Source organism: Oryctolagus cuniculus, chromosome 12 (assembly GCF_051225735.1).
Source record: "Oryctolagus cuniculus isolate XC-2025 breed Fujian yellow rabbit chromosome 12, ASM5122573v1, whole genome shotgun sequence".
Classification (NCBI taxonomy): domain Eukaryota; kingdom Metazoa; phylum Chordata; class Mammalia; order Lagomorpha; family Leporidae; genus Oryctolagus; species Oryctolagus cuniculus.
The window spans coordinates 116,667,123-116,739,211 of record NC_142878.1 but is presented as its reverse complement, the minus strand read 5'-3'; the positions used below and the strand labels follow the sequence as shown (position 1 = coordinate 116,739,211).

General features: G+C 44.2%; 1 long non-coding RNA gene across 1 annotated transcript; it reads left to right on the top strand.

Moving 5' to 3' along the window:
* Positions 1–14,279: 14,279 nt before the first annotated feature.
* LOC149123261 (uncharacterized) lies at positions 14,280–31,085 on the top strand. Its single transcript, XR_016217710.1, has 3 exons — positions 14,280–14,611; positions 28,205–28,245; positions 29,688–31,085. It is a non-coding gene; the product is annotated as an uncharacterized LOC149123261 (long non-coding RNA).
* The last annotated feature ends 41,004 nt before the right edge of the window (positions 31,086–72,089 follow it).

Genomic DNA, 72,089 nt, shown 5'->3' with positions numbered 1-72,089 from the left:
CCCTAATGTTTATTGCAGCACAATTCACAATAGCCAAGACCTGGACCCAACCTAAATGCCCATCAACGGTAGACTGGATAAAGAAATTATGGGATATGTACTCTTTAGAATACTATACCGCAGTAAGAAACAATGAAATGCAGTCATTTGCAACAAAATGGAGGAATCTGGAACACATCATGCTGAGTGAAATAAGCCAGTCCCAAAGGGACAAATACCATATGTTCTCCCTGATCGGTGACAACTGACTGAACAGCAAAAGGGACCCTCCTGAAGTGAAATGGACACTATGAGAAACAGTGATTTGATCAGCATAGCCCTGACTGTTAATGAACAACTTAATATGTTATCCCTCTTAGTAGTTTTTTTTTTGTCTGCTCTACTTAATATGACTGGTTTAATTCTGTAATTAATACACAGTTATTATTAATTATTGAGATTTAACTGAAATGTGATCCCTGTTAAACAGAAGAGTGGGAATAAGAGAGGGAAGAGATGTACAATGTGGGACATGCTCAGGCTGACTTGCCCCAAATGGTAGAGTTAGAAACATACCAGGGGACTCCAATTCAATCCCATCAAGGTGACATGTACCAATGCCATCTCACTAGTCCAAGTGATCAATTTCAGTTCACAATTGATCATAATGAAAGAACTGAGAGTCAAAGTGAGCACATAAACAAGTCTAGTACCTGCTGATACTAACAGATAGAATAAATAAAGGGGAGAGTGATCCAGCGTGAGAAGCGAGATGCTCAGCAGACTCATAAAATGGTGGATGTCCTAAACAGCACTCTGGCCTCAGAATCAGCCCTAAAGGCATTCGGATCTGGCTGAAAAGTCCATGAGAGTATTTCAGGCATGGAAAGCCAAGACACTCTGCCAAAAAAAAAAAAAAAAAAAAAAGACAAAACCTAAATGAAAGATCTCTGTGAGTGAGATCCCAGTGGAAAGAACAGGTCTTCAAAGAAGGAGGTACCTTTCTCTGAAGGGAGGAGAGAACCTCCACTTTGACTATGACCTTGTCTAAACAAGATAAGAGTCGGAGAACTCAAGGGGCTTCCATAACCTTGGAAACTCATGACTGGAGCATGGGGAGATTACTGAGGCCACAAACAAGAGTGTCAATTTGTAAAGTCAACAACAGGAGTCACGGTGCACTTACTCCTCATGTAGGATCTCTGTCCTTAATGTGCTGTACATTGAGACTTAATGCTATAACGAGTACTCAAACAGTATATTTCACTTTGTGTTTCTATGGGGGTGCAAACTGTTGAAAGCTTCACTTAATGTATACTAAACTGATCTTCTGTTAAAAAAAAAAGAAATTATCAATTCCCAACTTGACTCTCACTGGGATTAAACATGACAATAGGTCTGATCTGATTTCATCATCATTTAAAAAATCATCTATTATTTTTCACTTTATGTTTCTGTGTGGGAGCAAACTGTTGAAATCTTTACTTAATGTATGCTAAACTGATCTTCTGTATATAAAGAGAATCAAAAATGAATCTTGATGTGAATGGAAGGGGAGAGGGAGTGGGAGAGAGGAGGGTTGTGGGTGGGAGGGACGTTATGGGGGGGAAGCCATTGTAATCCTTAAGCCGTACTTTGGAAATTTATATTCATTAAATAAAAGTTTAAAAAAAAAGAAGAATCTGAAATGAATGAAAGGAAGGAAGGAAACAAGGAAGGAAGAAGGAAGGGAGGAAGGAAGGAAGGATGGAAGGAAGGAAGGAAGAAAAGAAGGAAACTGAAGGGGTAACAAGACCCTGAATGACTGAGGCTTATGTCCTTGTTCCATCAGTCCTGTCTCTGAGTATAGATAAGGACATGGGGTGCCAGTTTCGGGCTACTTCTTGCTGATATGAACCATTGACATGGGGTGGGTATCTATACTCTGGATTGGATTGATTGAAGAGCAGTCTTGAGTTTTTCCTGCATAATTGCTGGGGATATAGTAGTCATGTGCTCCTGTAAAGACTTTTGAAATATGTTAATTATACATGGTAATAATGGAAGCATTATGGTTATGAGGATAAAAGGAGAAAATAGAAACATTGCCCATGGTGGGAAAGATGGCCAAAATGAGGAGAACAAAGAGTCCTGCCCATTTAATGTGAAGATAGATGTACGCCTAAGTGCTACTGTTTTGTTTAGTGTGTATGTGCAGTCAAGGAGCTGTGGGGTAGTTAGTCTGGCCTGCTTCTAGTCCTGGGGCCCCTCATTTCCTCCCTCTGTGTATGGAACCCTGGCTGCTGTCAGGGGTTAAGGCGAAGACTGTTCTGCTTTCTTCCAGCTGAATAAGGGTGAAGTAGGGACCGTGATCAAGACAGCGTTCCAGCAGAAGCTGGCCTCTCAAGGGGGTTGCAGTGCCAGCTCACAGAAACTGTCTCCATTCAAGGTTTCATGTGCATGACCATCTAGAATTTCTCTGCCTAAGTCTGGAGAAAATGAATCTAACAAGCAAATTAGATACACAGAGACCAAGACAGTCAGTATTAGAGTATCTAAGAAAGGTGCTGTCCAAACCAAGAGGGAGTTTTCCCATTGAGAGATAAAAGGAAACTGACAAGAAAGGCTTGATAATTATCAGGTTGATGTTAAGGCCTGGCCAGGTATAAGTGAGGCCCAGACCTATCTAACTCTTCACATGGTGTACTGGAAGTGACGTCATAAATGAGGTGGGAACCTCCTTGGGGAAGACACCCTGTTGACTTCCATTACCTAGCTGGCCTGGGAGGAGAGCTGGCCTGAATAGATTGGTTTTAATAGGTGACATCTCTAAAAGAAATTTAGAGCTCTACCTGCAATGTTACTGATCCTAGGTCATCCCTTCAACCATGCTGGTTACTTTGGAAGTTGGGAAGAGTGAAGGGCTTTTTCAGTTTAGGGAGGGCCAACAGGGTCTGCAGCTCTGACCTGGAGTCCATCAACCTCCAGGGCAGTTCCATTTCCACTAGTGTCGCTCTTGGTAGAGTTGTCAGGCCCCTTCACGAGCCATCTTCTAGCATGACCGCTGCTTGCCCAATGCCCAGATTGCTCATATTGCCAATCAGTGCCATTTGAGGTAGACCAGCTTTGCTGGGTCTCCTTGGTGGAAGACTCCTATGTAAGGCAGCCATTAATTGGCCTGCCATCTATCCTTACATTGGTCCTGCTGCCTAAATAATTCTTCTTCCTCCTAGTCCCTGTTAAAGTGGACTACAGAGGCAGCCTTTGGGAAGGTCAACCAAGGGGGTGCTCAATCCCATCCCTAATCCTTGGTGGCCAGAGCTAGAAATCTGTGGTTACAGGCATGTTATCACAGTGTTTTCCAGGGCTGGTACTGTGGCACAGCAGGTTAAAGCCCCAGCATGCAGTGCTGGCTCACCATATGGATGCCAGTTCAAGTCCCAGATGCTTCACTTTTGATCCAGCTCCCTGCTAATGCACCTGGGAAAGCAGCAGAGGATGGCACAATTCTTTGGGACCCTGGATCCATGTGGGAGAACTAGGAAGAAGCTCTGCTCCTGGCTTTGGAATAGTTCTGCTCATGTGGCCATTTGCAGAGTGAACCAGCATATGGGGGACTTCTCTTTCTCTTTGTAATTCTTTCAGATAAATAAAATAAAAATAAACCTTTAGAATAAATAAAAATAAAAAAGAAAGATAAGATTATGCTCATAAGGAAAGGTATGTCCCTCTAGGTAAGATCAAACATCAAGACCATCTTATCTAAACTGTCATGCATTATGAAGTAATTATTAAGACCCTCTCTTTCTTGTGGGAGACCTGGAAGAAGCTCCTGGCTCTTGGCTTTGGATCAGTGCAGCTCTAGCAGTTGCAGCCATCTGGGGAATGAACCATTGGATGGAAGACCTCTCTGTCTCTACTTCTCTCTTTCAAATAAATAAATAATTCTTTCAAATAAATAAAAATTTTTAAAAGGCAAAAAAGATAAATAAATAATCCCTTTCGCAGCTCAGAAGTGCCCAGCTGCCAACCTCCTGAGTATAAGCTCCCAGAAAATGAAAAATCCCCTAAGACTAGAGGTGGGCAAGCACTATGTTGACACTTTCAAAACCATGTGAAGAGAAAAAGCCCCACCCCACTAGAACCCATTCATCCAAGGATACAGCAGAAGCCTCAGAGGCTGGCCTCATTGCACATTTGCCAACAGGGTAGGCAGGGCACAGAAGGCGGGAAGATATTTGTGGCCTCATGGTGCTGGCTCCAGCTGTTGACACACAAAGAATGGGTGATAGGCAGGAGTTTGAGCTAGCCCTGCCTCTGCCTGGCCAGCACTTCAGTACTCATGGACCAAATCTGCATCTGGAGTGCCTGCTGAGGCCAGGGGATACATGGGGACCTACAGTCAGAGGAAGTCTGAAGCACTAGCTTCCAGGTTGGAGAGTTGCCATAGCAACAACACTTTCAGGGGTTGATGTGACAGGGACAGCCCTGGGAAGGTGAGCTGGTCTCCTGACCCCATGTCTTTCCCTTTATGCTCCTCTGACCTACAATGTGAATGAGGCTCTGACAGAGGGAGAGTGGGGCATGGGATTTGCAAGGCAGACAGGTGAGCAAGTGAAGCAATCTGACTTCTTACCTGGGAATACGAGAAAAGAAGAGAGATTAAAAAAAAATTATCTTATTTGAAAGGCAGAGTTAGAAAGAGAGAGAGAGATTCAATCCACTGGTTTACTCTTCAAATGGCTGCAACGGCCGGAGCTGGGCTGATACAAAGCCAGGAGTTTCTTCTGGGTCTCCCACTTGGTTGCAGGGTCTCAAGCACTTAGACCATTCTTCACAGCCTTCCCAGGCATATCAGTAGGGAGCTGGACCACAAGTGAAGCAGCTGAGACTCAAACCAAAGCCCATAGGGATGCCAAGCTGCTTGCAATGGCTTTACCTGCTATGCTACAGTGCTGGGCCAAGATTAAGACTTTCAAAAGTCCTTATATATGACCTAAGTTACAGAGAGGCAGAGGCAGTGAGTGAGGTCTTCCATCTGCTGGTTCACTCCAGATGAATGGCCAGAGCTATACCAACCTGAAACCAGGAGCTTCTTTTGAGTCTGCCACACAAGTGCATGGGCCCAAGGATTTGGGCCATCTTCTACTGCTTTCCCAGGCCACAGCAGAGAGCTGGGTCTGAAGCAGAGCAGCTGGGACTCGAACCAGCACCCAATATGGGATGCTGGCATGGCAGGCAGTAGCTTTACCTGCTAAGCCACAGTGCCAGACCCAAATGTTCTTAATTACAGGTTTTTGACTAATTTTGATAAAAATTTCCAGAACTCTGAGGGAAAGAAAAAAACTTTTTTAAAAAAACAGCACTAAGGGGCTGGCGCTGTGGCACAGTGGGTTAATGCCATGGCCTGAAGTGCCGGCACCCCATATGGGTGCTGGTTCTAGTCCCAGCTGCTCCACTTCCAATCCAGCTCTCTGCTGTGGCCTGGGAAAGCAGTAGAAGATGGCCCAAGTCCTTGGGACCCTGCACCCACAGGGGAGAACTGGAAGAAGCTCCAAGGCTTCTGCCTTTGTATTGGCCCATCTCTGGCTGTTACAATTATTTGGGGAGTGAACAGTGGATGGAAGACTTTCTCTCTGCTTTTGCCTCTATGTAACTCTGCTTTTCAAATAAATAAATAAATCTTTTTTCAAAAAATGTGTTATGGGGCTTATTAATGTATGATTAATCAACATTTCTAGTTTCTTATATAATGTCAATTATAGCATAATATTCTGCTATTACCTTGTAACTCTGTTTATTGTTTAGGATGACAACTCAGCACCAGTCATGATTATATTAATTTCAACACCTCTGCTTTTGAAGACATGTAGAAATATTTTGAAGTTGTAAATTAGTGATTTGGCTTGTGCTGTGGTGTACCAGCCTGCAGCATCTGCATCCCATATGGGAGCCTGGCTGCTCCCTTCCAATCCAGCTCCCTGGCAAGGCACCTTGGAAAGTAGCAGGTGATGGCCAAGTCCTTGGGTCCCTGCACTGATGTAGGATACCCAGGAGAAGACCCTGGTGTTGGATTAGCTCAACTCTGGCAATTGTCATTTCGTGAGTGAGCCAGTGCATAGAAGACACATCTATCTTTCTAGCTATTGATCTCCCTACCTCTTTCTGTACCTCTTTCCAACAAAATAAATCTAAAAAAATAGTGTGGCTTCGGGGGGCAACTACTCAATACTCCCTCCCCTCTTGTAGAGGCTTTTAAATGTTCCCACCATAAAATATGAGGTGAAGAATGTGAATAATTCTCATTTGAAAATCCCAGAATTAACATTCATCAAATGATCACATCGTACCCTACAAATATGTACAACTATTTCTCAGTAGAATATTTTAAAAAGGCAAAGATTATCAGGTTACACTAAAAAACCAAACACTATAATGTGTATAGGATTAAAAACTTTTTTGTATTAATACAAAGAGAAATGTTCCATGCAATCCATAGCAGGATAAAACTTGACAGGCCAGCATGGCAGCATAGTGGGTAAAGCCACTGCCTGCAGTGTTGGCATCCCATATGAGTGCTGAGTGCTGGGTTGAGTCCCAGCTGCCCACTTCTGATCCAGCCCTCTGACATGGCCTGGGAAAGCAATGGAAGTTGGCCCAAGTGTGTGGAAGCCTGCATATGTGTGGCTGACCTGGAAGAAGCTCCTGACTCCTGGCTTCAGACTGACTCAGCTCCAGCCTTTGCAGCCATTTGGGGAGTAAACTACTGGATGGAAGACCTTTTCCCCTACCTTTTCTTTCTCTGTGACTCTGCCTTTCAAATAAATAAATCATCCCATATGAGCTCTGCTTTGAGTCCTGGCTGATCCACTTCTGATCCAGCTCTCTGCTATGGCCTGGAAAAGCAGTGGAAGATGGCACCTGGCTCCTGGCTTTGGCTCAATGCAGCTCCAGCCACTGCAGGCATCTGGGGATTGAACCAGTGGATGGAAGACCTTTCTCTCTCACTCCCTCTCTCTCTCTCTGTCTCTCAGCTAAGCCACTCAAATAAATAAATAAACAGATAAATCTTTAAAAAAAAAAGTTGTCTTGCCTACCTGAGGTTGTCCTGAACATTGAACTCTTTCAGAAGAAACCATAAGTTTAGTGTTGGCACTGGTGGGCATCTTACTAATCTATTACAGGCTGTGCTTTCTAATGCCATTGCACTCTCTCTCTCTCTGCTTCTCTGCAACTCTGCCTTTCAAATGAATTATTCTTTCAAAAAACAGAATGATGATAAGAGAACTGGCTATACTATATGGACAATCCAATACTGGACAGAATGGACTTGAAAACAAAAGATATTAATGGAGACAAATAAGACATATTTTCTCTAGCAAGAGCATCAGTGAATCTGGTCAAAATGACAATTATACGAACACATGTTTCTAAGGAAACATGTTGAACAGTTCATGAAAAATGAGTAAAAATAAAGAGTAGACTGGTCAAGAGCAGTACCTGAACATGACAATATACTACTTGGAATAAGAGACAGGACAACTAAAACACACTGAAAAACCATGGACCATTTTGATTTAATTGATTACACACATACACATCCCACCTCGCTTCATTCAGCAAGAGAATACATAGTCTCTGCAAGTATGTATGCAATATTTTCCAGAGAAATGATATACTGGGTCATCAAATAGCCTCAATAGTTGTTGTAGAATTGAACTATGATATGATATTTTCTGCCCACAATGTATCTCACAGGAAAATCAGGGATGCAGTTGGTCTAGTGCTTATGATGCCTCTGTGAATGCCCACATCCTATATTTGAGTGCCTGATTCTGAATCCTGCCTCAGCACTACATTCCAGTTTCCCAGAAATGTGCTCTTAGGAGAGATCCAGGAATGGGCCAAGTATCTGGAATCCTGCCATCCATGGGACAAACCTGGCTTGAGTTGTAGGCACTAGGCTGTAGAGCAGTTGTGAAGAAAACCAGTTGATGGGTGATCTCCATGCTTCTTTCTCTCTCAGCCATTGTGGCAATTTGTGGCAACCAGCATATGGGAGATCTATCTCATTCTCTCTCTGTAACTCTCTTTCAAATAAATAAATAAATAAGTAGTAAATAAAAATTTTTTGTGTCATCAGGGTACACTTCACAAAAAAAGATATAGATGGTTATCTCTTCATCAATGTATTCTCATGAATACAAAATTGCAAAACACACTGGCAAAAGACAAAGAAAAAACTAGGCTAAGGGATGGGAACCACAAATGCATCATATCTAGGTGAATGGTCCTGGACTGTGAGGAGAAAAAAACAGTAAACATGTTCAAAGAAGTGTTAACTGAATGAATCACTGTTTTTGAAAATTATTTATAAACAAAAGTATATATATAATCTTTTTCATATTTCCTTCCAAAAATCAATGTAATTGCTATTGCTTACATAAAAGATATTGCCTATGTCCTCAAACAGGGCACAGAAACATGGAAAATAATCTTAGAAGATTAGCATTTTTTAAAAGATTTTATTGGGGCTGGCACTGTGGTACAGTGGGTTAAAGCCCCAGTCTGCAGTGCCAGCATCCCATATGGGCACCGGTTTGAGTCCCAGCTGCTCTACTTCCAACCCAGCTCTCTTCTATGGCCTAGGAAAACAGTGGAAGATGGCCCAAGTACACGGGCCCCTATACCCATGTGGGAGACCCAAAAGAAACTCTTGGCTCCTGGCTTTGGATCAGCTCAACCCTGGCTGTTGCAGACATTTGGGGAGTGAACCAGTGGAAGGAAGACCTCTCTCTCTCTGGCTCTACCTCTATCTGTAACTCTATCTTTCAAATAAATAAAAATAAATATTTAAAAATAACAGATCAAAGGGACAAGATTTAAAAAAAGATTTTATTGATTTATTTGAGAGGTACAATTACAGACACAGAGAGGGAGGGATAGAAAATATTTCATCCATCTGCTGGTTCACTCCCCAAATGGCCTCAATGACCAGAGTTGAGTCACTCAGAAGCCAGGAGCCAGGAGCTCCTTCAAAGTCTCCCATGTGGGTGCCAGAGCCCAAGCACTTGGGCCATCTTACACTATGTTCCCAGGCCACAAGCAGAGAGCTGGATCAGAAAATGAGCAGTCGGGACACAAACAGGTACCCATATTGGATGCTGGTGCAACATCACCAGCCCCCAGAAAATTTGAATTTGAGAGTCAACGTCTGGAAGGAGAATGAAGAAATAGAGAGGAAGAATTGGAGATGACATGATCACTAACCATTAGACATAGAGTAGTCAGAATAGTGAAGAAAAAGACAGAAAGCGTGAACACAATTCAGTACTAATTGATTATGCAGAGGGTTGAAAGTGGAGTTCAGTTCCATGATGTGTGCATGAAAGACTGCGTGGACACTGGCACAGGAAGTGAAATTGGGAAAAAATCAACAAGAATATGATGCAAAGAAGGGAGACTGGTACCCATACGGGATGCTGGCACTACAGGCCATAGCTTAACTTTTAAGTCTTGAAAAAAAAGATTGTTTGCACACAATTTATACCTGCAAGACTCAAAGAATCTCCTGAAAACACCTATTTGGTTGGTTCAATATAAAAAGAATACTGGAGCCAACATTGTGATGTAGCAGGTTAATCCACTGCTGGCAACACTGGAATCCCATATAGGTGCCAGTACAAAACTTCTCTGTACCACTTCCCACCCAGCTCCCTGCTTAAGGTATCACAAAGCAGAAGATAACCCAAGGGTGTGGTCTCTTCCACCCACATAGGAGATATGGAAGAAGCTCCAGGATCCTGGCTTCAGACTGTCATAGCAGCAGTCAATGCAGCCATTTGTGTAATGAATCAGCAGACAGAACCTCTCTCGCTCTCTCCTCTTTCTGTAACTCTTCCTTTCACATTAATAAATAAATCATTTTGAAAAAAAAAAAGATGAAACATGACCACTGCTGGACAATAGTGGGAATCAGAAAGTATTCTTATTTTATATATTATTGTTTAACGTTGCCTCCTCCAGTTCTTCTAAAAAGTACAAGCAATCCTTTGGGAAATGATAGCAATCTGTCATCTCCAAAGTAACTGATACCTGAAGGTTATGGCCAGGCAAACACTGTTAAATTTGTGAACAGTTAAATAGACCTCAGATGCTTTCAAATACTCAAAATTGGCCAACAGAAAGGACAATGAAGCATACATAAAACATGGTTAAAAAATCATAAAATGAAAGATTAAAACATCATCTCAAACAACTATCTAAGTCCACTTTTCATTGTCAGAAGCAATCCAACTGACAAAAAGTACTGAGTGTTTAAGCCATAGAGGCCAAGGGTGATAGATAGGAAATGCAACACCTAAGCAATCTAGCCCCGAGAGTCTTTGCCAAAGGCTGCAATGTGGATTGCAGAGGAAGGATACTGCAGAGAGCAGAGACATGTGCAATGAGGTGCATAATCAAGGCCTCAGTAGAGTGTGTGCCATGTGAACTTAGGTCACTCCCTATTTCTGCCTCCATGATAGACAAATTGCTATGATGATCCCCTGCCCTTTCAGACTCCTACTTTTTTCAGATCATAAAGCAATCTGAAAATCTGAAAAACTGAAAAGTTATTCTTGTTATCTTGCTCATGCTCTCAACCTCTACATGGGGTACACAGAAAGCACATAACTTGTTTCCTCTGTTAACAGGTCTATGGATCAAGGGTAGCTACATCTGGAGACAACTTGGTTGTCTGGCATTATTCTAGATTCTGGATTTGAGTGTAAAATGATGGAAACATGGGACATTGTGGTCTCTGGTTATGAGAAAAAGTCAAGATACCTGTGGGATGGCCAGTGCCGTGGCTCACTTGGTTAATCCTCTGCCTGCAGTGCCAGCATCCCATATGGGCACCGGGTTCTAGTCCTGGTTGCTCCTCTTCCAGTCCAGCTCTCTGCTGTGGCCCGGGAAGGCAGTGGAGGATGGCACAAGTGCTTGGGCCCCTGCACCCGCATGGGAGACCAGGAAGAAGCACCTGGCTCCTGGCTTCAGTTTGGCATAGCGCCTGCTCTGGTGGCCATTTGCGGAGTGAACCAACAGAAGGAAGACCTTTCTCCCTGTCTCTCCCTCTCATTGTCTATAACTCTGTCAAATAAATTAAAAAAAAAAAAGTTACCTGTGGGAGAAGCGACATTCCAGCATGTGATGACCAGGGACCACTCATCCTCAGTGTTGTTTCCTGTGAGAGGATCTTACACCCCTATTCCCATACTGAAAAATGCAGACAAGGCCACATGACTCTTTCCAGATACAGTGGAAGAAAATTTTGTCACATTTGATAAAATCACAGAAAATCACTGTTCTTTCTCATCCAGCCACAGTGACCATCAGTAGACACCATTCTATCAGCCTGAGGTCAAAATGACAGCTGATGCACAGCTTAAATGTGGAAGCCTTGAAGAAGCTGGGTCATTGGTTACCTGAGAAAGCCATTAAAAGACCATTAGCTGCAGTAGATGGCGCTCACAGATAGATGGCACTGCAAGTCCATGGGTTATAGCTATGGAATTTTTAATAAATAGTGCTTAACACAAATACAGAGAAAAGGGGCCAGTGTGTGGCACAGCAGGTTAATGCCTTGGCCTGAAGCGCTGGCATCCCATATGGGTGCAGGTTCTAGTTCCAGCTTCTCCTCTTCTGATCCAGATCTCTGCTATAGCCTGGGAAAGCAGTAGAGGATGGCCCAAGTCCCTGGGCCCCTGCAGCCACGTGGGAGACCCAGAAGAAGCTCCTGGCTCCCAGCTTTGGAATGGTGCAGCTCTGGCCATTGCAGCCATCTGGGCAGTGAACCATCGGATGGAAGACTTCTCTCTCTGCCTCTCTTCTCTCTGTAACTCTGTCTTTCAAATAAGTAAAATAAACCTTTTAAAAAAAGAAATTAAAAAAAAGTTTGGATCAATACACATAAATAAATAAATCTTAAAAAATACAGAAACAAGCTAAGATGGAATCCAAAGATCACATGAAATGTATAAAAACTTGACAACTACATGAGGTATATGATTTATAATTTTGAGTGAGAAAATTCCATAGCATTGTACTAAACACCAGGTGCCTAAAATAACAGAAATTTAGTTTCTCATAATTTGACACTATGCTGCCTGAAGTTTTGATTTCTTCTGAGGACATTCTCTTGTTTCAAGATCATCAAATTTCCAACATAACCTTTGGGATCTAGTCTGTTTGTCCTCCCATCTCTAGGGACTCTCTTTCAAAATCAGACTGGAAGGGCCAGCGCTGTGGCACAGTAGGTTAATCCTCCATGCCTGCGGTGCTGGCATCCCATATGGATGCTGGTTTGAGTCCCAGGTGCTCCTCTTCCAATCTAGCTCTCTGTTATGGCCTGGGAAAGCAGTAGAAGGTGGCCCAAATGCTTGGGCCCCTGCACCCATGTGGGAGGCTGGGAAAAAGCTCCTGGTTCCTGGCTTCGGATCGGCAAAGCTTCAGCTATTGTGGCCATTTGGGGAGTGAACCAATGGAAGGAAGACCTTTCTCTGTCTTTCCCTGTCACTGTCTATAACTCTACCTCTCAAATAAATAAATAAATAAATAATCTTTTATATATCAGATTGGATTAGGTCAGGCTATAAGATAACACTCAGACATCAATAGCCTCTGTATATAGATAATACCACAGCTGACATAGAACTTCTAACATCAATCCCATTCACAATAGCTACAAAAACAATCAACTACCTTGGAATAAATTTAAGCAATGTCAAAGATCTCTGTGAAGAGACATACAAAATATTAAAGACAGAAATGAGACAAAAAATGAAAAATTGTTCATGTTCATGGATTGTTGGAATCAATATCAAACTCCAAACTACTGAAAACAATTTAAAGATTCAATATACCAAGGACAATCTTCTCAGATATAGAAAAGAATGCTGAAATTCATATGGAAACACAGGAGTCCCTGAATAGCTAAAGCAATCTTATACAACAAAAACAAAGCTGGAGGCTTATTTAAGAGGTAGAGTTGCAGACAGTGAGAGGGAGGGAGAGAGGTCTTCCATCCACTGGTTCACTACCCAATTGTTCATAATGGCCTGATCTGGGCCAATCCAAAGTCAGGAGCCTGGAGGTTCTTCTAAGTCTCCTATGCGAACACAGGTGCTCAAGCACTTGGGCCATCCTCTACTTCCCTCCCAGTCCATAGCAGAGAGCTGCATTGGAAGAGGAGCAGCCAGGACTTCAACTGGTGCCTATATGGGATTCCAGCACTGTAGGTGGAGGATCAACTCACTGTATCACAGCACCGCCCCCAGGTTTCAAGATATACTATAGTGCAGTAATCAAAAGAGCCTAGTACTTGTTCAAAAACAGATGGATAGACCAATGGAACAGAATATAAATGCAGAAATCAATCCTAGAGAAGGATAGTCTCTTAAACACATAGTGCTGGGAAAACTGGATCTCCTCATGCAGAAGTGAAGAGTTAAAATTGTATGTGTGCAGGTGTAAAAAGTTAAGCTTAAGCTTATAGGTTTAAACCTTCCTGGTGCAGTTGTGAAAATAAGACAGAGTGAAGTAGCACCTTGACAGTAGGGACTCCATTTTGGAGCACTTGAGACTGCATTCTGGGAAAGCAACCCCCCCCCCCACCGTGAGACTCTGGTCTGAAACTATGATCTCAAATAGTCGGACAATAGCAGTGCACTACATCACCCTTGGCAACACACAAAAACCCTCTAGCATGATTGCTCAAGCTTAAAAATAAAAAGGTTACACCTGGGTTACCTGAGCTAATAATGAAAATGTGATTTGTCTATGTCTTAAGATCATAATTGCTGATTGTAAGATATTAGCAACCGCTTAGCAACCGTGTGTTCTCTCCCCCCTCCCAATTTTGTGGTTTTTGCCTTTATAAACCCTAACCTTTGGTTATACGGGGCTGCTCTGCTTTTGTATGATCAGGCAGCCCCAGCATGCTGGATAATCAATAAAGCTTCCCCGTGCTGTTTGCATAAGAGACGTGTCTCTTGATGACGTTTTTTTCGGGCGGTGGACTCTAACATTTGGAGGCCCCAGCAAGATCGCGGCTGCCCGTGGACGCCTCCAGCGGACGTCTCTTGGGGTAAGTAAAAAGGCACCTAAGGTAGGGACTCAGTATATGCGTGCTTCAGGTTTCAGTTTTTCGGGTTACAGGCCTGTTTCGGTTTTGGTTTTTGGGTTGGCACGGTACGCACTGTGGCTGGCAGATGTGCCTGGAAGCCCCAGGCTACCACCTTGGGGGACAGGACGCTTAGCGAAACTCCCATCAGAAATTCCCCTAGGCGGGAGTTTTGTGCCAACAGCAGTTACATTTTAGGTTTCAGTTTTTTGGGAATTGCTTTTCTGTCTGTAACATGGGTCAAACTGTGTCCACGCCGCTATCTCTTACTTTGGCTCACTGGCCTGATGTAGGGGCTAGGGGATCTAATCTCTCTCTCCTGATTAAGAAGGTAAAGCAGCAGTCTTTCTGTGCCTCTGAATGGCCTGCTCTGAGTGGATTGGCCCCCCAGAGGGCTCATTCCATTTACCACTCATTTGCTGAGTGAAAGAGGCCATTCTCCTGCCTGGCCGTCAAGGGCACCCGGACCGGGATTTTGAGAAGACATCGGAGGTCAGTATTCCTTCCCTCAAGCGGGACTGGATCTGTGGAAGTGACCATTGAGTGTCCGGCACCCCACAGCTCTCCGAGAACGCGGAGTCCCCCGGCCACAGCTTAGCTACGGCCGAAACTCCAGAGGGATTGTAAGGAAGGGAGGGAAATTAGGAAGGGCAGTTGGCTGAGAGCCTGGAGACCCCCTGAGCTCGCTTCGGCTTCTTGGTGGCCGGACTGCAACCCGAGGATCAGGTCTCTCTCTCGGAGGGACGCCTGTCATGCTGCCTATTGCTACGCGAGCAGGGCTTAGCTTCAGTCGAGGCTAATATTGGCCCTTCAGGTAAACTCAAACAACTAGGTAGTGGGTAACCTTGAGCGATAGGAGATTTCAAACCCCACTCAGCCCCCAGACTGAGGAGCTTCATTGCTTTCTGCCTTCCTCCTCCTCCCGGGGGCTCCCTCCCCCACTCTTTTGCTCTCCTCATCTCCATTCCTATACCACTGGCCAGGAGAAAGGGAGAGGGAAATTCCACAGGTCTCTCCACCCAGGGAAAAGCTGTTACCTGTTACCTGTTAACCCTTTCCAACCTGGTAGAAAGTTTTCTGTCTTTGCAGCTTATGGTAGCTCTGGTGCGTCTTAAAGTTTTTTTGTGAACTATTACTGTTGCTAAGCTTTGATTACCTGAGGACTAAATCTGGAAAAGAGCTAGTTAACTGTTGCAATTGACTGAGTGTCAGCAGTAGTCCTAATTAATCTGGCTTTGGTTAAATTATAGGAGGTTCCCAACACTCTTGGTGAAACGGCGCACCTACCCAACCCCAAGGCTAGTCCTGCCAGGCCCCTAAGTGCGCAGTCTTCCCTGTAAATGGGGGACCACAGCCTTTCTCTGCACTCTATTCTAGTCCATGTGGCCTGGTGCACCCAGGCAGGCATAGCCAAATATCTCTAGGCAGAGCCCCCACCCCAGTGTTGCTTCTTTTTCCTCTCCTGGAGGAATTTCCAATTCAATACTACTGCTGGCCTTACCTAAGGGAGCCAGAACCTTAAGCCATTAACCCTTTCCAACCTGATGGGTTTTTCTCTTTGCAGCTAATGAAAACCTAAACAATGGGTTCATATGCTGATAATCAACTCTTTTCTGTGCTGCTGTCCCTGACTCATTTGAGAGTGTTCACCTGTCTTGAAGGTTTCGCGTTTTTCTATTGCCATTAGAGTCTTGATTGGAAAAACTACAATGTGAAGTTTATTTACATTGTTTATCTGTTTTTAATGTCTGAGTGATTACCCAACTGATCAGAAATGTACTAATTTTGGCTAAATGGTTTGACTCTCTGACAGCTTAAATTCTAAACCGAGTCTTCCAACTTTGGGTTTCCAGTCGGATCCCTGGAACTCTCAAAGGATGAGACTCTAAATTTGTTATAGTAACAGCTGCTTGGGTCAATTCAGATTATATAAAATGTATTAAAATGTTATAAATGGTGTCAGACCTATACTGTATTTATGTTTTTGCTTTCCAGCTAAAGTGGTCTTATAAAAATAAGAGTAAATTCTGTGTATACAAGCCTTTATGATGTTAACTAAAGTAAGCCAATGCAGATTGGTTCAGAAAATTAAGGTAATACAAATGCCCTTGGTTTGCTCAGTGGCTTGCTTGCTCAGTTTTGCATGTCTTTGATATGCTTTAAACTTTAATGGTGTGGTATTCATTAATAACTCAGTGTCTTAAGTCATCTAGGCATCAGTGCTAAGTAAAACTTGGGAAAAATATATTATATATACTTTTAACATCTCAAATAAAAAAAAAAAAACTGAGTTTGTTAACATGTATTCTCATAGGTTGTCCATACATGACAATTCAAGGCTATGTAAAAGTAACTACGGGTATAAAGTTTCAAAAGGTGTAAACAAGTCATAAAAAGTTTTAAAATGTTTACGATTTTAAAATATTGTTTACAGAGTTGAGTGCTAATGTTAGAGTTGAATTAGAGTTGAATTGCTCTTGCCACCCCAAAAACGCTCCAAGAGACCTTCTCTCATGTAATTAACAGAGGGTAAAGTTTATTGATGATCCGACATGTCGGGGCCCCCGTCCCAGTACAGGTGAGCGGCCCCAAATAGTCTTGGGTTGGGGTTTTTATACACGTTTAAACAAAGAAAATCAATCATTGCATAGATCAGACAGAGGTATAGAGTAAACAATTGATACAAGTTAAGTGATTTTACAACCAGTTGATTTATGAATACAGGGAGTACCTAGGAATGCAGCCATGCAGCCGAATGGCGATAAGGGACACATGGTGGGGTCAGGGGTCCAGGAGGCAAAGAGATATATGGTGACTTCTTCTATCTCACTTAGGTGAAACTAAGGTTACGCTCACATTGGGGTAATTTACTGACCAATTAACTTTATAGAGAATGGCTATGCAGAGCAAGTCTAACGAGGTCAGGAAAGTTCACCAGAGGAGGTTGGGGGGGGGGAGCGGCTTTTAACTTTTTAACCCTTCACTAATGCCAAAATTACACTGACCTAAAATTGAAGTCTGATCTTCTGTTATAACAATGGGTTTAAATCTTGGAATCTGTTTCTGCAAAAACTGTAACATCTATTTTAACAGTGTCTGCTTAATCGATTACTACTGACCTTTTCTGTAATAATGCCTGGCCACAGTATAGGGCCCCAAACAACAAAACAAAAACAAAAACAAAAAAAAAAGAGGTTAAACTAACAGCTACATCAAATTTTCGGTGTACGTGGTAAATGGGCAGAACTCCGCTTTTAAACCAAACTAAAAAAATAAAAAGTTACACTGACGACCTCAAAGTATACAAACAGGTCACCACAGTTGATCTTACCTAAAAGGTCATAGTTCTCTTCATGGGCACGGTCTTAAGTGTCAGAATTTGCCCATGACCATAGTTTTTCTAGCTCACCCTGATATTAAAAAAAAAAAAATCTCCAAAAATCAGGGTTGGGTTGAGCACCCGCTTGACTGAAAGCATAGAGGCTGGCTCCTTGGTCTACTTTATTAGAGACCAGAAGAACGAGGAGCAAGCTAGCAGCAAAGGATAGGCAACAGGCCAATCAATGGCTGCTTTACACGGTGATCTGCTGTCAAGGAGACCCAGCAAGGCCAATGCACCCCAAATGGCACCTGTTACTGATATAAGGAGCCAGGGCATTGGGCAAGCAGCTGTCATGACAGCAAATGCCTTCTGTCAGCTCTGCCAAGAGCACGGTCACCGGACATGGAACTGCCCTGGGTGTCGAAGGACTCCTGGTTCAGAACTGCAGACCCTGTGGCCCGGAGCTAAAAAGCCTTTGGTTCTGCCCAGCCTCTGCCCAGCTTCCAGCTCCAGCCACTGCTATTGAGGGGATGGCCTAGGGTCAGTGAAATGTAAGTTGCCTATTTCTATCAGCCTCCTATTCAGCTCTCCTCCTAGTCCAGCCAGGTAATGCAAGTCAACAGGGTGCCTCCCTTAAGGGAGATTTGCATCTCTTTCAATTCTCTTCCAGCATCCCATGGATAGCTCTGGGCCTCACACACCCAGCCAGGCCTTAAAAGTCTATCCAATAACATTAGAAAGTCCTCCCTGCCAGTTCCTAAAAACAGGGCTTTCAGTAACAGCTAACTCAGATAGCCCTACACCTATTTGGACAGGTCCTCACTGAGGACTTAAAGGGCCTATCTCTTGAGGGGTGTGCACAATAATCCATAATATAAATGGTTAAATGTAAATAATTCATTAGTCTGTCTTCTTTCCCAGCCTGAGACTCTCGTCTTGTACATTGGCTTAACTTCCTAGCAAAACTGGCTACTAGATATCCGAATATATATATATATATATATATATAGTCTCTGGGTCAATCAGACTAGACAGACACAAACCCAAATTTGTACTTTTTCTGGAAAAAGCCAAACAGCTCCAGGACCAGGCCAAGCAGGTCTGGGATTTCTGGCCTAACATCTGATCATAAAAATCCTGGCTATTTCCTCTCCTTGGCCCACTAACTTCTGCAATCTTGATGCTTCTCTTTGGGCCGTGTGTGTTTTGTTTTTTTTTTATTATTATTTTTTTTATTTTTTGACAGGCAGAGTGGACAGTGAGAGAGAGAGACAGAGAGAAAGGTCTTCCTTTGCCGTTGGTTCACCCTCCAATGGCCGCCGCGGCCGGCGCGCTGCGGCCGGCACACTGCGCTGATCCGATGGCAGGAGCCAGGAGCCAGGTGCTTTTCCTGGTCTCCCATGGGGTGCAGGGCCCAAGCACCTGGGCCATCCTCCACTGCACTCCCTGGCCACAGCAGAGGGCTGGCCTTGAAGAGGGGCAACTGGGACAGAATCCGGCACCCCGACCGGGACTAGAACCTGGTGTGCCGGCGCCGCTAGGCGGAGGATTAGCCTAGTGAGCCGCGGCGCCGGCCTGGGCCGTGTGTTTTTAATGCCCTTGTTCGTTTTGTCTCTAACATACTAAAAGCTGTTGAACTCCAAATGGTCATCAGGCAAGACTTCCAGCCCATTCCACTGGACGACTTGAGCAGCCCTCTGGACCGAGCAACACAGTCTTTCCAAGGCCACTGTTGCACACCATAAGACAGGTAGCAAGAGGAAATACCCAAATCCCCTTCAACGCCCACATGCCAGCTTCGAAGAAGTTACAGAAAATGGAACTCCATCCATAATCCCAAAGAAGAATTTGGGGTATTACCTCTTGAGGGAAAAATATTAGGCAGAAAGTCAGTTATGAGCTTATGTGTGTGTGACATAAAGGCCTAATGTGTCCAGCATATGCATCTGCATCTCAGTCATCCTGACAATGTTTCACGGGCAGCCTGACCTTTGCATCCTGCCCTGCCCCCTTCTACCTGATAACCTGCCAGGTGGAGATGCCCGCCCCTTCTGCCTGACAAATCTTCCACAATCTCCCAGATGCGGCCCAGTATCTGCATTTCAGTATTACAGAACAGGCAGGGGTTAAATCCCATTTTCATGGTTGGGGGGTGGTTATGCGCGGCCCTAAAGGAAAAATGTTGTTTTTATGCTGACTGAACCGGGGTGATTAGAAACTCCATGGCCAAACTCAAAAAAAAAAAAAAAAAAATGACTGGAACAATGGCAACGGGAGAGGGAAACTTAACAGGGATGGTTTGAGTCATGGTTTGGCTGGTCCCCATGGCTTACTACCCTACTGTCAGCCCTAGCAGGACCCTTAATTATTCTACTCCTAATTGTAACCGTAGGACCTTGTGTGTTAAATAGACTCATCACCTTCATACGGAAACAAGTTAAAAATGTTAAACTCATGGTCATAAGACAACAATATGTCACATTAAAAGAGACAAAAACGAATAATCTCTAAGATTAGAGATCCTCACAACAAGGAGTGGGGAATGAAGAGTTAAAATTGTATGTGTGCAGGTGTAAAAAGTTAAGCTTAAGCTTACAGGTTTAAACCTTCCTGGTGCAGCTGTGAAGATAAGACAGAGTGAAGTAGCACCTTGACAGTAGGGACTCCATTTTGGAGCACTTGAGACTGCATTCTGGGAAAGCAACCCCCCCCCCCCACCGTGAGACTCTGGTCTGAAACTATGATCTCAAATAGTCGGACAATAGCAGTGCACTACATCACCCTTGGCAACACACAAAAACCCCCTAGCATGATTGCTCAAGCTTAAAAATAAAAAGGTTACACCTGGGTTACCTGAGCTAATAATGAAAATGTGATTTGTCTATGTCTTAAGATCATAATTGCCGATTGTAAGATATTAGCAACCACTTAACAACCGTGTGTTCTCTCCCCCCTCCCAATTTTGTGGTTTTTGCCTTTATAAACCCTAACCTTTGGTTATACAGGGCTGCTCTGCTTTTGTATGATCAGGCAGCCCCAGCATGCTGGATAATCAATAAAGCTTCCCCGTGCTGTCTGCATAAGAGACGTGTCTCTTGGTGACATTTTTTGGGCGGTCGACTCTAACAGAAGTATGAAGCAAACTCCTACTTTACACGTTACAAAAATACACTCAAAATGGATTAAAATTGACTAAAGATTTAAATAACAACCTGATACCAAATTATTAGAGAAAGTTGGGGTAACCCTGCAAGACATTGGCATAGAAAAAGACTACTTGGAAAAGACCAAAGAGGCACAAGCAATCAAAGCCAAAACTGACAAATGGGATTACATCAAATTGAGAAGCTTCTGTACTGCAAATGAAACACTCAGCAAAGTGAAGAGCCAACAGACAAAATAGGAGAAATTATTTGCAAACTATGTAACTGATAAAGGATTAGTAATCAGAATATATAGAGGCTCAAGAAATTCCACAACAAAACAAACAACCCAGTGCAGAAATGGGCAAAGGACTTAAACAGGTATTTTTAAAAAGAAATCCAAATAGCCAACAGATACATGAGAAAATGCTCAGGATCACCATTCAACAGAGAAATGTAAATCAAAACCACAAGGAAGTTTTACCTCACCCCCGTTAGAATGGCATTCACATAGAAATCAAACAAATGCTGCCAAAGATGTGTGGAAAACACATCTGATCCACTGTTTGTGGGAATGTAAACTGGTAAAGACACCATGGAAGACAGTATGGAGATACCTCAAAACATCGTACTTAGTGAATAAGCCAGTCTAAAAAGGACAAAAACATATATTCTCCCTGACCTGTGATAACTAATAGCACACCTAAAGATAACCTACAGAAATGCAATTGACACTTTGAGAAGCAATGACTTTGAACAGCCCTTGTCTTGACTATTGAGGAACATTTTTTTTCACATTATCTGTTGAACTCTTCACTTAGTATAGAGTTACTCATATGTGTATAAAGTTAATTGAAAATAGATCTTAGTAAAAAATAGGAATGAGAATAGGAGAGGAAGAAGATGAAGAGTGTGGGTGGGAGGGTGGCTGTGGTGGGAAGAGTCACTATGTTCTTAAAGTTGTAATTATGAAATGCATGAAGTTTGTCTTCCTTAAATAAAAGGTTTCTAAGGAAAAAAGATATGAAAGGAACATTCCAGGAAAATTTTCTTTTTGATGATTTGGGTCAAGGCTACTTGGTAGCAATATTTAAAAGCAAAGAATGAATGATGCATTTTTCATCTTATGTATTTTTAATTATTTAATTTTTTGTTTTGAAAAACAAAATTTTGTAGAGAGCAGAAGGCAGTGGAAGATCTTCTAGCTGTTGTTCCACTCCCCAAGTGGCTGTAACAGCAAGAGCTGGGCCAGACTGAAACCAGGAGCCAGAAGCTTCATCTGGGTCTCACACATGGGTGGCAGGTGCCCAAGCACTTGGACCATCTTCTGCTTTCACAGGTGCCCTAAGCAGGGAGCTAGATTGGAAGTGGAGCAGCCAGGAAAAAAACCAGAACCCATAAGGGATGCTTGAATCCCAGGCAGCTGTTTAACCCAATATACTGCAATGTCACAATTTTTGTAAATTTAGACACTAGAAGTGAGTGTTGACAACTCAAGAAATTAAGCTTCTGCAACTTAAGTGAGAGGCTAGGACTATATTCCTGGCTCTCAGTTATGACCCTGTCCCAGCCCTGGTTGTTGTGGGTGTGAATCAATGTGGGTGTTGTGGGTGTTGTGGGTATGAATCAATGGATTGAAGGTGTCTGTCTCTATCTCTCTCTCCCTTTCTCTCTGTCATTCCATAACACAGAGCAGGCTAAGCCTCCACCCACAGTGCCAGCATCCCATATGGGCACCAGTTTGTGTTCCAGATGCTCTTCTTCTTTTTTAAATATTTATTTGAAAGTAGAGTTGCAGAGAGAGAGCTGGAGAGACAGAGAGAAAGGTCTTCCATCTGCTGGTTCACTCCCAAAATGGCTGCAATAGTTGGAGCTGGGCGGATACAAAGCCAGAAGCCAGGAGCATCCTCCAGGTCTCCCACTTGGGTGCAGGGGCCCCAAGAGTTGGGCCATCCTCGACTACTTTCCCAGGCCATAGCAAAGGGCTGGATTGGAAGTGCACCAACTGGGACTCAAATCAGTGCCTATATGGGATGCCGGCACCACAGGCAGAGGCTTAACTTACCATGCCACAGCAAGGGCCCCAGATGCTCTTCTTTGCATCCAGCTCTCTGTTTTTGTCCTGGCAAAGCAGTGGAAGATAGTCCAAGTCCTTGGGCCCCTAAACCCACCTGGGAGACCCAGAGGAAGCTCCTGGCTCCTAGCTTTGGATCAGCCCATCTCCAGCTGCTTTGGCCATTTGGAGACTGAACCAGTGGATAAAAAATTTATATGTCTCTCCTCTCCCTGTAACTATGCCCATCAAATAAATAAATAAAATCCTTTTTAAAAAAGATCTCTATATATTTCCATCTGCTTCTCATTCTCTCTCAAGTATATAAATACTTTAAGAGGCAAAAGATTCAAGTCAAAGACTAGAGAATTGTCTTGGGCTCTGACTATAGTTTATGCCATTGATAAATGGAATAATTTGCTTGAAACATAACTTTGTGGACTCTGAAGTAGTCCTGCATTTGTAGAATCACCGTGATAAAACTATGGAGAGTTATTTAAGGGCCTGCAATAGATTTGATCCTATACACATTTTCTGATCTAATCCATGAAGCAAGTTCAGCCTCCAAAAGCTTTTAAAGAAACTCTACTTTAATAATTCAAAATATTACCTTTTTAATTAATTGTTTCTGATGTAGCAAATTCTTGCTGAAGTTTGAATTCAAACCATGTCTTGTAGCTATGGCAATAAAAAAAATTGAGACCAATGTGCATTCAGCTCAGGTGGCTTTAAATCTTGAAACCATGCTTACTTTATCTTATATGAATCCTGATTCTGAATTATATTTCTTTATGCTTTTCCAATTTATTTTAAAAATCTCATAAAGCTCTTAATATACAATGTGAAAGAAGCTGAGGAATAAATAAACAACCTACCAGCAATATATTTATTTTTGTTGGTCTTGGCCACATGTAGATGTCTCTAGAATCTTATCTGCAAGAGAAATTGCTGAGAAGGAGGGGTCAGACAAAAAGTCTAGATTCTTTCTAGAGTCTACTGTGCTAATCAAGATCATGAAGGAAATGTATATAGAAAAATGGGCATATTGGCTCAGTGACAAAAATGAGGTAGCCTCCCTGTGGGGGAATATAATCTTTACACATGGGAAAAACAGAAAAGATGCCAAAAGAGCACACACTAGTCTACCAATCACTATGATTAAGCATAAACTATTATTAGACTAACTAAAATATTAATTTATTACCAATTCTGTAAAAAAAAATCCTTGTCAGGGCTGTCACTATGGAGTAGTGGGTAAAGCCATCTCCTACAGTATGGGCATTCATATGGGCACCAATATGAGTCCCAGCTACTCTACTTCTGATCTAGCTCTCTGCTATGGACTGGGAAAGCAGTGGATGAGCACCTAAGTCCTTGGGCCCCATGCACTCACATGGGAGACCTATAAGAAGCTCCAGGCTACTGGCTTCAGATCAGCCCAGCCCCAGCCATTGAGGACATGTGGGAGTGAACCAGCAGATGGAAGGCCTCTCTCTCTCTCTCCCTGCCTCTGTCTCTTTGTAACTCAGCCTTTCAAATAAATAAATAAACCATATAGAAATAATTTATAATGTTCATCACAATTGTTCAAATAAGCAGTGAAGAGTTAAAATTATATATGTGCGGGTGTAAAAAGTTAAGCTTAAGCTTACAGGTTTAAACCTTCCTGGTGCAGCTGTGAAAATAAGACAGAGTAAAGTAGCACCTTGACAGTAGGGACTCCATTTTGGAGCACTTGAGACTGCATTCTGGGAAAGCAACCCCCCCACCGTGAGACTCTGGTCTGAAACTATGATCTCAAATAGTCGGACAATAGCAGTGCACTACACCACCCTTGGCAACGCACAAAAACCCCCTAGCATGATTGCTCAAGCTTAAAAGTAGAAAGGTTGCACCTGGGTTACCTGGGCTGCTAATGAAGATGTGATTTGTCTATGTCTTAAAATCATAATTGCTGATTGTAAGATTTTAGCAACCGCTTAGCAACCGTGTATTCTCTCCCCCCTCCCGATTTTGTGGTTTTTGCCTTTATAAACCCTATGCTGTAGTTCCTCACTGCTCCTCTGTCCTTGTCAGAGGGCCCCAACATGTTGGATCAATAAATTTAACCCTTTGCTGGTTGCATGAGAGAAAAAGTCTCTTGGAGTCGTTCCTTGGGCGGTGGGCTTTTTTTTAGACCCTAACATTTGGAGGTCCCACCGAGACCTGACTGCTGCCTGTGGACGCCTCCAACGGATATCTCTCGGGGTGAGTAAGGCACCTATTGTTTTGATTGAACGTGTACACTTTGATTTGTTGTTTGGTGAGGTTTGTTATTTGTTTGTAATCGGCAGCGTGGTTGTCGGGCTCGAGCGAGAGCTCCACCCGACTGTGGCGGGCAGACGTGCTCCAGAGCCACAGACCACATCCCGGGGGACGCCCCGGGAGAAAGGGAGAACTGGGGACGCCCAGTGTTTCCTGTTTGGTGGGTTGCCTGCAGTAGGGAAATAGACTGCAGAGACTCACATTTTGTTTGTACTGCCGAAACTTTGGTATTTGATCGAGCTCGTTAGTCTTTTGTATTTGTTAAGCATTTTTGGGACGCCGTGATGGCTCCCGTTTGGTAGACATTTGTGTGGTCGTTGTATGCTGCTTCTCTACGCTGTTTGTCTGTTTGTGTACATTGTGTTGTCTGCTAACATGGGCCAGACTGTGTCTACACCTTTGTCTCTAACTTTGAATCATTGGTCAGAGGTAAGCCACTAGGCACATAACCTTTCTTTGTCAGTCAAAAAGGTAAAGTGGCAGTCTTTCTGTGTCTCTAAATGACCTGCTCTCAGAGTGGATTGGCCCCCGGAGGGCTCATTCCATTTACCACTCATTAGCTGAGTGAAAGAGGCCGTTCTCCAGCCTGGCCGTCATGGGCACCCAGACGGGGATTTTAAGAAGACATTGAAGGTCAGTATTCCTTCCCTCAAGCGGGACCAGATCTGTGGAAGTGACCGTTGAGTGTCCGGCACCCCACAGCTCTCCGAGAACGCGGAGTCCCCCCGGCCACGGCTTAGCTACGGCCGAAACTCCAGAGGGATTGTAAGGAACGGGAGGGAAATTAGGAAGGGCAGTTGGCTGAGAGCCTGGAGACCCCCTGAGCTCACTTTGGCTTCCCGGCGGCCGGACTGCAACCCGAGGATCAGGTCTCTCTCTCGGAGGGACGCCTGGTCACGCTGCCTACTGCTACGCGAGCAGGGCTTAGCTTCGGTCGAGGCTAATATTGGCCCTTCAGGTAAACTCAGACAACTAGGTAGTGGGTAACCTTGAGCGATAGGAGATTTCAAACCCCACTCAGCCCCCAGACTGAGGAGCTTTATTGCTTTCTGCCTTCCTCCTCCCAGGGGCTCCCTCCTCCACTCTTTTGCTCTCCTCATCTCCATTCCTGTACCACTGGCCAGGAGAAAGGGAGAGGAAAATTCCACAGGTCTCTCCACCTAGGGAAAAGCTGTTACCTGCTACCTGTTAACCCTTTCCAACCTGGTAGAAAGTCTTTGCAGCTTATGGTAGCTCTGGTGCGTCTTAAAGTTTTTTGTGAAGTATTACTGTTGCTAAGCTTTGATTACCTAAGGACTAAATCTGGAAAAAAGCTAAAGTTAACTATCTGTTGCAATTGACTGAGTGTCTGCAGTAGTCCTAATTGATCTGGCTTTGGTTAAATTATAGGAGGTTCCCAACACTCTTAGTAAAACGGCACACTTACCCAACCCCACGGTTAGTCCTGCCAGGCCACAGTGTGTGCAGTCTTCCCTGTAAATGGGGGACCACAGCCTTTCTCTGCACTGTATTCTAGTTCATGTGGCCTGCCGCACCCAGGCAGGCATAGCCAAATATCTCTAGGCAGAGCCCCCACCCCAGGGTTGCTTTTTCTCTCCTCTCCTGGAGGAATTTCCAATTCAATACTACTGCTGGTCTTACCTAAGGGCGCCAGAACCTTAAGCCATTAACCCTTACCAACCTGATGGGTTTTTCTCTTTGCAGCTAATAAAAACCTAAACAATGGGTTATTCATCTGAGAGCATTCACCTGTCTTGAAGGTTTCGTGTTTTTCTATTGCCATTAGAGTCTTAATTGGAAAAACTACAATGCAAAGTTGTTTACATTGTTTATCTGTTTTTAATGTCTGAGTGATTACCCAACTGATCAGAAATGTACTAATTTTGGCTAAATGGTTTGACTCTCTGACAGCTTAAATTCTAAACCGAGTCTTCCAACTTTGGGCTTCCAGCCGGATCCCTGGAACTCTCAAAGAATGAGACTCTAACTTTGTTAAAGTAACAGCTGCTTGGGTCAATTCAAATTATATAAAATATATTAAAATGTTATAAATGGTGTCAGACCTATACTGTATTTATGTTTTTGCTTTCCAGCTAAAGTGGTCTTATAAGAATAAGAGTAAATTCTGTGTATACAAGCCTTTATGTTGTTAACTAAAGTAAGCCAATGCAGATTGGTTCAGAAAATTGAGGTAATGCAAACACCCTTCGGTTTGCTCAGTGGCTTGCTTGCTCAGTTTTACATGTCTTTGATATGCTTTAAACTTGTTTCTCTTAATGAGGAAGATCTTTTCAAAGTTGTAAACATACACTAGTGTTTGCTGTCCAGGAGGTGTTATCCTCATGTTACTTAAAAACATAAAAATGTAATTTTAACTTCTATTTCAGATAATGGTGTGGTATTCATTAATAACTCAGTGTCTTAAGACATCTAGGCATCAGTGCTAAGTAAAACTTGGGAAAATATATTATATATACTTTTAACATCTCAAATTCGATAAAAAAAAAACTGTTTGAGTTTGTTAACGTGTATTCTCATAGGTTGTCCATACATGACAATTCAAGGCTATGTAAAAGTAACTACGGGTATAAAGTTTCAAAAGGTGTAAACAAGTCATAAAAAGTTTTAAAATGTTTACAATTTTAAAATATTGTTTACAGAGTTGAGTGCTAATGCCAAAATTACACTAACCTAAAGTTAAAGTCTGATCTTCTGTTATAACAATGGTTTTTTTTTTTTTATAAAAATGTGTACTAATGTTAGTAAATATCTAAAAATGGTCTAAATCATAAATCAAAATCTGTTTTTGCAAAAACTGTAATGTCTATTTTAACAGTGTCGGCTTATTCGGTTACTCTGCCATTTCTAGAGTTAGGTCCTGTAAGCTCTTTTTTTGACTCTGTTAAATAATCCTAAATTATGTAAACTCTTATATACAAGGGTTTTTTTATTTCTGGTTTATTCGACAACAAGAGACATAAAATTCATGTTAATCCATTGTGTACTCTACTGTCTCTGTTAAGTTATGGTTATGTGGCAGATGCTAGAAAACTGGGTTCCAGAAACACAAGAAAGCTCTAGTGTCCACAGGCTACACGGTAAATACCCAGAAGCCAAAGAATGGCAGAGACCTCTGCCACAATTTCTCCTCTAAGTTAGGCTACACAGTAAACACTGGTTAAACTGCCAGTTAAATCTAAAAGCCCAAAAAGTCAGGCTAGAGACCCAACTCACTGCCTCACTTCTCCTCTTTTCTCTTCCAGAAGGGAAGTTACTACTGTTCTGCAGGACTCTCCACTGTGATGTACGGTTTGATCCCCAGACCTTATGTAAGGGATGACTGACCTTTTCTGTAATAATGCCTGGCCACAGTATAGGGCCCCAAACAACAACAACAACAACAAAAAAGGTTGAACTATAAAATAATGTAATAACTAGATCAATTTTTCGGTGTAAAAAGTTACACTGATGACCTCAAAGTATGCAAGCAGGTCACCACAGTTAATCTTACCTAAAGAGTCATAGTTCTCCTCATGGGCACGGTCTTAACTCGCAGGAAAATACTAAGTGTCAGAATTTGCCCATGACCATAGTTTTTCTAGCTCACCCTGATATTTAAAAAAAATCTCCAAAAATCAGGATTGGGTTAAGCACCCCCTTGACTGACATCATAGAGGCTGCCTCCTTGGTCTACTTTATTAGAGACCAGAAAAATGAGGAGCAAGCTAGCAGCAGAGGATAGGCAACAGACCAATCAATGGCTGCTTTACACGGTGATTGCCATCAAGGAGACCCAGCAAGGCAGTGCACCCCAAATGGCACCTGTTGCTGATATAAGGAGCCAGGGCATTGGGCAAGCAGCTGTCATGACAGCAAATGCCTTCTGTCAGCCCTGCCAAGAGCACGGCCACTGGACACGGAACTGCCCTGGGTGTCGAAGGACTCCTGGTTCAGAACCGCTGACCCTGTGGCCCCAAGCTAAAAAGCCTTTGGTTCTGCCCAGCCTCTGCCCAGCTTCCAGCTCCAGCCACTGCTATTGAGGGGATGGCCTAGGGTCAGTGACATGCAAGTTGCCTATTTCCATCAGCCTCCTATTCAGCTCTCCTCCTAGTCCATCCATGTAATGCAAGTCAACAGGGTGCCTCCCTTAAAGGAGATTTGCATCTCTTTCAATTCTCTTCCAGCACCCCATGGATAGGTCTGGGCCTCACACACCCAGCCAGGCCTTAAAAGTCTATCCAATAACATTAAGCTTAGAAAGCCCTCCCTGCCAGTTCCTAAAAACAGGGCTTTTGGTAACATCTAACTCAGATAGCCCTACACCGATTTGAACAGGTCCTCACTGAGGACTTAAAGGGCCTATCTCTTAAGGGGTGTGCACAATAATCCATAATATAAATGGTTAAATGTAAATAATTCATTAGTCTGTCCTTTTCCCAGCCTGAGACTCCAGTCTTGTACATTGGCTTAACTTCCTAGCAAAACTGGCTACTAAATATCAAAAAAAAAAAAAAAAATTGTCTCTGGGTCAATCAGACTAGACAGGCACAAACCCAGATTTGTACTTTTCCTGGAAAAAGCCAAACAGCTCCAGGACCAGGCCAAGCAGAGCTGGGATTTCTGGCCTGACATCTGGTCATGGAAATCCTGGCTATTTCCTCTCCTTGGCCCGCTAACTTCTGCAATCTTGATGCTTCTCTTTGCACCGTGTGTTTTTAATGCCCTTGTTCGTTTTGTCTCTAACAGACTAAAAGCTGTTGAACTCCAAATGGTCAACAGGCAAGACTTCCAGCCCATTCCACTGGACGACTTGAGCAGCCCTCTGGACCGAGCAACACAGTCTTTCCAAGGCCACTGTTGCACACCATAAGACAGGTAGCAAGAGGAAATACCCAAATCCCCCTCGACGCCCACATGCCAGCTTCGAAGAAGTTACAGAAAACGGAACTCCATCCATAATCCCAAAGAAGAATTTTGGGTATTACCTCTTGAGGGAAAAATATTAGGCAGAAAGTCAGTTATGAGCTTATGTGTGTGTGACATAAAGGCCTAATGTGTCCAGCATATGCATCTGCATCTCAGTCATCCTGACAATGTTTCACGGGCAGCCTGACCTTTGCATCCTGCCCTGCCCCCTTCTACCTGATAACCTGCCAGGTGGAGATGCCCGCCCCTTCTGCCTGACAAATCTTCCACAATCTCCCAGATGCAGCCCAGTATCTGCATTTCAGTATTACAGAACAGGCGGGGGTTAAATCTCATTTTCATGGGGGTGGGTTATGCGCGGCCCTAAAAAAAAAAAAATATATTGTTTTTATGTCAACTAAACTGGGGTGGTTAGAAACTCCATGGCCAAACTCAAAAAACGACTGAAAAAATGGCAACGGGAAAGGGAAACTCAACAGGGATGGTTTGAGTCATAATTCGGCCGGTCCCTGTGCCTTACTACTCTACTGTCAGCCCTAACAGGACCCTTAATTATTCTACTCCTAATTGTAACCATAGGACCTTGTGTGTTAAATAGACTCATCACCTTCATGTGGGAACAAGTTAAAAATGTTAAACTCATGGTTATAAGACAACAATATGTCACATTAAAAGAGACAAAAACGAATAATCTCTAAGATTAGAGATCCTCACAACAAGGAGTGGGGAATGAAGAGTTAAAATTATATATGTGCGGGTGTAAAAAGTTAAGCTTAAGCTTACAGGTTTAAACCTTCCTGGTGCAGTTGTGAAAATAAGACAGAGTAAAGTAGCACCTTGACAGTAGGGACTCCATTTTGGAGCACTTGAGACTGCATTCTGGGAAAGCAACCCCCCCCCCCCCCCACCGTGAGACTCTGGTCTGAAACTATGATCTCAAATAGTCGGACAATAGCAGTGCACTACACCACCCTTGGCAACGCACAAAAACCCCCTAGCATGATTGCTCAAGCTTAAAAGTAGAAAGGTTGCACCTGGGTTACCTGGGCTGCTAATGAAGATGTGATTTGTCTATGTCTTAAAATCATAATTGCTGATTGTAAGATTTTAGCAATCACTTAGCAACCGTGTGTTCTCTCCCCCCTCCCGATTTTGTGGTTTTTGCCTTTATAAACCCTATGCTGTAGTTCCTCACTGCTCCTCTGTCCTTGTCAGAGGGCCCCAACATGTTGGAGCAATAAATTTAACCCTTTGCTGGTTGCATGAGAGAAAAAGTCTCTTGGAGTCGTTCCTTGGGCGGTGGGCTTTTTTTTAGACCCTAACAGCAGCAGTACACCAAAAAAAAATATGATTTTGCTAGAATCTATATTACATAGAAAATTACTCAGGCAGTACTGTTTTCCTTAAAACATCTCTTGCTTTTTTTATGTATCTCAAATTCCTTAAAAGTATCCAGCTTCAAAATTAGTTTTTGGCCACAATTGTATATATAGGGAAACTTAACAGAATCTGTTAGCACAGCTTTCTGTAACTGTTCCATGTGACACTCCTCCCTGTATCCAAATCTTGACCTAATTCTCCACCACACAGAACCCTGACATTTTCCAGTTCACTTGATCTAGCCTATGATATGACCATAATATATCAACATAGTTTGTAAAGTATTTTACCTTTGGGAGTGTGCCTTCTTGTACAGTAATCATGTGGAGAATCCTGAGACTTACCTGATGGACACCTGGGGCCTAGGTCAAGGCTGTGCAAATCAGGCATTGGAAGGGTAGGCATTAAGATGCAGTAGGCTTACCTACTTCTCTGGACATACCACGTCACAGAGTGCCTGGTTTGTGTCCTGCCTATTCCACACTTCCAACTCAACTTCCTGCAAGTGTTGTTTTTAAGTTTTTTTTTAAATATTTACTTGAAAGGCAGAGCTACAGAGAGGCAGAGGCAGAGAGAGATAGGCCTTCCACCTGCTGGTTCACTTCCCAAATGGCCATAATGGCCAGAGCTAAACAGATCCAAAAACAGGAGCCAGGAGCTTCTTCCAGGTCTCCCATGAAGGTGCAGGGGCCCAAGGACTTGAGCTATCTTCTACTGCTTTCTCAGGCCTAGCAGAAAGCTGGATTGGAAGTGGGCAGCCAGGACTGGAACCAGTGCCCATGGGATGCTGGCATTGCAGGTCATGACTTTCTTGTTACAGCACAGCACCAGCCCAAAAGTGTTCTCTTGAGTCAACAGATCATGGCTCAGAAACTTAGTTTCCTGCCATCTGAATGTGAAACCCACATAGAGTTCCTACCTCCTGGCTTTCATAGATATAACACTTGCTATTGTGGGCTTTTGCAGAGTGATCCAGCAGATGGAGGACCTATTTCTCTGCCTTTCAAATAAACAAATCAGTAAAAAATCATCGGTATGTGATATGGAACAATGGGTCTCTACCACCACTGGTTAAAGCCAGAGTTGCTCCACTTCCAGTCCAGTTCCCTACTAATGCACCTGGGAAAATACCTGAAGACAGTCCAACTACTTGGACCATTTCTATCCACCTGGGAAACCTGGATAGAGTTCCTGTCTTCTGGCTTTGGCCTGGTCCAGTCCTAGCCATTGAAACCATTTGAAGAGTGAACCAGCAGAACATATTAGATAGTAAGATAGATCTGTCTCTCCCTGTCTCTCTATGAATCTGCCTTTCCAATGAACAAATAAATAAATTAAAAAAAAATATTGGTGTGAGTAAGCAATCTTGAAGGCAGCAGCCTCAATTAAAGCAGTAGACAACTAAAACAGGTGATTTGTGATTCCAGGTACCACCAGCATATGGATGGCCTAGCAGAGGCCACCCCAAAATGCTTACTAAGAATTACAAATGAAATGGTTGAATTTTATACCTGCACAACTTTTCTCCATTTTGAGTGCAAGAGCCCAAAAACTTGGACCATCTTCCTGTTTTTTTCCCAGAATATTAGCAGGGGCCTGGATCAAAATTGGGGCAGCCAGGACATTAACTGGTGCCATATAGGATGCCAGGGTCAGGCAGTGACTTCACCTGCTATGCCTCAACACAGGCTGCAAAACTTTTAATCTTATACATCTATTTGAGCACTGTACTATGATTTACTTGTATTTTACAAACCAACAAGCTGTAAAAGTGTGATTTATTCACATGTTAAATAATGGGAAATAGATTCACATTAAATTTTGTAGCATATAAGTAGCTGATATTAAGTGTGAAAAACTTGTATAATGCCCACTTTTGGATACACAATCCATAGAGATTATTAGGGAAAAAGTGTAACCATGGACAAGGAAAAGTCTTCCAAAACAGTGTTTGTTCCAAATCAACTGTGGTTTCTGAAATGGGTCTCAAAATATGACTTTTAAAATAAATGTGGTATATTAAATAACACTACTCAAAAATAAATAAATAAACCAGAGTTTGTGACATCTACAAATCATTTATTTGTCAATGCATTTCACCATAGCTCTAGATATCAAATATGACAAACTACATTTCACATTAATTGGAAAACAATAATTTTTTTAAAGAAATCATAGTAGACAAGACACACACCCTGGTATTTGATATGAGCCTCCCAATCAGCAGCTTAAACTGATGCAGCACAATCCCTGCCCCACAGCTCCTGGTTTTGATTTAGCCCAGACTCAGTTGTGAGCCTTGGAGGAATCAGCACATGAAAGCACTGTATCTGTTTGTGTCTCTGCCTAAAAGAAATAAAACGATAAATTAAAGAAATATACTACGCCCCTTATAAGCAGGATGCAGCTACAGAAGAGATGTTGACTCTACACCCCTCAATGTCCCTTAGGATTAAGAGAATGGGGTCTCTGAGGGGAGAATGTTGTAGGCAGGCATATAGAATAAAATTGATTAGGTGTGTGAGCTAAAAGACCACACTTTCACCATGCCCCTGTGTGACCTCATACCCCTACCTGGCCACACCTGTGTACCCACTGGCCAATCAGGTTAATTAACTGCTCCCCTTTGGAAATGGATTAAAAGTCTGGGACATGGTGTCCTTCTCTCTCCTTTCCTTGGCCTTTTGCCAGTATGGGGCTTGCTGTGGCCCTGCACCTCCAGGGCTCATGGACTTTGGGCCACCCACCCCGTGCTTCCTGGCCTAGATGTTCCTCCATGTGTCTGGTTCCTAGTACTCAGCATGAATTCAGATTTGCTTCTCTCCTGTAGATAGGGTTCTCACTCTCCTATGCATTTCTTTCACTAAATAAAAGCTTAAAACTGTAAAAAAAAATTTGGCTGCCTTCTGCTCTTTTCCCTATTTCTAAACTTTGCAACACAAGCGACCACAAATGTGCTCCATTAAAATAGATTTGCTTACTGTGGACATTGCAGGGAGGTTTGAGGGTAAGAAATGCCACTTGTGATAACGTCATTGCATACTGGAGTGCCTTGTTGGAGCCTGCTTATCCTACCTGATCCATCTTCCTGCTAATGTTCACCCTGAGATGATGATTCAAGTACTTGAGTCCCCCCCATAAACATGGTAGCTGCAAATGCAGTTTTTGGATGCTGGATTTAGCCTCTCCTAACCATAGCTGTTGCAGGGCCTTGGGCAGTGAGCCAGCAGATGAGAAGGTCTTTCTGCTTCTGCCTTTCAAATAAATGAAAATAAATAAGACATTAAAGACAAATGACAGCAAAAGAGAACAATTAAAATATGCTATTTTAATGAATTCTACTATATAAATTATTGTGTTCAATGTGAATTATCTAAATATACCAATTAAAAGAGATTGAAACAGCCAAAATAAAACCAAGACCTAACTATGTGTGATCTATAAGAAAACCATTTTAAATATAAAGACACAAAAAGATGATCTGATTCTGGGTTAATTAAAGAAAAAACTGGATGCCAGCATTATAGCGCTGTATCAAGATTAACTTCCTACTTCTGATGCTGGCATCCAACAGAGTATCAAATATCAGCTGCTCTATTTTCAATTGAGCTCCCTTCTAATGTCTAGGAAAGCAGTGATGATTGTCCTAGTACCTGGGCTCCTACCACCCATGTGGGAAACCCAAATGGAGCTCAGGTATCCTCCAGATGAAGAGTTAGGGTCCTGGCTTAGGCCCAGCCCAGCCCAATCCAGCCCATTGCAGCCATTTGCAGAGTGAACCCGAGGATGGACGATCTCTTTCTCTGTCACTCTCCCATTCAAATAAATAAATAAATATTTAAGAAAGAATAAATTTCACTTGCATATGAATTGTGAAAGATCTGTATTACAACATGGTGCCTCTACTATGAATAATAACTTAGATTAGGTTTTAAGTGTTCCACCATCATCAAAAAGAACTACACGATAGAATGCATATGATGGTGAGGTTTATTTCACTTCTACACACATATTTATCACCATTAATGTGTTAAATTATTCCATTTTTTTCAACTGAAAATATGTAAGTACATTAAGAGTAGGATAAACACAAAGATAGCTTCAGTTCTGATTAGGATTTAGGTCAGAAAAATTTTAAGTGTTACACAATGAAACTGAAGGTAGTTTTCCAAAAGGATAGTACACTGTTTCCTTAGCATCAATCTATGTAAAGTAAAATCCATACAACTGAATGGGCATTACAGATACATCAGTGGTAATCAGTACAAATAAATATAAAAGTGGAAATACCAAGTCACTGGAAATTGGTAGTTAGTAATGAATAATCAGAGATGCCAGTTACTACTAGATGGAATAAGGGAATAAGGTCATCCCAGTGTTGACAAATCACAAAATACACATCAATGAAAATTTAGATAATCCCTCCACTCTATGAATACTTCATATTAAATTTGAATTTATCCACAACCTGCAGTCTAACAGTATTTTTCTCAGTTATTTAAAATATTTGCCATGCATTAGCACTGGTGGGGAATTAAAAAAGTAACAGTCACAGACATCGAATAATAATCTAGAAGAAAGCAGCGTTCCATAACTACTGGAACCACTAATGTGAACTGCCTGAACTACAACCTAGAATAGAAACATCTGGGGGAAAAACACTCAAGGCAAAAAAGGAAAATATCTTTTTAGTGTAAAATATCAATAGTTAGTATCAGCATTCTGAAAAGTTGAAAAGCCAAGAGACAAACAAAATTCTTCTTTGGAAGAAGCAGATCATAAACTACAAAAAGAACCACAAAGAATTAGACCTGGTCACTTCTGAGGGCAGTGGGGGAAGACACCTGAACTGACAAATGCCATTCATTCACTTGGGTAATCATTCTGTGGGTGTTTATATTTTTATGTAAAGTCAGCAGAAAATAAGTGCTACTGAACAATAATGAGGCCCTTGCTTCTCGACAACTGGATTCACCAGAGAGGAAAGCATATATTTCAAGAAGCCGGCATCTTGGGGAAAAGAAAGAGATCTCTTCATCTAAAATGTGCTCTTTCCACCCAACAAGCCAGCAAGAGCTGTTTCTAAGAACATGGGTCGAGGGGCAGACACTGTGGTATATGGGATAAAGGCACAGCCAGCAGTACCACTGTCACATATGGGCACCAGCTGCTCTGCTTCTGATCCAACTCACTGTGATTGCAGCTGGGAAATCAGTGGAAGGTCACCCACGTGCTTGGGCCCCTGCCACCCCCTTGGGAGACCTGGGAGATGCTTCTGACTTGACTCCTGGATTTGGTCTGGCCCAGCTCAGGTGATTGCAGCCATGTGGGGAATGAACTAGCTGATGGAAAATCTCTCTCCATCTCTTCCTCTCTCTCTCTCTGTACCTCTTCCTTTTGAATAAAATAAATACATCTTTTTTTAAAAAAATGGGTAGCTTCAGATGGAGGTTAGAAATCAAAGTGATTCTATTTAGTTGACAATTTGGCAGCTGTTCAGGCTTTGCTCTAATAAGTGCTCATCTGGGGAAATCCAAGGCATCAACCAGGTGAAGATCTTTTGACGGGGCTGAGGCTCCTTTGCTAGCTGGGTCAAAGTCTGCTATTCTGGGCTGGTGCTGTGGCACAGCAGGGTAAAGACACGGCCTGTGACACCGGCATCCCATATGAGATGCTCCTTTCCTGATCCAGCTCTCTGCTGTGGCCTGGGAAAGCAGTAGAAGATGGCCCAAGTCCTTGGGCCCCTGCACCCATGTGGGAGACCCAGAAGAGGCCCCTGGCTCCTGATCGGCTCAGCTCTGGCCATTGCGGTCATTTGGGGAGTGAACCAGTGGATGGAAGACCACATAGGATCCCTGATCATTATGAGATAATAATCACTTACATAATATTAAGTCAAATTATTTATAAATATATTAAGTATATTGAATATTTAATTAATAGATATAGATATTTAAATATATTAAAAATCTCAACTCTTAACACTCAGCTTTCTAAACCCAAAGTCAGAGAATACATGAGATAATCTTGACAAAACACAAAATTTCTTTCCCTTCTGTAATAACCAAAAGGTAAAGAAAATTCTTTTGTGCTGTGTTTCTTCTAATGGGAAGCTCCTCCAGATTACTTAGAAGTTAAACCCAATGGAAAGGTACCCAACCTTAGACACTGGAGGCTGTGAGCATTCAACATTATAAAGGAATGAAAAAGCTTAGAAAAGATTACACCTGTTGCCGGCACTGTGGCTTAGCAAGCAAAGCCATTGCCTGCAGAGCTGTGATCCCATATGGGTGTCAGTTCATGTCCTGGCTGCTCCACTTCTGATCCAGCTCTCTGCTATGGCCTGAGAAAGCAGCAGAAGAAGGCCCAAGTCCTTAGGCCCCTGCATCCCTGTGGGAGACCCAAAAGAAGCTCCTGGCTGCAGCTCAGTGCAGCTTTGGCCATTGTGGTCATCTGGGGAGTGAACTATCAGATGGAAGACCTCTCTCTCTCTCTCTCTGCCTCTCTGTAACTCTGCATTTCAAATAAATAAATACATCAAAATAAAAGAGAATAATACACCTTAGAAACAAAAGCAGAAAAAAATCCCATAGAACAATTTAAATACATCTAGAAAAGTCAGGTGTAGGGGCCAGTGTTGTGGCGTGGTGTGTAAAAGCCACCACCTGTGACACAGGCATTCCACATGCACACTGATTCTAGTCCTGACTATTCCATTTCTGATACAGTCTCTGCTAATGTGCCTAGAAAACCAATGAAAAATGGCCAAGTCCTTGGGTCCCTGACAGCGAGGTGGGAGACCCAGAAAAAGCTCCTGATTCCTGGCCGTTTTGGCTCAAGTTCAGCCATTGTGGCCATTTGGGGTGTGAAGCAGTAGACCAAAGATCTCTGTCTCTCCCTCTCTCTGTAAACTCTGCCTTTCAAATAAAAAGAAAGCTTAAAAAAATTAGGTGTAGGGGTTGGTTCTGTGGTGCAGCAGGTCAAGCCACTGCCTGCACTGCCAGCATCTCATAAGGGCACTGGTTTGAGTCCCAGCTGCTTCACTTCCTATCCAGCTCTCTGCTATGGCCTGGGAAAGCAGGAGAGGATGGCCCAAGTCCTTAGGTTCCTGCACTCACTTGGGAGACCTGGAAGAAGCTCCTGGCTCCTGGCTTCACATCAGCACAGCTCTGGCTGTTGTGGCCATCTGTGGAGTGAACCAGCAGATGGAAGACTTGTCTCTCTCTCTCTCTCTCTCTCTTTCTCTCTCTCTGCCTCTCCTCTCTCTGTGTATCTCTGACTTTCAAATAAATAAAGCTTTTTAAAAAATTAGGTGTAAAGATCAAGTACTCTTAATATCCCTAGTCTCCTAAGATAAATATTTCTCTTTTTTAAGATTAATTTATTTCCAAGGTAGAGTTACAGAGAGAGAACAGAGAGAGCAATCTTCCATTGGCTAGTTCATTAGCCAAATGGCCAGTACAACCAGGACGGCCAGGCAGAAGCCACTGCCAGGAGACTCATCCAGGTCTCCCACATGGGTGCAGGGTCCCAAGGACTTGGGCCATCCTCTCCTGCTTTCCCAGGTGCATTAGCTAGGAGATGAATCAGAAGTGGGCCATGAGGAATCAAACCAGTGCCCATATGGGTTGCTGCCATCACAGGCAGCATCTTAACCTGCTATGCCACAATGTCAGCTGTAAAGACAAGCATTTCTCATGACAGGCCATAACTAAACAATAAAGGAGGAGAAAATAGCGTATAAGAGATGGCTAGTTGTTGGAAAAGAGTCAATCAAATGGAAATTGTAAGAAGCTGCAGTTGAGAAGACGGTTGAAAATGTTATTAGAGGGGCCAGGCACTGGAGCGTAGTAGGCTAATCCTAGGAAAGCAGTGCAAGATGTGCTTGAGAATGGGGGACCCACAAGAAGCTCCTGGCTCCTCTTGGATTGGCTCAGCTCCAGCCATTACGGCCATTTGGGGAGTGAACCCATGGATGGAAGACATTTCACTCTGCCTCTCCCTCTCTCTCTCTCTCTCTCTCTCAAAATTTTAGGCACTGTGGTGTAGAAGGTTAAGCCTCCTCCTCAGTGCCAGCATCTCATGTGGACTCAGTTGAGTCCCAGCTGCTCTACTTCTGATCCAGCTCTCTGCTAATGCACCTGGGAAAAGCAGAGGAAGGTGGCCTAATACTTGAGTCCCTGCACCTGTGTGGGAGACTCAGCAGGCGCTCCTAGCTCCTGCTTACTGGCTCCTGCCTGACCCAACCCCCACCCATTGAGGCCATTTGGGTAGTGAGTCATTGGATGGAAGATCTCTTTCTTTTCCTCTTTCTCACTTTGTATCTCTGCCTTTCAGATAAATAAATCTTTTTTAGAAAGTTATTATACTTTAAAATCAAATGTTAAAAACCCCTAGCAAAGATTTATCATTATTTATATTTTCTAAAAAAAACTTTAATGATTTAACATAGGGGACTAAATCCTAGTTTTATTTATTTGAAAGACAGAATTCCAGAAAATAAAGACAATGAGAAAGAGATTGTCTATCTGGTCACTCCCCATCCATCTACAACAGCCAGAGCTGGGACAGGTTGAAACCAGAAGCCAGGGAAGTCCATGTGGTTCTCCCACATGTGTGGCAGGGGTCCCAGCACTTGGGCCATCTTCTGCTATCCCAGGCACATTCACAGGGTGCTGGATTAGAAGTGGAGCAGTCTGGACTCAAAGAAGCACTCTTATGGGATGCAGGATGATAGACTGCATTTAACCGATGATTCTGCCCCCACTTTGAAAATTTTTGATGTCAGGGCCAGTGTTGTGATGTATGGGTAAGGCCACCACCTGTGATGCTGGCATCCCATAGGGCACTGGTTCATATCACAGCTGCTCTACCTCACATCAAGCTCCCTGCTAATGGCCCGGAAAAGCAGAGGGAAATGGCACAAGTATTTAGGCCCCTGCTACTGATGTAGGAGACCTGAATGGAGCTCCAGGCTCCTGCCTTCAGTCTGGCCCAGTGCTTGATTATTACAGACATCTGGGGTTGAACAAGTAGATGGAAGATGTCTGTCTCTGTCTCTCTCACTCAGCCTTTCAAATACATAAATAAATCTTTCAAAAATTCTAAACTTTGGGATATTGACTTAGAATTATTTCTTATTGGGGCTGGTGCTGTGGCATAGTAGGTTAAGCCTCCACCTGCAGTGTTGCAGCTGTGGCAACATAAGGACACTGCTTCAAGTCCTGGTTGCTTCACTCCAATCCAGCTCCCTGCTAACGACCTAGGAAAGCAGTGGAAGGTGGTCCAGAGTCCTTTAGCCCCTGCACCCATGTGGGAGAGTGGGAGGAGGCTCCTGGCTTCTGGCTTGAGATCTGCAAGGTCCAGCCATTGCAGCCCTCTGGGGAGTGAACCAGTGGATGGAAGACCTCTCTCTCTCTCTCTCTCTCTCTACTTCTTCCTCTCCCTCTCTCTGTTATTCTGCTTTGCAAATATTTAAATAAATAAATCTTAAAAAATTATTTCTTATCCTTGGTAACTTACTGTTTAGTGAAAACTTAGCAGGTAATTTTGAACAGTTATATGTTAGCAACTTATGAAAACATTTACCAAAAGGCCCAATGCCTTCTATATATTTTAAGAAGCCAAGAGTACATGTATTTAGAAAAATCTATCTTTTACATTTAGCAATTCAAAAAAAGTCATCCTACTGCAGAGTAGTGTCGCTCCCCCTCTTCGTGGAGGAACGACACAGGACCCTGTGTTGTTCTTTTGTCTGCTCGGCCCTCCCTGGGTTTGCTGCTGGTTCTTCCCGGGTTGGCTACCGACCCTTCCACCTCCGTGGAAGGGCGGTTCCCCCTGCCACGTTCCCCACTTCCGCGGGGGAGCGGCACACCGCCGGCTGGCTCTCTCAGGGGCTGCTCAGGTGTTCCTTCAGATAGATGTTCCTGGTGCATGTTGTCTCTCTCCTCCTTTATAGTCCTCTTCCACCAATCCCAACTCTGTTACCCACACGCTGAGTACACTGCTCTCCTCCAATCAGGAGCAGGATCAGCTCCTGCAGGTCATCACTCAAGTTGGCGAGAGGCAGCTGCGTAGAAGTTGTTACTCCCTTCTCAGCGCCATATTGTGGGAGAGCAGATGCATAGACTAAGTCTTAATTCCAGTAACAGTCTAGTCTGAGTTGCTCCCCACAGATCCCCCTTTCTTTTTATTTTTGGTGTTGATACATGCCTGTCTTCGGTGCCCCGCAGCACACACTCTGCTCTGCTTGCTGGAATTGCCCACAGGTGCTTACAAGCCCTACCAATCAGGTAAACCAAATCCGGGTCCTCTCTTTGCCATGTTGTGAGGAGGTTTTTAGGCGCTGATGCGTGCCTGTGTTCGGTGCCCTGCAGCGCATGCTCTGCTCTGCTATAACTGCCTGCAGGTGCTTACAAGCCCTACCAATCAGGCAAACTGAATCCAAGCCCTCTCATTGCCATCTTGTGGGGAGACTTATTGGTGTTGATAATGTGCCTGTCTTCGGTGACCTGCAGCCGCCCACAGGTGCTTATCGTCTTACTAATCAGGCAGACCGAATCCAAGCTCTCTCATTGCCGTGTTGTGGGGAGGCCTTATTTTTCTCTATGTCTCTACCTCCGGGCATTCCTATCTCTCCTATTTTACTTCTATCTGCCAGCATTCCTATTTCTCTCATTTTACTTCTAAACTTCTGTTTCTCTTATCCCCGTGGCTTCCCGGCGCCCGCCCTGAGGCTGCTTCTCGGTGCCTCGCCCGCGGTGGCTTCCTGGCTCTGCGCGGCTTCCCGGCTTCGCGCGCTCTGTGGTCTCCATGCCCTTTGCGCCCGCACCATGGCCTTCGCGCTAACCCCGTGTTTCCTACTCGTGCCCCGTGTGCTCTCCCCTTTTGTGCCCCGCGCGCTCTCTCTGCGCGCGGCGGCTTCCCCGAATCACACAGCCTAGCTTACGTTTCCGCTTCTCGGTTTTCAGTCTAAGTTCCCAGGGCTAACCTGACGAAATGCAACCTATAGCTTACGTCTCCTCTCCCAGTTTGGCTTCCTGTCTTTTGCTCCCTGGGCTAATCTGACGGATTCCAACCTGGCTTACGTCTCCGCCTCTGGTTTTAGCTTTTTGCCTTTTGCTCCCCGGGCTGACTTGAAGAATTCCAACCTGGCTTACGTCTCCGCATCAGCCTGCCCCCGCGGCTTCATCCTCCCTAACATTTTTCTCTACCCGGTATGTTTCCTAACTTTTCTTCCAACAATATTCCCGTCTCATTTCTCCTGGCTTCTCCCCACAGTCCGTATCCGAGTCTAAGTTTCTTCTAGGTTTCACTTTCACGTTCAATCATAGATTTCTCCTAACTTTTCTCCCACAGTCCGTATCCGAGTCTATGCCTAGGCTTTCGATAGCTTCTTCCGGCACCTTTTCCGTCCGGCTTTTCCCTAGGCTCTTTGCTAGTCTCTCTCTCCATTATTTTCCCACTTCTTCCCGCTTCTTCCCTCCTAGGTTTCCTATCCGAGTCACGGCACCATTATGTTGCTCCCCCTCTTCGTGGAGGAAAGACACTAAACCCTGCCTAGGCTTCCTATCCGAGTCACGGCACCATTATGTCGCTCCCCCTCTTCGTGGAGGAACGACACAGGACCCTGCGCTGTTCTTTTGTCTGCTCGGCCCTCCCTGGGTTTGCTGCTGGTTCTTCCCAGGTTGGCTACCGACCCTTCCACCTCCGTGGAAGGGCGGTTCCCCCTGCCACTTTCCCCACTTCCGTGGGGGAGCGGCACGCCGCCGGCTGGCTCTCTCGGGGGCTGCTCAGATGTTCCTCAGGTGTTCCTTCAGATAGATGTTCCTGGTGCATGTTGTCTCTCTCCTCCTTTATAGTCCTCTTCCACCAATCCCAACTCTGCTACCCACACGCCGAGTACGCTGCTCTCCTCCAATCAGGAGCAGGTCCTGCTGTTTATTGGTTGAACTGGAGGCAGCTGTGTAGAAGCTGTTTCCTCCTCTCCCAGCGCCATATTGTGGGAGAGCAGATGCATAGAATAAGTCTTAATTCCAGTAACAGTCTAGTCCGAGTTGCTCCCCACAGAGTAGCCCTTGTTCTCTCTAGCTACTACACTGCTTTATCTCTCTGCAGATACTGTAAATCAGAGATGCTCTTACCCCTGGGCAGGAAAACCTGAGGTCTATTACCTCATGTCAAATTGCATAGGGGCCCCGAATCAGTAATGCATACCATGATCACCTTGAGGAGAGGATCTGGGTTGCGCATGGCACAAGCATCATGAGCCATCAGGGGTGGGATTCCCTTTGTACCCAGTCATCCTCCTCACCTTGCACAGCTTGTACTGGGCATTCTCTTCAGTGTGTGTTCAGTTTGTATACCACCTCCTGCTCATGTCTGCCACCATGTGGCTTCTGCTGTGATGTAGTGAACAGCAAGATGGCCCCTTGGTGTCAAAGATCAGGCAGAAATGCTCACCTGTCAGCTTGATGCTGATGTTTGCTCCATCTCACACATATCCATGAATCCAGCAAGGCTTGCAGCATCAGCTTGAACCTTGCTGTGGATTCTGACCCAGCACTGCTACATTATCTTCTCTACCTCCTCTCCAGTCAGTGTACACTTGAGTCCATTTCTCAGGCAGATGAGGAGAGGGAGACATCCCTTAGGTTACAGGGACCTGATGATGCACAAGGTGCCACAGCAAAGACCACCAATTCATTTTTTGGCAATTATACTTACATTGCCTGAGAAACTAAAACATTAGATAAGTATGGCTAATCTCTTCAGTCATGATCGTGCCAAAAAACAACTTTAAATTGGACTTCATAGGAAGCAATGAACATTGCATCATTCTTCTCATCTATTGTTTGTACTTAGGTGAAAATTATGTTTGGATTTTAAATAACACAAATAACCACAACCAACTTTTACACATACAACAGTACACATATATAAGGCATAGATACATTATGACACAGAAAAATATAGAAATCTCTGCAACTCTTTTTAAATCTTTTAATCAGGCCCTATGGCTCACCATGTGGGTAGCCAATTGTACAGATATGAATGTTGATAAGAGGAAAGAGCTTATTTCTACAAGCTGGCATCTTGGGGAAAGAAATATCTCTCTTTTTTTAAGATTTTATTTATTCATTTGAGAGACAGAGCCACACAGAGTAGGAGAGCCAGAGAGAAAGGTCCTCCACCAGCAAGACCACCCCCAAAGTGGCCACAATGGCCAGGGCTGGTCTGATCCAAAGCCAGGAGCCAGGGCCTCCCCCATATCCCCCACACAGGTACTGGGTCCCAAGCCCCCCTGGGCATCTCCCACCACATTCCCAGGCCACAAAGCAGAGATCCAGAGCCAGAGAGGATCAACAGGGACATGAAATGGTACCCACATGGGATGGTGGTACTACAGGTGGAGGTCCAGCTCTATATGCCACAGTACAGCCCCAGAGAGAGAGAGCTCTTGATATAAAATGTAATATCTCTGTTACAGGTTAAATTTTTAAAAGATTTATTTATTTATTTGAAAGTCAGAGTTACACAGAGAGAGAAGGAGAGGTAAGGAGAAAGAGGTCTTCCATCCAAAGGTTCACTCCCCAATTGGCTGCGACAGCCAGAGCTGTGTCAATTTGAGGCCAGGAGCTGGAGATTATTCTGGGTCTTCCACTTGGGTGCAGGAGCCCAAGGACTTGGGCCATCTTCTACTGCTATCCCAGGCCATAACTGCTGAAGGGTTTCTTAAAGAACAAGGGTAGCTTCAGGGAGAGGTAAATAAAACAATGAGTCACCTTAATTGACAATATGTAAATGCTCAAGGTTTTTTCTGATGAGGCCTCTTTTTTTTTTAAGATTTATTTATTTATTGGAAAGTCAAGAGTTACACAGAGAGAGGAGAGGCAGAGAGAAAGAGAGAGAGAGATCTTCCATCCGATGGTTGACTCCCCAATTGGCCTCAACAGCCAGAGCTGTGCCAACCTGAAGCCAGGAGCCAGGAGCTTCTTCTGGGTCTCCCACATGGGTGCAGGAGCCCAAGAACTTGGGCCATCTTCTACTGCTTCCCCAGGCCATAGCAGAGAGCTGGATTGGAAGTGGAGCAGCCAGGTCTCGAAACAGTGCTCATATGGGATGCTGGTGCTTCAGGCCAGAGTGTAAACCTGCTGTGCCACAGCGTGGGTCCCATGATGGAAACTTCTTAACCAGGGCCTCAGCATCAGTTGGGTGAAGGTTTCTTTGTTAGCTGGGGCTGAAGTCCATTATTATACAAATGCTACTATTCACCAGAGTAATTCAGGTAGTTCAGAATATCAGTAATTGCTTTTCCTACATAAAATATGAAAAGGAAAAGGGAAGGAGGATGGCTTTAGTATGGTTACAACTCCTTTTTGAAAGTTCCAATCAACTGTATATAATTACTTCCTGCTGTTAGTAACCTCAGTTAACCCTATTTGTTCCTCAGTGGAAACCTGAAAAATTTACTTGAGCACTGAACTTGGAAAGCAACTCTAGTCCCAGTAATGGTACTGGAAACTAACATACATAAAGATAATTATATCTTCATTACAGATTCAGTAGAGAAACATCTTTTATTGCTTTATTACTCTTGTACTTCACAATTTTATCAGAGACATCTGTGGAAATTTACAATACATTTTTAAATTTATTTTTATGTATTTATTTGACAGAGTTAGACAGTGAGAGAGACAGAGAGAAAGGTCTTCCTTCCATTGTTTCACCCGCCAAATGGCCGCCATGGCTGGCGATGCACGGATCCGAAGCCAGGAGCCATGCGCTTCTTCCTGGTCTCCCATGTGGGTGCAGGGACCCAAGCACTTGGGCCATCCTCCACTGCCTTCCTGGGCCACAGAAGAGAGCTGGACTGGAAAAGGAGCAACTGGGACTAGAACCTGGCACCCATATGGGATGCTGGCACCACAGGCAGAGGATTAACCAAGGGAGCCATGATGCCGGTCCCTAACAATAGATTTTTTAAGAGATCAGGGAGTCCGAGGGTCTCTGCTCAATCATTGGGCTGAGGCAGAGCTGAAGATCCTGCTTTTTCTAAATTGACAAGGACTCCTAACCTGTCTCCTTGGACATCAACAGCCACAGACACATTTGTTGGAAGGTTCAAGGGATTTAAATGCTTACTTCAGCCCATTTACCAGATCTCTCACAAAACCTCTACTGTTAGAAATCTACTTAACAGGGGCCAACAATGTGACATATTGGGTAAAGCAGCCACCTGCAATGAGTGCCAGCATCCCATTAGGGCCAGTTCTGGGTGCTCCAATTGTGATCCAGGTCTCTGATGTAGCCCTGGGAGAGCAGTGGAGGATGGCTCAGGCCCTTGGGTCCCTGCACTGGATGGGGGGGAGGGCAGAGAAAGCTCCTGGCTCCTGGATTCAAGTGGGCCCAGCTCTGGCCATTGCAGCCATCTGAGAAGTAAACCAGTAGATGAAGGACCTGATGGAACAAGGAACAAGGACATAAGCCTCAGCCATTCTTCCTCATTGCTCCAAAGAGATAAACATTGGAATGTATTTTTTGCCCATGAAACTCAATTGGAGGGCCTCACTGCGGCATAGCAGGTAAAGCTGCTGCCTGCAGTGCAGGAATCTCATATGAGTGCCGGTTTGAGTCCTGGCTGCTCCATTTCTAATCCAGCTCTCTGCTATGGCCCAGGAAAGCAGTGGAAGACAGCCCAAGTCCTTGGGCCCTGCACCCATGTGGGAGACCCAGAAGAAGCTCCTGGCTTTGAATGGGTGTACCTCTGACTATTGTGGCCATCTGGGGAGTGAGCCAGAGGATGGAAGCCTTCTCTCTCTCTCTGCCTCTCCTTCTCTCTCTGTGTAACTCTGACTTTCAAGTAAATAAATAAATCTTAAAAAAAAAAAAACCTCAGTTGGGTCTCACTCTCTATTGTCTCCATACTCCACCCCTTACAGCCACCTGAAAGACCAGTAGCTCTGAACACCTGAAAGACTAGTTCCAGGAATTCCCCTCTGCCTGCTGTTCCCTACCCCACCCCCATCCCCAGCTTCCTGAAATATAAAAAGGCCCGGCTCCTGGGTGTCAGGGCCTTCTGTCAGGGGTTACCATCATGGGCACATGGACAGTTGCAGTTGGTCACCCATCTCTATGGATTTATTTTCTCTGAATAAATTCGGTCTGGCTATAAATTTGTACACTGCCTCCTCTCTATTCTGTGCCTCTTTTCCTAACAGGTCCCCCCATGTCTTTCTGTAACTCTGCTTTTCAAATAAAATAAACATTAAAAAATTCCACTTAACAACCACCTTCTCTTAAATTTAACACACATGCAGGCCATGCAATATTACAGTAGAACACCATTTTTTTCTTAGTCATAAGATCGTAACTATAAGCTGCCCAATCAGCCATGATGCAACTCAAGGTGATTTTGGATGGAAATTAAATCAAACCACTCGTATTTCACCAAAGAGGAAGAAATCCTCATACAAACAACCAAATGAGAACTCTTCCAAAAATATCCAAATTTCCTCACAGGGAGGCTGAGGTAAAAATCTTAGAATCTGTCTCCCACAAAGCAGTACCACAAAGAATGACTGAGGCCAGGTCCAAATGCCATGAACCCAAACAGCAGAGGCAGAAATTGCAGGTGTGCCCCTGGTTCCACTTACCCAGTCTCAGAGCTGTTGACTCTGGACACAAAGGGGAGCCATGGACTCCCCACAAGGTAGCTAATGTCCAGCAGGAAGAGAAAGGAAAGTCCCAGAGAGAAAGTGCTCTCAGAAGCTGCTGGATGTCCCCAGAGTCCCAGCCAAAATGTTAGCTCAAAAGTGGCTCTGGGGTGGAGGTACAAGTGACCATTGCCCTCTTTACTAACGTGAAAGGGTTAAGCCACTTGAAAAATACATTCCAGGGGCCAGTGCTGTGGCTCAGTGGGTTAAAGCCCTGGCCTGAAGTGCTGGCATCCCATATGGGCACCGGTTCTAGTCCCGGCTGCTCCTCTTCCCATCCAGCTCAGTGCAATGGCCTGGGAAAGCAGTAGAAGATGGCCCAAGTCCTTGGGCCCCTAACCTGTGTGGGAGACCCTCAAGAAGCTCCTGGCTCCTGGCTTCAGATGGGTGCAGCTCTGGCTATTATGGCCAATTGAGGAGTGAATCATTGGATGGAAGGCCTCTCTCTCTCTGCCTCTCCTCTCTGTGTAACTCTGACTTTCCAATAAATAAATAAAATCTTTAAACAACAACAACAATACATTGCAGACTTCTGGGCTAGCTCACCAGTGTTGTTTCCAGACACATAATCCGGTTCTTGATGCTCACCGCTTCAATTCGCCATAGCTGAGTGCTGGCCAGAGGAAAGGGTGTATTTCCAGAAGGCAGCTGCAGTCTTGGGGAAAGAAAGTCCTCCCAATCCAAAGAAGCCTTTTGCTACCAAACCATGCAGCACAGAGGATGTTTAAAGGGACAGGGGTAATTGGAGCACCAGGCTTGAAATAAAACAATGAGTCTATTCAATCGATAATTATTTCCAGAGCCATGGCTCAATAGGCTAATCCTCTACCTAGTGGTGCCAGCACACTGGGTTCTAGTCACAGTCGGGGCGCCAGATTCTGTCCCGGTTGCTCCTCTTCCAGGCCAGCTCTCTGCTATGGCCTGGGAGTGCAGTGGAGGATGGCCCAAGTGCTTGGGCCCTGCACCCCATGGGAGACCAGGAGAAGCACCTGGCTCCTGCCTTCGGATCAGCTCGATGTGCCGGATGCAGCGCGCTGGCCAGGGTGGCCATTGGAGGGTGAACCAAAGGCAAAGGAAGACCTTTCTCTCTGTCTCTCTCTCTCACTGTCCACTCTGCCTGTCAAAATAAATAAAATAAAAAATTGATAATTATGCAGATTTTCAGGCTTTGTTCTGAGCAAGGTCCCATCAGCCAGTCAGGGGAGTTCAGGGTGTCAGGTGGGAGGTGCTTTCTGCCTCAGTTGGCGTGAGGGTTCTCTGTCAGCTGGGTCAAAAGCCTGCCCTTCCAAATCATCTCCTTTTTTCAGTAGGCTTCTGAAACTCTTCTGCAAATATTACTCACAAGATGAGGGGAAGGTAGGATGCCTTCATTAGGACTACCATGCTGTTGGAGGAGGGTGATTGGGGTTTATAAAGAGGTTGTAATGCAGGGGTGCTGGTGTAAAGACTAATGGGGAGTCCTTGTAAGAGTGGACAAGATGCTTGCTCCTCCCCAGAACCTATTAGCAGTTTCTAGCTTTAGCATGAGAATAGCGAGGAAGCAATGATCCCACCCTTCTGAGCTTCTAGTTTTATCATGAGAATAGAAAGAATTTGCCTATCCTACTATTCAGCTGGATGTTTGTTTTAACAAGAGCAAGCTAGACAGGATTTTGTCCCCAGCCTCTGACTGATTGTTAGCTGTGATGATTCTGCTCATCCAAATTGCAGTTAAAAAACTCCACTCCATTTTTCAGGTCTCCTTCTCGTGGAGATTCCCTTATTGTAAGGTCGCCACAAAACACACCAAACACTGGAGTAAGGGAAAGGGTTTATTGGCTAAAACGCAGCAGGCCAGAGGGAAGGAGCAAGGAAGGAAAAGAGGGAGAAGGAGAATGTGAGAGACAGAGGCCAGGAGATGGAGAGAAAGAGAAAGAGGAGAGAGCGAGAGAGAGAAGATGAGAGGAGCTGAGAGGGGGAGAGGAGAGGAGAGAAGGGAGCAAGACAGAGCAGAGAACCACAAGTTCAGGAACAGCTCCTTTTAAAACTTAGCTGGAGGGCAGGCAGGGAAGCAGGAGCAGTGAATCCCATTAGGATGAGAGTGGAACTTGACACCAGTGGTTAGGCCATGAGGCCACCTGGCTTCTAGTAATGGCTGGGGGAGGAGCTAGGGCCTAGGGTGTTTTCAGCCTGTAGATTGCTCCATAGATAACACTGCATCATTTTCCTAACACTTCTGGCTGCTGTGGCAAGAGGTTTCTCATTTAAATAAATCTTGCTTTACTCACTGCAAGACCACAAGGAAATTCTTTGTGCGACACGCACCCCAGGCACTTCCTACATCACCATTTTCCCCCATTACTTTTGTTACCAGCGAAATGCAGGCTTCTGGTCTTGGCACAAGAAAGAATTCAGGGACGCACCCAGGCATGCTCCTGAGGCCGGCCGCTGTCTCATCTCGCGTGGACTGCCCCAGTGGTTTCAGGAGTGGGTGTGTCCCAGCAGCAGCCCCCAGGAAGGGCCCCGCCCTACAAGCCCTTAGGGCAGGGAATCCTGGATGGCTCAAGTGCGAACTGAGCCCAGCCCAGGAGCCGGGGAGCCAGAGTAGGACGCTGCCGGGGGCTCCAGCTTCCCTCAGAGAAATGTTTTTGTGGCCCAGGGACACCCGCAGGTGTGCTCCTGAGGCCGGCTGCTGCCTCTGGCTAGCACCTGGGGCCAGTTGGCAGCACCGGCTGGGCAGCCTCCTGGAGCCAGGGGTCCGGCAGGCTCCGCGGGTGAATGGCAGATGGAAGCCAAGGGGGGCCCCGCCTGCTCCTAAGTGCGCCCTGGAGGCCAGGAACACAGGGGCCAGAAGTGGGTCTGGGTTTGCAATGCCCGACCAGAGGGAGGGAGCCAGCCAGCTGAAGAGCAGCCAGGTCCATCCTCCCAGGAAGTGCCAGCGGAGGCTTTGGGGGTGTGCGGTGGCAACCTTGGCTTGGCCGGGGAAGCCCTCCCGTCTCTGTGCCTCCAGCCATCCAGGCAGGCTGCAGGGTCGGGTGCGGCCGTGGGCCTATGGAGCTTGCTGCCCTGCCCGTGGGCGGGGCCTCCACACGCAAGGTGGCACAGGTTTCCTGGGGCTGTGCCTCATCCTGGCCCAAGGGAGGTGTGGGGAACCTAGGAGGCACCCAGGAACGCAGGAGTGCCCAGATGTCGGTCCTGCAAGGCAACACAAGAGGGCCCACGCGTGTGCGCTTAGGCTCTGAAGGCCATCCTGCGACAGCCCATACATACCCCAGCTCTGAGCTCATCTCCCGTGGACCGCCCCAGTGGGTGTCAGGAGTGGGTGTGTCCCAGCAGCAGCCCCCGGGAACGGCCCCACCCTACAAGCCCTTAGTGCAGCATGGGGAGCAACTCAGACTAGACTAAGTTACTGGAATTAAGACTTATTCTATGCATCTGCTCTCCCACAATATGGCACTGGGAGAGGAGGAAACAGCTTCTACACAGCTGCCTCCAGTTCAACCAATAAACTGTAGGACCTGCTCCTGATTGGAGGAGAGCAGCGTACTCAGTGTGTGGGTAGCAGAGTTGGAATTGGTGGAAGAGGACTATAAAGGAGGAGAGAGACAACATGCACCAGGAACACCTGAGGAACATCTGAGCAGCCCCCGAGAGAGCCAGCCGGAGGTGTGCCGCTCCCCCGCGGAAGTGGGGAACGTGGCAGGGGGAACCGCCCTTCCACGGAGGTGGAAGGACAGCAGCCAACCCGGGAAGAACCAGCAGCAAACCCGGGAAGGGCTGAGCAGACAAAAGAACAGCGCAGGGTTTAGTGTCGTTCCTCCACGAAGATGGGGAGCGACAGTGCAGGGAATCCTGGACGGCGCACATGCGAGCCGGCGAGCCTGTGAGCCGGGGAGCTGGGGACGCTGCCAGGGGCTCCAGCTTCCCTCAGAGAATGTCTGTGCGGCCCGGGGATGCCAGCAGGTGCGCTCCTGAGGCCGGCCACTGCCTCTAGCTAGCACCTGGGGCCAGTTGGCAGCGCCGCCTGGGCAGGCTCTGCCTGCGATTTATTTATTTATTTATTTATTTATTTATTTATTATTTTTGAAAGTTTTATACAGAGAGGAGAGGCAGAGAGAGAGAGAGGGAGAGAAGTCTTCCATCTGATGGTTCATTCCCCGGTTGACTACAACAGCCGGAGCTGCACATATAGGAAGCCAGGAGTCAGGAGCTTCTTCTGGGTCTCCCACATGGGTGCAGGGGCCCAAGGAGTGGCCATATTCTTCTGCTTTTACAGACTGACAGTTCATTTTAAAAATGACCTTAATTCCCCACATCCAAAGCATTTTTTTTTTTAAATCAGAATGTTTAAGGGCAGCAGCCAGTACATTAGTATTGTAAGTTTCATTCCCTACTGAAATTTCTGCCATAGTAGATTCAGCTTTGGAGACACCAATTCCGATTTGCATTTCATAAGCCATTTGTTTTAGTAATATTTTTTCACTTCTTGATTATCTACCTGATGTTCCATAGCTTTTTCTAGCCTATCCACAAAGGACGTACAGCCCTCAGTTGGCCATTGATGGACTGCAGAAAAGGAAACGGAAGGGTCTTTAATATCAGGAATCTTTTTTCAAGCTTTTAATGCAATGCTAGAAATTTACACATGGGTTTCCTTTCAGGGATAAACAACTTGTTGACCAAGATATGAATATGCTTTCTCTCCTAACAACTACTCCAAAATGATGAGGACGTTGTTATTTAAGTTATCTATGGCTTGTACAAAAGCCACTTCTTTATATTCTCAAACCCAAACAGTGTATTGGGATGGGGTAACCAAAATTTTAACTAGAGTTTTCCAATCCCATGGCACCATCTCAAAGATCTCATATCCTCCTCCAACTCCCTGCAATATGCCCACTGTATAAGAACTTTGCATCCTATACTCTGTCAAGCTCTTTTTTTTTAACTCTGTAAACATAGGGAAGATGCTCAAGCCAGGGAGACACATTTTGAGATATAACAACAGGACAGTTAACATTGGTAATTCTCCTTGCTCCTTGGCTTCCTGAAACATACCTTGTACCACTGACACAACTGAAGGGGACTCAGACACCACATCAGTAGGCATGGAAAGCACAGAGGTCTCATCTTCAGGCAGTAGGGACAAGCCCATTGACTGACTCTCTTGGCCAGGGAGAGCTGCCAAGAGGTTTGTAACCTTACTACTGGCATCCCAGCAGAGATACCACACATGGAAAACTGGAATAGAGTGTAACTTTTGATTGATTTTCTGTCAGTTACTTTTAAAGTGCTTCCATCAGGGTACCAAGGGCAGCAACTATTGATTTTTTTTTTTTTTGCAGCAAGTGTCCGATTACCTTTTCTGATAAAGACTGCCCCACATTCTTAAGAAGATAAAGCAGTTCATCCTTATGTTTCTGTTGCACTGGGGACAGGGAGTTCCCCATCTTAGTGACTCACCCAAATCTCAAAGAGATGAATGATGCATCTGTAACCATTGCTATGCAAGGTGAGCCATCCCTTGCATTTTATGCTAAGTGTTCCTGTTTGGGCACAAGATGTTGGGGTGTGCAAATGAGAGACAGGACACGGAAACTTTTCCTCCCAAAAGTGCCGCCAGGCCAACCCAGCATCTTTTCCTTATCGATAAGGATTACAACAGCATATGTGCATGTTCAAATAACTCTAAGGTTTCTCTGAAACATGTTTTGCAAGACATATTAGGTAAGCCTATCTGGGAAAGCAGCTGCATGTCCTTGTGAAGCCAACATTCCAACAAAGGCTCAGTGCTCTTGTTAGAAGGCCATAAAATATCCTTAGTCAGATCCTGTGGTCACGTTCTGTGTTCTAGGAAGAAAATACTTCACTAAAAGGGCTTTGTCAGAAACCTTATTCTTCACATCCCTCGCTCTGTCACTCTGTTTTAAAGGCAAGGGATAAGGCTGGCTCTGTGGTGTAGTCAGTTATGCCTCTGCCTGTAGGACCAGCATCCCTTATGAGCACTGATTCTAGTCCTGGCTGTCCCTCTTCCAATCCAGCTCTTAGCTATGGCCTGGGAAAGCAGTAGAAGATGGCCCAAGTGGTTGGGCCCCTGCACCCACCTGAAAGACCCATAAGAAACCCTGGATCCTGGCTTTGGATTGGTTCAGCTCCAGCTGTTGCAGCCATCTGGGGAGTGAACCTATGGATGAAAGGCCTTTCTCTCTGTCTCTCCCTCTCTATGTAATTCTACCTCTCAAATAATTTTTTAATTATTTAAGTCTTTAAAGGCAAAAGAAGTCAGATGAGTTTAAACTAACAAATAATATGAAACAACATATTTTGTATAAAAGAAAAAAATTTAACTCAAATATATAAAAAGCTGATGAAGTACAAGAAAAAGATATGCAAAAATGTAAGAAAGATGGCTACGTTGGTTTGACATCCCACAATACAGAGAATAAATTTTAAAACAAAAGATGCTTCTAGAGACATATATGGCCACTTCTTGTAATAAAATGTCAAATAATGTGGGTATAATGACATTTAACCTTAGATATATATTTAAGAAAAATATACAGCATTATATGTAAAAAGGATGAAGATAAAGAAAAGGATGATTGGATTGTTCAACAACAGTACATCTTGCCTCAGATTCATGTCTTGACACTCCTGGTTTTTCACAACCAAATCATCCACTGGACAACTGGAATGAGAAAAAAGCACATCAATTGAACATATATGTTTGTTTGTAATGCTCATGCAAAAGCAATGAAGTTTCTTCCTGTCCTAGTGGCCTATGATTTTAACATATCAGTTAAATGTATTTATTTATGACTAAAAATTTTTTTCTCTTGATAAATTAACATAATAGCTGACACCAATATATTTCCCCATTTTCAATCATGTAGTCCTACAATCTTTAGTGTTTTCTCTAAATGGGGCGGTGTACTATGGTACACCAGTGTTTGGGATGCCTGAATCAAACCCATAGCAGTGCCAGTTTAACTCTTGGCTACTTTGCTTCCAACACAGCTTCTTGCTAATGTATCCTGGAAATCAGCAGAGGAAAACTCAAGTGCTTGGGGTCCTTACACACTTAAGAATAACACACTTGAGAGACCTTGATGGAGTTTCAGGTTTTTGGCTTCAGCCTGACCAGCCCTAACAGTTGCAAGCAGTTGGAGAATGAACCAGTAGATGGACAATCTTCTCACTTCCACTGTCACTTTTTCTTTCAAGTAGAAGAAAATAACCAAATAGGCATTTTTAAAAGTGGGGAAACATTTAGCAAAAAAAAAAAAAAAATTACTCACTGACTAAATGGAGTAATAAGCTGAGTGGTTTTGATTAGCCATTTATATTCTCTCTTCTTTTTCTGTGTTTGAAGAACTCTCAGCATGGATGATGGAAAAATTTTATTGTATTATTTACCTGCAGATGCAGGAGAGGAACATGTCTGTTAAGCAGGACCACAGCTTGGGAACAGATTCTCATGCTTAGTCTTCCAGGAGGAATGGTTATCAGCATGTATGGAGTTTTTAAATAAAAAACTCTCTTCTTCCCCACACTCTGCAAAGACTACTTTCCCCATATTTCTAGAAACCCTGACATTTTCAGGATTTCAGAATGACAATAGGTACAGAAAATTCCCAATAAATCAATACAGCTGGGTATAGTGTGCTTAACACCTACACTCTGAGTAGGGCTAAAACAGATAACTTGCTTGCTAGGGACATGAGTCTATCAGTAAAAAGAAGCCACATCTTGACATGATCTACGTTTCTGGAATCATTCAGAGATCCTGAATATCAGTACAAAGTGATGAATAAATGAGCCCTGAAGATTGTCTCCTGGGTATGGGACGAAGTTGAGATATACATGTCGGAAAGAGGAGTTCTAATATGCAGTGACCATTTCCCACTCATCTCAATAGTGTTTCATGTGGGAGAATAACCTATCCTCCCCTAGTCTGGAGAAACCAAGGCAGGGCCAGGTGATTCTGGCCAAGCAAATGTAATTACAGATTAATTGTGTCACTGTTTCATTCAGTGCCTATTTTGTTCTCCTGTCACAAACTCTACCCATGTTCTAGTAAAGGACATTCTACCACCCTGAGAAAAACAGATTTGATACACGTTTTGAATGCAGAGGCTGTAAATCGGTGGTTTCCTAACCATAAGTTAATTTACTACCACCTAATATTCTGAGACAGCCAGAAAAAAACATTACTTAGAACAGTTCACCCTCACAGATAGATGTCACTGCAAGTCTATGGGGTGGCCCTATGGACCTTTCAATAAATGGTGTGGAAAACAGATACAGAACAAAATTAAAGATGAATTTCACACCAAGTGTGTAACAGCTTGAAAATGTGTGTGGGGTTTGACTTATAATGTTGAGTAGGACAAGTCCATTCTTTATTTTAAGATTTGTTTCCTTCTTCTCTGAGAGGATACCAAATGGTGGGATGATGCTGATGCAGGAGGGTCTGGAGGCCCTGAGGACCCTGGAATGGAAGGCCATTGCAGTTTCTGCTGAGGTTTTGGCAGTGGCATCCAGGGCTGTGGTAAAGCCAGGGCCAGGTCCACAGCCAAGGTTATGGAACTCATAGAGCCTGTCACCAGGCTTGGCCACCTGTTTAAGAACATGAAGATCAAGCCGGCGCCGCGGCTCACTAGGCTAATCCTCCGCCTAGCGGCGCCGGCACACCGGGTTCTAGTCCCGGTCGGGGCGCCGGATTCTGTCCCGGTTGCCCCTCTTCCAGGCCAGCCCTCTGCTGTGGCCAGGGAGTGCAGTGGAGGATGGCCCAGGTGCTTGGGCCCTGCACCCCATGGGAGACCAGGAAAAGCACCTGGCTCCTGGCTCCTGCCATCGGATCAGCGCGGTGCGCCGGCCGCGGCGGCCATTGGAGGGTGAACCAACGGCAAAGGAAGACCTTTCTCTCTGTCTCTCTCTCTCACTGTCCACTCTGCCTGTCAAAAAAAAAAAAAAAAAAGAACATGAAGATCAAATCCTTGTAGGAGATATATCTCTTCTCCTTGCCCATCAAGGAGTCTGAGATCTTTGATGTTTCCCTGGGGACATCCCTCAGTGAGATTTTGAAGATCATGTCAGTGCAGAAGCAGGCATAGATTGGCAGTGAAGCAGGTTCAAGGCATTTGTTGCCATTGAAGAACACAATGGTCATGTCAGCCTGAGTGTGAAGTGCTCCAAGGAAATAGCCACCACCATCTGAGGGGCCATCATCCTTGCTAAGCTGTCCATTTTGCCCATGTGGAGGTGCTATTGGGGAAACAAGATAGGCAAACCTCACACTGTGCCTTGCAAGGTGACCAGATGATGTGTCTCTGTGCTATTGTGCCTCAATTCTTGCTCCTAGAAGCACTGGAATTGTCTTCACTGTGTCCCCAAGAAGTTGCTGATGATAGCTGGCATTGGTGGCTGCCACACTTCAGCCAGTGGGTGCACTGCTACCCTGGGCCACAAAGGGCACCTTCTATGCTATCCCCAAGACCTACAGCAATCTGATCCCCAACCTCTGGAAAAAGAATGTATTCACCAAGTCTCCCTATCAGGAAAGCATGGACCATCTTATGAAGACTCACACCAGAGTATTTGTGCAGAGGACCCAGGCTCCAGATATGGCTACAAAATAGGATTTTACACAAGAAAACAAAGTGAATTAAGTCTGTTAAAAAAGATTTATTTATTTATTTATTTATTTATTTATTTATTATTTATTTATTTGAAAGGCAGAGAGAGAGGGAGAGAGAGAAGGAGAGACATAGAGGAAGTAAGATATTTTCCATCTACTGCTTCACTCCTCAAACGGCCACAATGGCTGGGGCTGGACCAGGCAAGACAGGAGCTTCTTCTGGGTCTCCCACATGAGTGTAGGGTCCCAAGGACTTTGGGCCATCCTCCACTGCTTTCCCAGGCACATTAGTGGGGAGCTAGATTAGAAGTGGAGCAGTGAGGACTTGAATGGGATGTTGGCACTATAGGCTGTGACTTAATTAACTATGCCACAGCACCAGCAGTTGAAAAGTCCATTCTAACTGAAACTCAATATTCAGAAGCTATCTAAGCCCAAGTTGAGAAATCTGAATATATAAATATCCATACTCCTTATGACAAAATTAAAGAAATGCAAAACAATGTTAAAAGAAAAAAGTTACACCACAGAAAAGTTACCTTCCTAATAGCAAAAAATGACCAATCATATGAAAAAAATAATTGGCAAACATTTTGAAATATAAAAAATATTGAAAAAATAATTGGCAGGGCCAGAACTGTAGCATAGTAGGTAAAGCCACCACTTTCAGTGCCAGCTTCCCATATAGGTGCCTGCTTCTGATCCAGCTTCTGCTATGCCCTGGGAAAGCAATAGAAGATGGCCCAAGCTCTTGGGGCCCTGCACCTGCATGGGAGACCCATGGCTCCTGGCTTCAGATCGGTGCAGCTCTTGCCATTGTGGCCAATTGAGGAGTGAACCATCAGATGGAAGACCTCTCTTTCTCTCTCACTCTCTCTCTCTTTCTCTGCCTCTTCTTCTCTGTGTAACTCTGACTTTATAAATAAATCTTAAGAAAAGAAAATATAGTTGGCAAAATAATTGGAAAATGTGCATAGTCCAGAAAGACACTATTTAAAGTATAAAAAAGGTGAATACAGAGGGACAAATAAATGAGAAACACAAATTAAAATTTCAAGGGAACATATTGTTCCATGTAATATATTTGAGAAATTCAAAATTTTTTTTGACAGAGTTAGAGAGAGAGAAAGAGAGAGAGAGAGAGAGAAAGGTCTTCCTTCTGTTGGTTCACCCCCCAAATAGCCACCACGGCTGGCACACTGCACCAATCTGAAGCCAAGAGCCAGGTGCCTCCTCCTGGTCTCCCATGCAGGTGCAGGTCCCAAGGACTTGGGCCATCCTCCACTGCCTTCCTGGGCCACAGCAGAGAGCTGGACTGGAAGAGGAGCAACCAGGACAGAACTGGAACCCCAACCAGGACTAGAACCCAGAGTGCCGGTGCTGCAGGCAGAGGATTAGCCTAGTGAGCCACGGTGCCAACCCAAAATGTTTTTAAATTGAATTAAATCTGACTAGTTCTATTTCCATTTTACATAAATTATTCCTATTCAAGAAGGACCTGACATGCAGAAGAAAAAATCAAACTGGCAACTATTTAAATCAATAGTACAGTGTAGAGAAAATTTTATAACAGAAACAACTCAAAAGTATCATGTTCATGACAAAGTATTCAACAAGATGAACCCATGAAAGAAAAAAAATTATAAAATTCACAGTTTGTAGCACAACCATTTGGGAATTGGAGTGCATCACAATAAAAGGCAGATGCTGAACTGAGGGAACTGACAGAAGAGAAACTCATTCATTTTGTGCATTTTACCAGAGGACACTTTCCTATTTACACATAGATCAAGGAAGTCAAAGTTACAGCTTTAATTAGGGTGTTTTGGATGAAATTTCAGGCTACAAAGACAACCAAAGAATGGGAGAAAAGGAAAATAGGCCCTGGAATAAAGAAAATCAAAGAACTTAAGTCCCTAAATTTGGATATAAAACACTACAGTACACTATATGGGACACTTCAGATAAAAAAAAAAAAAAAGCAATAAAAAAGCAGTCACTAGAAGCTGAAGGAAATAGAGTTACCTAGTGACCATTGTAAGGAATACACTTTAGAATTTAAATCCAGCCAACTAACTGCCTTGTAAAATAGAAATAATTTTTCTGAAGAATATGAGTATCCACAATGTCTGCAACACATGGTTTACAATATTGATGATAAAATTCAGAATCACTATTCATGTAAAGAAAGAAAAAATTTAGTCCTACTCAAGGGAAAGAAAATCAGTTGAAGAAAAGGCCAACATAAGTCAGATTTTATAAGTAGCAGACAAGATGACTAAACATTTTCCAAATCTCTTCCAGTACTTAAAGGATGACATAAAAGTAATATCAAGACTTTTTTTTTTTTTTTTTTTTTTTTTTTTTTTTTTTTTTTTTACAGGCAGAGTGGACAGTGAGAGAGAGACAGAGAGAAAGGTCTTCCTTTTTGCTGCTGGTTCACCCTCCAATGGCGCCGCGGCTGATGCGCTGCAGCCGGTGCCTGATCTGATGGCAGGAGCCAGGTACTTATCCTGGTCTCCCATGGGGGTGCAGGGCCCAAGTACTTGGGCCATCCTCCACTGCACTCCCGGGCCATAGCAGAGAGCTGGCCTGGAAGAGGGGCAACCGGGACTGTCGCGTCCCTCGACCAGCAAGGAAGACACGACCCGAACTCTTCTTCTAGCAGTTTATTCAGGAACCTCTTTCAAACTTCTACTACCGCACCCTTTCCTCTCCCCTCCCTCTTATAGCCATCAGCGCACCAATCAAAAGCAGCCAAGTGGCAAGCATTGATTGGTACAGCAATGCGGAAGCTGGAAGGGAGCTCAGCCATCTCCTTATTAGGAGATGTTTGTTTCTCGCCAGTCCTTCCGGGGGAAAGGAGCTGGCGCCATCTTTAGGGCGCCGTGCAATGGCTCCCCACAGTTCCCCCTTTTTGTTTTAGAACCAGGCATCTAAGGATTACAGGAGAAGGTAGGGGTCTGTCCCCCACTGCCAGGCATCCACCTGGAACAGCATCCTTTTCGCGGGGGTGGGATCTGGGATGCCAACCCACATGCAGACAGACTTGCCTTCCAGAGAATGTAATGGCTCGTTCTCTCTGCAGTGCTTTGCCTCGCACCCTGCACCCATGCCTAGCATTCAAGGAAGGCCAGCCATGCTTGCGGCGATTGTCCAGCCTCAAGGGCATAAAAGGCTTGAGCTATCATGGCCAATTCCCGCCAATGAGCTGTCCTCATCCTGCACAAACACCACAGGCAAAATAACACAACAAGTAACAGCAACCCCGTCAAAGCTCCAAGTCCCGCCCACTCCTTCAGGCTGGAGACAGCTGGATCTGGGATGACAGTCCAGATGCGAAGGAGACATCCACACGCGTGGAGTTGATGGTGACCACGGCAAGGCGCAGTTGCTCCAAGGTGTAGTCAAATTCCGTGGACCAATTTGGCATCGGCTTTGGGAATACTGATAGAATCCCCCATCTCTGCTCCGCCAGTGTCTGCTGCATTTGAGGCAGAAGTATCAAAAGCAACAGCAGGATTCTCCTCGTGGCAGACCCGCCTGACCGCTCACTCCGGAACCCACACCAGGTCATGTTGATCCTGTGGAAAAACACAAACAGCACCTCGTGCCCATGCCAGCACGGGATCAGGGCCACGCCACTGGCCCGTCAAGAGATCTTTCCATTTTACCAACCCTCTACTTGGGTTTCCTTGTTGCTGATGCCTGTCCGCGGCTGAGTGCCCATGCACATCCAAATTTAAAAAATTAATTGTAAATAAGACTAAGGCAATTCTCTCTCTCGGGGTGTGGCTATAGCCAACTCCCCCTTTTTGTTTTAAAAGATATTCTTTCAGTGTGTGGTGTGCTCGCTCAATTATGCCCTGGCCCTGAGGATTGTATGGCAATCCATGGACAAGTTGAACCTCCATTTTTTGGCAATAGGTGGTAAAGGTTTGAGATGTATAGGCCGGGCCATTATCAGTTTTTAGCACCTGGGGTTTCCCCCAGGCGGCCCATGCATCCAGACAATGAGCAATCACCTCATGTGTAGATTCACCACTGAGGGGAGAGGCATACATAATGCCTGAGCATGTGTCCACTGAGACATGAACATATTTCAATTTCCCAAATTCCGATACATGGGTCACATCCATCTGCCATACTCTCCCAGGCAGTAACCCTCTAGGGTTTACGCCAACACTAGGTTGCGCACGAGTAACAGCACAGTCAGCACAATCAAGTACAATCTGTCTGGCATCTGCACGGGAAAGATGAAATTTCTGCTGCAAAGTGCGCACGTTGACATGAAAAGATTGATGGAAAGCTTTAGCAGCCTCTGCAGAAGTAGTAAAAAAGATGAATTCCTGTCTAGTACACAGGTCTACTCGCGCATTGCCTTCACATAAAGGACCAGGCATGCCTGTGTGGGCTCTAATATGCTGAGCAAAAAAGGGATTTTTCTGTGACCAAAGCAACTGCTGGGCTATATGTAATAGGGATGCAATTGGGCTAGAAGGTTTAATCGGTCCTGCGGTTTCCAATATCTTTAATGCGTTCACCACATATAAGGAATCTGACAACAAATTAAAGGCAAAAGAGCACTGCTTAAGGACCTCAATAACTATTTTTAACTCCACAACTTGAGGTGAGCCTGGCTGAAACTGATGAAATACCGGGTCATTACCCTCTACCATATAAACCCCACAGCCTGTTTTTGACCCATCCGTAAATATATTTGGAGCACCTAGTAATGGCTCAGCGGCTGTAATTTTTGGAAATACTACCGGATGTTCTTTAAAGAATTGTAACAATGGACTTTTTGGTAAATGATTGTCTATAAAGCCTGGGAACCCACAGCGAAACACTGCCCAATCATCTAAAAGAGCACATAGGACGTTGACTTGTTTGGCATCATAAGGAACAATCACTTCACACGGCAATTTTCCAAAATATTGTAAACATTGTTGCAAACCCTCCAGTGCTAGCTTTGCCACCGCTGCTGGATAATACTCAATAGACTTGGCTGGAGAGCTCCTTGGATGTATCCATAAAAGCGGACCTTCCTGCCATACTAGCCCTGTAGGTTGGCTAAGCGTTGGGAGAATGCATAATGACAATGGCAGATTTTCATTCATTCTGCATAAGAATGCCTCCTGTAATTTCTTTTCTACCTTCTCTAGGGCCTCCCTGGCCTCCGGAGTTAAGCACCGCGGTGAATCCAACGCCGAATCACCATGCAAAATGACATAAAGTGGCTTAAGTTCATAATTGGGAAGATTCAAATAACCCCTAACCCAATTTATATCTCCTAATAATCTCTGAAAATCATTTAAAGTCTTTAAACTATCTTTGCGCAATTCCACCTTTTGAGGAACAATTTGAGTACTAGTTATGCGGGATCCCAGATAAGTTGCAATGCTTCCTTTTTGAACCTTTTCAGGGGCAATAAATAACTTCTTACTTTCTAACAACTGAATCAAATATGCAAAGCCATCATCTAATACGAATTCGTCTTTTGCTGCTAAGAGGATGTCATCCATGTAATGGATGCATTTTAAGGAAGAAAATCTCTTACGTAAAGGCCCAATCGCTTGACCCATGAATAGCTGACACATTGTGGGGCTGTTAGCCATGCCCTGCGGAAGCACAACCCATTCATACCTCTGGTCAGGCTGCTCATGATTGCACGCCGGCAAGGTAAAGGCAAACCTTTCACAATCCTTTGTATGTAGGGGTATGGAGAAGAAACAGTCTTTAATATCTATTATTATTATGGGCCATCCCTGTGGAAGTGTAGATAGAAGAGGCAGCCCACGTTGCACAGGCCCCATGACCTGCATCTGCATATTAATAGCTCTCAAGTCATGTAGCAACCGCCACTTCCCTGATTTCTTTTTTATTACCAAAATAGGAGTATTCCAAGGCGATACAGAGGGTCTAATGTGTCCTAAATTCAATTGTTCTTGAATCAATTGCTGCGCCGCGACCAATTTGTCTGAGGACAGAGGCCACTGAGGAACCCACACTGGGTCCTCGTGCTTCCAAGTAATGGGAATACCTTCCTCAGCGGCCCCTATGAAAAACCCAGCCCTTGGCGAGGAGGCCTCTGCACTACTTCAGTGGGCTCATTTCTTCCTTGTAAGAATTTTCCTATTCCATAATTTGGATGGTGTCCCATATCCTTCATCAATTTTTGAGAAACACGGGAGTATTCATTACTTAATTTATAGTTCATGTCTTTCAAAAGGTCTCGGCCCCATAAAGAGATAGGTAAATCCAAAACATAAGGTTGCACCATGCCTGAATGTCCCTCTGCATCCTCCCAGCGCAGCATTACTGCACTCATCTCAGGAGTTTCTGAATATCCCAGTCCCCGAAGGGATTGTGAGGATGCCTGCTTAGGCCACTTTGGAGGCCAATCCTTGGAGGCGATGATACTACGGTCTGCACCTGTGTCTAGTAGGCCAAGAATGTCCTTTCCATTTATTTTTATCTTTAAGGTTGGTCTCTGGTCTAGTTCTAAAGACAAGAAGGTACAATCTACGCCTGTGGATCCAAAGCCTTCACTTCCTCGTTGTTTCTTTGATGCACTGAACTGCAAATGCTTGCTAGGAAGGATTACAAGTTGTGCAATCCTATCTCCTGGATTAATAGCTGTTATACCTCTAGGGGACTCAACCATGATTTTCACCATGCCAGTATAATCCGAATCTATGACTCCTGGATGAATTATGAGACCTTTCAAGGTAGAGGATGAACGTCCCAACAACAATCCCACTGTCCCTTCCTCTAGGGGTCCCTGAAAGTCTGACTCAATGGCTTGCACTCCCATTTTTGGTGTCAGTATGAGTCTGGTGGTGGCACAGAGGTCCAGGCCTGCGGAGCCTGCAGTGGCTCTCCGTGGTCTCTGGGATGTCTGAAGCTGGGCCACTGACTTTGCCTCCCCTGCTGCTGGTCCTGATGGGCGCCCTGATGCTGACTCTCGAATGCCCCATATATTTGCGGGCCCTGGGGACGAGGGCCCCGCTGCCCGTTTTTTGGACGCGCCCCACCATTGCCAGAAGCAAGGACGTTGCCGTCAATGTCCTTTACCGAGCAGCATTCGTTGGCCCAGTGCTTTCCCTTCCTGCATTTTGGACAAATTCCTGGTCCTTCCTGTCTTTGTTCTTTGCCTCTTCCCCTTTGCGAACATTGCCGCTTCATATGTCCCATTTTTCCACAGCTGAAACATGCTCCAGCGTTCCCTGATCCCCTATTGCCCTTCGTGATTTGAAGGACTGCTGCAGCGAGGCCAGTGTTGGATAGCGGCCCTCCTATTTCCCTGCATTGTTTTATCCATACCTGAAGCCCTTTGCTCTTCCATGGTGTTATAGCGGCTCTGCATTCCTTAGTGCACTGCTCAAAAACCAACTGTTCTATCAGCGGCATGGCGTGATCTGGATCTCCAAAAATCCTACCCGCAGCTTCCACCATGCGCGCTGCAAAGTCTGAAAATGGCTCGGTGGGTCCCTGTGTAATCTTTGTCAAATTCCCACTTACCTCTCCTCTGTTGGGTATAGACTTCCAAGCCTTGATGGCTATCTTGTTAACTTGTTCATACACTGCATGTGGGTAACCTGTCTGCTGGTTAGCGAATCTCCCTATGCCTAGCAGCATATCTCTGTCCCAATGCTGATTCCCTGCCGCTGCATTTTCTGCCGCTTGTTCATTAGCAAAGTCAATCAGGAAAGCTCTGAAGTCTAAGTATTGTCCTGGTGACAATGCGGCACGAGCCAACCCGCTCCAGTCATTTGGAGTCATGCAGTATCTTTGAAGATTTTCTACTTGAGCCAGCGTGAAAGAGCCGCTGATGCCATAGGCTCTTACTGACTCCGCTAGTGATTTGATTATCTTTATGTCGAGGGGTTCCTCGTACCTCTGCCCTTGCGGATCTTGGAAGACAGGATAGGCACTTAACAACTCCGCACCAACCTGTTTCCAGACTCCCGGACAGAAAGTCTGCCCTCTTTCTTGCACGGATAGAGGCTCATACTGAGGAGGAGAGGCTTCAGGCTCCTCCCCTAAGTTCCCCTGGAAAGTACCATGCTTAAGTTCCTTTTTTCCTTTTAATTGCAGCTTCCTCATTTGCCGATTTAATTCCCGTACTTGCTTTATATCAGACTCTTTGTTATCGCCACACTCTTCAGACTCACTGCTGCTTTCTGAGCTACTTTCTGCACTAGAACTACTTACTAAGGAGGGGCTGCGCAACTCGGAAAGATCAGGGTACAGTTTTTTCCTAGTTCTTTTCCGACTCTCCTTCAAAGTTTTCCCTTTTTCACCGGCAGCTCTCTCGGAGCGCTCTTCCTGAAGCTCCTCCAAGGCAGCTTGACCGCTCAGAATAGCTTCACTACACTGCTCATCCTTGAGGCATGCTCGCACTAATTTCCATATTGGTCTCACTCCCCCTTCAAGATTACCCTGTTCGAATGCAAAATCCAAATCCCTGCCTAGTTTGTCCCATGAAGGGATAGTAAGGCGTCCCGAAACCCCATACCAGGGTGCAATGGTATCGCAGTTACGTAAAAACCTATGCAATGTACTAGGCTTAAGTTTCAAACCGTTTTCCTGAAGCAGCGCATTCAGCGCCAGAAAAATTGGATGGGGCTGTGAATTACCCATCATCAAAAATTGCGCTCTTTCCCTGGCCATGGGTCAGAGCTCCTTCTGCTTTTGTCGCAGAACTTCCTCTGCTTTAATCGCAGAACTACCCTCCCGCTATTGTCGCAGGACTGCCCGCTCTTATCGCGGATCCCCACCTTATTTTCCTGGGGGACTTACCAGCGCTGCCCTGACTGCAGGAAGTTCTGAGTTCGCGTTTGAGATGTTCCCCGTACGGGCCACCAGTTGTCACGTCCCTCGACCAGCAAGGAAGACACGACCCGAACTCTTCTTCCAGCAGTTTATTCAGGAGCCTCTTTCAAACTTCTACTACTGCGCCCTTTCCTCTCCCCTCCCTCTTATAGCCATCAGCACACCAATCAAAAGCAGCCAAGTGGCAAGCATTGATTGGTACAGCAATGCGGAAGCCGGAAGGGAGCTCAGCCATCTCCTTATTAGGAGATGTTTGTTTCTTGCCAGTCCTTCCGGGGGAAAGGAGCTGGCGCCATCTTTAGGGCGCCGTGCAATGGCTCCCCACACGGGACAGAATCCGGCGCCCCGACCGGGACTAGAACCCGGTGTGCAGGCACCACAAGGCAGAGGATTAGCTTAGTGAGCCACGGCGCCGGCCTTTATCAAGACTTTTATAGATCACACCACCAGTGGCAGCGCTGACTGCTGAGGAAATGGTAGCCTAGGATAGTTGGCTGTTAAGTGACATGGATTCTGCCTGCCGCACCTGACTCTTGAGAAAGAGACACAGCCCCTGCTGCAATGGGACTAGGAAAGTGGGCAGTGAATTTAAATCCATCTGGCAGTGGGGAGATGTTCCTGCCCTGGATAGCAGCAAGGCAGTAGCCACAGTTGATATTGGAAGATTCCCATAGGAATAACACTTCCAAGACAGGACCTCAAGCTGGTTCAGCAGATCAGGAAGTTCACTTTTTCTCCACAGGTGTCAACACTGTCAGAAAGTGAGGAGTCTCAGGACTTATTTGGCAGCTGAGGCTCTGCACAGAAAGCCCATTAGAGTTATGCTGGGAAGCTGGAAAACCTTGAAGAAATGGATAAATTTCTGGATACATATAACCTACCAAGATTAAATCAAGAAAATATAGACAATCTAAACAAACCCATAATAAGCAATGAGATTGACACAGTAGCCAAAGTCTTCCATCAAGGAGAAGTCTAAGACCTGATAGCTTTACTGCTGAATTCATTCAAATAATTTTTAAACTATTCCAAAATCCTGAAGAGGATGGAACTCAGCCACTCTTTTTATGAGGCTAGCATCAATCTGATACCAAAACCAATGATACAACACAAAAAGAAATCTACAGACCTAAATCCTGAATGAACATAGATGCAAAGATTCTCAACAAAATATAAGCAAGCCAAAGATTTTAACAATTTGCCCTCTTCTATATATAAAGTCATACTAAAAATAATCTATAATGAAGAAGGAGATGGAAAAAAGAATGGGAGGTGGGAAGGGAGTGGAGTGGGGGGCACGGGGGAAAGAACCACTGTATTCCTAAAGTTGTATCTATGTAAAAATGCATACATTAAATAAAAAAATCATTCAATATGATCTCATTAAAGTCAAGGACTCTTATATTGAGAAGAGCTGGCTGGTTGGGTTGTTAGGTAAAAGGAACATACTTTAATAGCCACAGGAAAAAATATAAGCAAGTCAAATATAAACAATATCAAAAAGATCATATATGATGATCAAGTGGAATTTATCCTAGAAATGCAAGGGTGGTTCAACATTTGCAAATCAATAAGTATCATAAATCACATCAATATAATGAGGAATAAAAATGACATGGTCATCTCAATAGATGCAGAGAGAGCATTTGATAAGATTCAATACACTTTCATGATAAAAACCCTCCATAAATCAGATAGAGAAGAAACATACTCAAAATTATAAAGGTTTTATATGCCAAACCAACAGCCAATATCATGCTGAATGGGAAAACATTGAAAGTGTTTTCTCTCAGATCTGAAACACGACAAAGGTGTCCAGTTTCACCACTCTTATTCAAAATAATACTGGAAGTTTTAGCAAGAGCAATTAGGGAGTAGGAAGAAAGAAAGAGTATCAAAATTGGAAAAAGGTAAGTCAAATTATTCTTGTAGATGACATGATATTGCACATGGAAAACTTACACTCCACCAAAAAGCTGTTAGAATAGATAAACCAATTCATTGAAATTGCAGGTTACAAAATAAATATACAAAATGCTGTAGATTTTTCATATGCTATCATGAATTCACTGAAAGAGAAATCAAGAAAAAGAATCCCATTCACAATGGCCACCAAAAAATTAAATATTTATGAATAAATTTAACCAAGGAAGTAAAAGATCTCTACAATGAAAGTTATCAAACATTGATGAAAGAAATCAACAAGGACCCCCATGAAATGGAAAGATATCCCTTGCTCATGGATTGGAAGAATGATTATCATTCAACTGTCCATAGGGGCTGGCACTGTGGCATAGTGGGTAAAACTACCACCTGCAGGGATGGCACACTATTTGGGCAGCAGTTTGAGTCCCAACTGCTCTACTTCTGATACAGCTCTCAGCTATGGCCTGGGAAAGCAGTAGAAGGTGGTCCAAGGGCTTTGACCCCTGAACCCACATGGGATACCTGGAAGAAGCTCCAGTCTCCTAGCTTTGGATCAGTCCAGCTCCAACCATTGTAGTCATTTAGGGATTAAACCAGTGGATGGTAGACCTATCTCTCTCTCTCTCCCTCTCTCCCTCTCTCCCTCTCTCTCTCTCCCCCTGCCTCTGTAACTCTGCCTTTCAAATAAATAAATCTTAAATAAAATAAAATAAAATGTCTATACTACCTAAAATAACCTACAGATTCAATGCAATCCCTATCAAAATATCAACAACATTCTCTTATAGAATTAGGAAAAAACAATCCTAAAATTCACATGGAATCACAAAAGACCTAGAATAGCCAAAGTGATCCTAAGTAAGAAAAATCAAGCTGGAAGCATCACAATACCTGATTTCAATGCATAGTACAATTACTAGTATTGCAATGAAAACAGCATGTTACTGGCATAAAATGTGACATATAGATTGGCCAGTGCCATGGCTCAATAGGCTAATCCTCTGCCTGCGGTGCCAGCACCCCGGGTTCTAGTCCTGGTTGGGGCACCGGATTCTGTCCCAGTTGCTCCTCTTCCAGTCCAGCTCTCTGCTTGGCCTAGGAGTGCAGTGGAGGACAGCCCAAGTTCTTGGGCCCTGCACCTGTGTGGGAGACCAGGGGAAGCACCTGGCTCCTGGCTTTGGATCAGTGTGGTACGCTGGCCACAGCAGCCATTGGGGGGTGAACCAACAGAAAAAGGAAGACCTTTCTCTCTGTCTCTCTCTCTCATTGTCCACTCTGCCTCTCAAAATAAATAAATAAATAAATAAATAAAATAGACAACCCAGAAATTAATCCACATACATATAGAAAACTTATTTTTGATAATAGTCTCAGATCATACAGTAGAGTAAGTATAGTCTCTTCACAAATTGTTCTGGCAAACTGGATTTATGTATGTAGAAGAATGAAATTAAATTCACACCTCACACCATATATAAAAATCAACTCAAAATGTCCTAAGACCCAAATTTAAGACCTGAGACTATAACTGGAAGAAACTATAGTGGAAATATACCAACATTGGTGTATGGAAAGATTTCTTGGACAAGACCTCCAAAACAGGCAACAAAAGCAAAACTAAAGAAATGGAACTATATCAAACTCAGAACTTTCTGCGTGGCAAAGAAAATGACCAATAGAGTGAAGACACATCCAACAGAAGGAGAAGAAGACATTTAAAGCTACTTATTTGACAAAGCATAAAAATCCAGACTATATCAGCACTCAAAAACTCAACAATAAAAAAAAAAAATTCAGAGGCCGGCATTTTGGCATATTGGGTAAAACCTCTGCCTGTAATGTCAGCATCCAATATGGTTCATATGCCAGCTGCTTCACTTATGATCCAACTCCCTGCTTCCGACATGAGAAAAACAGCAGAGGATAGCCTAGGTGCTTGGGCCCCTAATACCCATGTGCGAGACTTGGAAGAAGCTCCTGGATTTGGCCTGGTTGAGCCCCATCCACTGTAGCCATGTGGGGAGTGAATTAGCAGATGGAAGATCTCTCTCTGTCTCTGTCTCTCTTCTGTCTCTCACTCTATGACTCTTTCAAAAAATAAATCATTTTTTTAAATCCAAGGAAGTAAAGAGCAAAGGACCTCAACATACAGTTCTCAAAAGAAAAAGAATGGCCAAGAAATATATGAAAAAATGCACAAGTCACTACCCATCAGGGAAATGCAAATTGAAACCATAATGAGATACCACTTACCCCCTGTCAGAATGGCTGTTATCCAAAAGACAAAATGTAATAGGTTCTGGCAAAGATAAGGAGAAAAGGGAAATCTTATACACTGTTCATGGGAATACAAGTTAGTGCAGCCACTAAACAGTATGGAAATTTCTGAAAAAGCTAGACACATATACTTGCCATATGACCCAAGAATCCCACTTCTGTGTATATACCCAAATGAAATGAACATATTCTATCAAAGATATACCTGCACCACCATTTTTATAGCAGCACTGTTCACAATACTCAAAATATGAAATCAAACAAGTATCCATCAACAGATGAATGGGTAAAGAAAATGTGATATATATATGTATGTAAGCAGTAGAATATTAATCAGATATAAAAAATAATGAAATTATAGTATTTGCATCAAAATGGATGCAACTGGAAGGCATCATGTTTGGTGAAATAAGCCAGACACAAAAAGACAAATCCTACATATTCTCTCTTATATGTAGGAACTAAAATTAAGGAAGAAAAAAACAATAAAGAAAAATAAACAAAAAAGAAATATATATGTATCAATATTACTGTAAATACACTTTTGCCATATTTGTTTTACATATTTGTCAAAACAATGAGTTAGAATGACATATTACTACAGTTTTAGAGATATGTGATCGTTTTCTAATTTACTTTATATGAGCAAAATGTATGTATTTTCTTTTGATTTTGCCTATATTCCTGCTGAATATCGCCTTTTAATTTTTACTTATTTAATTCCTTACTTAGTGGAGAATTAAGCCTTCAGCTAGAACATAAATTTAAAAATACATTATCTCAAAAATTAAAAAGAAGGAAAGAGGAATAAGAGAAATATCATGTCTTGGAATTGTATCTATTGACTACATTAAATTTATTCCCTTGATATTAATATCACATTAATGATAAAATTGATGAGAACTGTGTTATAGCAATTATCATACATTTGCTTTAACCCTGACAATATAATGTATTAGAAATTCCTTTTTTTTTCTTTTTTAATTTTTAATTTATTTTGTTTGAGGAATAAAATTTAATGCATTTAATATATACAGATTTGGGAATATGATGCTTCCCCCACCACCACCCATACTATTGCCATTCTTCCTTCACCCTCTTCCTTTCCTGTTCTTATTTTTTTTTTTAACTTTTATTTAATGAATATAAATTTCCAAAGTACGATTTATGGATTACAATGGCTTCCCCCACATACCGTCCCTCCCACCCCCTACTTTAAATAGGCCGGCACTGCAGCTCACTAGGCTAATCCTCCGCCTAGCGGCGCCGGCACACCAGGTTCTAGTCCTGGTCGGGGTGCCGGATTCTGTCCCGGTTGCCCCTCTTCCAGGCCAGCTCTCTGCTGTGGCCAGGGAGTGCAGTGGAGGATGGCCCAGGTGCTTGGGCCCTGCACCCCATGGGAGACCAGGAAAAGCACCTGGTTCCTGATTCCTGCCATCGGATCAGCGTGGTGCACCGGCTGCAGCA